Source organism: Vicugna pacos, chromosome 9 (assembly GCF_048564905.1).
Source record: "Vicugna pacos chromosome 9, VicPac4, whole genome shotgun sequence".
NCBI classification, from domain to species: domain Eukaryota; kingdom Metazoa; phylum Chordata; class Mammalia; order Artiodactyla; family Camelidae; genus Vicugna; species Vicugna pacos.
Genome location: NC_132995.1, coordinates 42589416 through 42661504, shown reverse-complemented (window position 1 = coordinate 42661504; position 72089 = coordinate 42589416). Strand labels below are relative to the sequence as shown.

The 72089-nt window shown below is 37.1% G+C and overlaps 1 pseudogene; it reads left to right on the top strand.

The window, feature by feature from the left end:
• Positions 1-42015: 42015 nt before the first annotated feature.
• On the top strand, positions 42016-42575 carry LOC102531207 (large ribosomal subunit protein eL20 pseudogene; annotated as a pseudogene).
• Positions 42576-72089: the final 29514 nt, after the last annotated feature.

Genomic DNA, 72089 nt, shown 5'->3' with positions numbered 1-72089 from the left:
CAATAGGGAACACATAAGTTTGGTTTGAACAAGAGAGGTAATCTATGAATGGCCCTAGGGCATGGCCTCTGCAGTGGCTGAGGAGGACCTGGCCAGAGATCTCTACCTGCTTTGTCCTACAAGGTAGAAGCCCTGGGCTCAGCCCAAGGGAAAACTGATACTGAACTTCTCACCAACCTTGGACAGTCTGATTTGATTTGATATGGACATGCATGGAATAAGCCATTCTATTTTACTGCCCTGTAAACAAGTCACAAACACTCCCAAATCCCACAGTTATTTTCCTAATTCCTTTCCCTCTTTGGCTCTGAAATGCTGGGGGTTTTCAGGACACTCAGGCATACCATCCTATTGGAATGAGAGAATACTTTTTTTTTCCTGTGCTGATGAGTCAATAGTAGGAAAAAAAAAGAAGTCAAGACACTAATAGCCAGTTCTGACACTTCCTGGACTCATTAAAGGATCCTACATCAAGTACAAACATAAGAAGCATTAAATATATGTATAGATGGTTAGGCCACTAATCCTAGTAATGTCCCACCCTTTGACTGAGGTTTATGCTCTAAATACAGCACTAAACACTGCTTCTAACCAGATTTAATCACATAAGTGTGTTTAACTAAGTGAAGGGCTTTGCAAAGAATGCTCCTGATTTCAGCTTCTGTAAAATCAAAAGAAGGGAGTATATCATTTTAAACCAGTTTTAGAATTTTATTCTACTCACTCCAGCATCCAGACCCTAGAGGAATGACTCTAAGCATTTACTACCTATTTTGTTAATTATTGTCCTTAATTAAATAACACCTTTAATAAGTGCTTAACCACTGAGTTCATGTCTTGCCTCCTTAATTAAAATGTTAAGATCCTCAAGCATAATTCAACAAAAATATATTAAGTACCCACTGGGTTCAGGGAATAATATAAGGACAGAGATTTCTCCCTAGGTGGTTGACACATTACTTGACACTTAATACCAGTCACTTTCAATATGAAATATTTCTCAACTCTGCTCCACTGCAGTACTTTTTAGCTTGTTTTTTCATATGGGCAGGGTACCTGGTGTAATGAATGGATAGGCTTGGAGGAGATCCAGAAAACAAATGAACATGTCTGCCATCCTAGGATTTCTCTTGAGATTTCTGAAATCTATAAAATGTTGTAGAAATCACTGGCCCATAATACTGCCAGCTGTTCTCCTTATTTTTCTGTTGTGAACAAAATGAATTTTTTGTACGCTTCAGCATGAAGGAATAAGTACTCTTATTTCTGGCTTAAATGCTCCTTGTTGAAAAAGCAAGGCAGGCAGTCCTGGTGTGGGAAACAGGTCCTGAGCAGGTTAAGTAGTTGAGCATAAGTAGTCTATCCAGGAGGTGACCTCAGGAAGCACAATTAAAGGAATGGGGAAAATGAGACAGAGAGAGGGAAAAGCCAAAAAGGCCTGAGTTAATGAGGGGCTATTCCAATAGTTGGAACTCAGTCCCACTGGGGATTCTCTGAGCTGTCATGTAGATCAGAAATGTCCCTCCCAAGGATGGGAAAGCAGGAGAATGTATTCGCTAACTCTCATCCCTCAGGAGCTAGGTGTTGCTCCTAGGAAAATTCCTAGCTTCTGGACACAGTACAAAACAAAGCTCCCAGGTAGAGAAGCACTGACACAGGACTAGAAATGGAAGCTGTTCACAAGGCACAGGAACCAGCCACAGTAGCCATAAATGGGCTCAATTGTAAGCCAACGGGACATGGGACAGAGCATCAGCTACATGTGCTACATGCATTAGTTCATCTGTCTTCACCACCACAGACAGGTCAACAGCTCCAAAAAACTAGTTTCAACTCACAGCCCTATCAAGTCCTCTTGACTGATTTCAGATTCATGTCACTTTACATCCCTCTATGTAAATAAGATGCCTCTCTCTAAATGGGATATGATGATGGTTTTTACCATAAGGTATAAAGAGGTTTAGAGATGTGACTGAGCTTTCATGTTTGATGGGGTTTAGGTCAGGGGTCACCAACTTAAACACCTTCCACAGCTTTGGCTTTATGACCATCATAAACAGGGATAAAGGCTCAATGAGAGTGATCTTGATGGCTCTAAGGTAGAGGCCCCAGCTGCCAAGGCGGTTGAGTGATGGCAGGAGAGTGGTCTTGCCAAAAGCATGTGGAGATCTGGAGCTTCCACTTAACTCTTGCTGACTCTAGTCACTAAACTGCCACTTATTGCCAATTTTATGGAATGACAGAAAGCATGCTAGATGCTAATAATACAGCTATTCCTGGTCCTTGCCCTGAGGAAACCATAGCCTGCAGAAAGAAAAGGATGTTCAAAGGAAAAAATGGGATGAATGCTAACAAAGATAAAGTCGTTCACCAACCCTGAAGTTTATTCATGGAAATCTGTTTCACAATGGAATCGACATTTTAGAAACCTTTAGAAGTTTATTTAAATAAATATGATCACAGTACTGAGTTGCCTATAAGCACCTTTAGAAATACTGCATACTCTTCTAACTGTTCATGTTTAATGAGCACTTACTATATGTCAGGAACAATGTGAAGTGCCTTTCATGCATTCTCAGCTAATCCTCCCAACAATCCATTTTACTGATAAGGAAACTGAGCTCAAAGAGGTTTGACGACTTGTGTAAAGTCATGCAGCTAGAAGATGGGTCAAAATTTAAACTCGGGTAATCCAGCTATGGAGCCCACATTCTTAATGACTAGCCCATAGAACTTGATTAAAATACAACAAAGGTAACATATGGAATTAACAGAAAATGAACACTATTTCATTTAGCAAAGATACGCTATAGAGGTAACTATACTATTAATTTCTGGTATAGAACAAATCATCTCAAAACTCAATGGCACAAAATAAATATTTTTCCTGACTCTGATGCTCAGCCAGGGCTAAGTAATGTAGGATGACCTCATTCATGTTTCTGGTCTCTGCTGGATAGCTTGGCTGAATGGGTGTCAGTATGCATAGTTCTCCATCCTCTAAGATGCTAGGAGGGCTTGTTTACATGGTGACAGAAGGGTTATAAACACAAGTACATTTGCGGCCTCTACATCATATTAGCTATTATCCCATTGGCAAGTCCCAAAGCCAAAACAAAAGCCCATAAAGGAGTAGACCAAGTGAGGCAAGAATAAATGCCACAATTCCTATGGAAGTTCAGTACCTGTAAATTCATTCTGCTATGCTGCAGATGCATAACCTAAGAGGAAGTATTGTCTGTGTAAGTTACTTATCCCAATGTTCAAAACCTTTCTAATTTTATAACACAGAATAAATCCCTACAAAGTAACTGAGTTGCAGAGTAAAAGGAGTAAGAATATGATGAATAGGAGTGAAGAGAAGGAGGAAGAGATGGAAGACGGGAAGAAAAGTAAAAGCAGCAGGAGCTGCAACCACTACTCTGGGAAATGCTTATTTAACCTACTCAGCATGGCTAAGTAAAGATTTCCAAACACCCCTCTCCTGGTTCTCAGTAACTGTGTGCCCATGCTAACCCCCGTTCCTCCTCCACAGCATCAAGAATTCAGCCCCAAGAACGAGATTACTCTCTCTCCTCAGCTTCTCTTATGTCATCTCAATTTTATTGCACCAATTTCTATTCCCAACTCCCAGTTTCCACTCTTCCAAAAACTAATAATAGGAATGACTCTCAGTTCACATACACTTCAAGTCAAATTCTCACAGTTGCTAAGGGTGATACAGAACTATAACTCATATACTAGAATTTTTCAAAGGGAGAGGAATGTAAGCACAGGTTGCTTTAAGAGCAACATGGAAAAGCTGCTCGATGTGCTGGCAGAAGAATAAAACTCTCTCAGGAAGATTTCATGACACAGCTGAGATGAATCACATCAGCTGGGGCCAACGATGCCTCTCCACATGTATTCTCATGTAAGAACAGATCATCAATAGATTACCCCAATCCCTGGAAATAGTAAGGAAGCCAACAAATTCTAGTAACCACTATATTTGACTCTGAATTGCATCTTCTTTCACCTTTAATATACTTCTTATTAAAATGTACATTTCAGTCAGGATCAAAATAAACTTGATGGTCATCAGACCATAGGGGGAGCCTCCATCAAACATCTTCCCAGGCTATGAGATATCTCTTTGCCCTTTACTTTCCCCCTCCTTTCTCTTCCCCTGGCATACTCCTCTAGTATATTCATGTTAGGAAAATGAAAGCCAGAAAGACAATTGTGAGTATGTCTGTGCGTGTGTCTATCTTTTACTTTCTGTCCACAACCTCAACTTCCACTGAGGTAAAGGAAAACAGAGATTTGGCTACCATCCCCACAGGGTCCAGGGGGAATTTCTGAGCCACCCAAAGCCAAAATGATTTTCCAAATTACATTACCACCCAGGACACGCCAAGGAATTTGGACATTATCCCACGTGTAACCAGGGGTTGCTGAAATGCTTATGCAGGACATCAAAAAAAGATTTTAGAAAACTAACATTTGCAATAAGCACTAGACTGGAACAGAGTCTAGAGCAATGGTTCTACAGGTAAGACCCCCAAACCACAGGCTGAGCGTCACCTGAGAACTTGTTACAAATGCAGTTCTGAGACCCCACCCCAAACATGCTTAGTCAGCAACTCTGAGAGTAAAATGAGTACTGTTGTTTAGCAAGTCCTCCAGGTGATTCTGATGTGCTCAGGGTGAAGAACCAAGTGTGCAGAGGCAAATAAGCCAGATGGCAGTCTGTATGGAGGGTCTCTGATTAAGACATCCTCTCTGCCTCAAAGCTCATTAAAGTAACACTAAAGGAATATTTTAAAATATGTATATACTGACCCAGGCAAGGAAAATGGGTGAGGAAAACACAAGTGAAAGATGTCCAAAGAGTTTGAAAGAAGAAAGGGAAATGGAGCACTGATGGAGAAGATGAAATACAAGTGTCTGTAGAAGCAGGCAGGGAGAGAATTGAGGGGATTCACCCCCTCAGCATCCTAAAGGGGTACAGGAATTGGAGGCAGGAGTGACAAAGAGACTCATGGAGAGAAGACATCTTTTAGCTTCTGCTCAGAGTATGGGGCTTTGGGAATGGAGAGAGATATCAAAAGTTAAGTTTTAGAAACCTTTGCACAGGGTCCTTCTATACAGAGTCCTCTGTCCTCAACTTCCCGGGAAACCTACTCATCATAAAATAAAACTACTGTAAATGTGTATCGTGAGAAAACAAGTTGTGCAAAGGGAAAGTCTTTCCAGAAATGTTGATTTAGAAAGATATCTATAAATACTTTAATTTACTTTTACATAATTATTTCCTTGAATACAATACGGCACAATGTTTATTTGAATGCAGTTTTGCTTAGAGGATGAATTGTGTGAGTTTCCAATTATATTCACTCCAATTATATTTGAGTACCTAATATTAGCAGTGGAGGGGACTTGGAACCTAGTTTGGGAAGTCTTCTATTCTCTTTAGACTTAGGGGTACACACGTGATCATAGGACAGATGAAAGATTTATATGGTAGGTACAGGTTTCTGTAACCTGAACCTTACAGAATTTTTAAGGCTTTCTTTCAGAAAAATAATACAAAATTACGAATAATAATGCCTCAGGCTACTCCAAACCACTTGAATAAAAACATTTTAAGATATGCAAGACCTAAAATAATTCACCTGTTCACGGCTGCTCAGGAAGCTACTAGATGGTATGCTCTAACAAAACAAGAACATAAGCCAAGGTGGAGGGAGATGCAGGATCTACAATACAGGGTGAAATCAGTGAGATACCACTTCATACTCAATAGGATAGCTAAAATCAAAAAATCAGATAATAACGAGTGTTGACAATGATGTGGTGAAATCAAAACTTTCTTACACTGCTGGTGAGAATGTAAAATGACACATCCACTGCAGGAAAGAGTCTGGCAATTCCTTAAAAGGTTAAAAAAAAAAAAAAAAGAGTAACCAGGGGGAGGATATAACTCAGTGGCAGAGTGCATGCTTAGCATGCACAAAGTCCTAGGTTCAATCCCCAGCACCTCTGTTAAAAAATAAATAAATGAATAAAAACCTAATAACCTCCCTGCCTTCCAAAAATAAAGTTACCAGATGATACAGAAATTCTACCCTTATGTATATACCCAAGAGAATTGAGAACATATGCCCATGCAAAAACGTGTACAAAAATACTCACAGCAACATTATTCATACAAGCCAAAAGGTGAAAACAACCAAAATGCCCATCAACTGATGAATGGATAAATGAAATGGGGTATATTCCTACAATGGAATATTAACCATCCATAAAAGAGAATGAAATACAGATACAAACTACAACATGGATAAATCTTGAAAACACACTGAATGAAAAAAGACAGTCATAAAAGACCACACAATGTGTGATTCTATATATATGCAATGTCCAAAATAGGCAAATCTAAAGAGATAGAACATTGTAGTAGCTTATGGCTAGGGGTGGTAGGGAGTGGGGAGGAGGAAGACCAGGGTTGATAGTTAAAGGGTACAGTGTTTCTCTCTGAGTTGATAAAAATGTCTTCAAATTGACTGTGGTCACCTATTCTGTGAATATACTAAAAACCATTGAATTATACATTTTACATGGGTAAATTGTATGATACGTTATCTGTATCTCAATAAAGCTATTTTTTAAAAAAAGAAAACAGGTGAACAAAATTGGTGACTGAAACAAAGTGTGAGGAAAGTTTTAGTGACACAAACCCAGAAAACTAAGCAACCAACCAAAACAAGGACAATCATTTCAAGGAAAATAAAAATATGGCCCTCAGAAAAGAAATTAAATTATAGAACATTATACGGCTCAGTTAAGAATAATATTTACATAGTTAAAATAATAAACATTAAAGTTTAACCAAAGATGATGGTCTAACTATTTGGAGAATAAAGAAAAGGGAAGTGTGGGGGTATGAGATGAGGAGATGTGTAAAAAGGCTAAAAATTCCTTCTCTTCCTACCAAAAGTCAAAGATAATGTCTAAAAGGGGCAGGTGGGGAACAGTAGCAACTTACATAGACCTTTTAGAAGAAAAATCCTGAACAAATTAGCTAAAGAGTTGGGAGCAGCTGCTTTTGAGAGGTGGAACTGGGGAATTGACAGCTACATACAGCTGTACAAATTTATAATCCTAAATCTATAGAGCTATCCAGACCCTTAAAAACTGTATCCATTCTATATTGGGAATTCTACTGGAAGCCATAACTGATGGTTTGGTTAGCATTTTATTGCAAAAATAAAAACGTAATAGCAAGATATCCTGTGATGATTACACATGAAATATCAGGGAAAAAAAGAACCTACACATTTTTCCTGTGTATCTCCCAAAGATTTGCTTTTCCAACCTCATTGCTTTATAATGACTACTTTGAGATGTTTCACCAAGAAGGCAGGGGACTACCAAATTAACCCATTTTTTGGAAGTTACCTGCACACACCAGCTACCTCTGAGTACAAGCAAGAATTGTAAATGTCTGAAAATCAGGCTAAGATTTACCCACCACTAACTTTAAATGCTTATCAGAGCATGAATTTCATGAGGCCATCCAAGTAAGAATAAAGAACTTAACAACTACCTAAATGTCAGATTACATTTCATAATAGTAGTAACCCAATACTCATTGCAAGTTCCAAAGAGAGCAAATACCCTTCACTGCAACTCACAGGAGAAATTTCTCATCATAGGCACTGCTTTCTATGCACAGCCATACATAAGTTTTTTATAACACTTTTATAACACTTTCAACTTTTTATAACACTATCAACTCTTTAAGCTGTTCAATTTAAGAAACTTTTGTCCTACAAGATGGAAAAATTCTCAAACTCACCTTTCAAAAGGTCTTTCTTTTCCCTTAGCAGACAGTAACAGGTTTTCTCCTCCTCCAGGCTTTGAAATAGCCTACCATCAACTTGGGTTCTCCTAGAGGTAAGAGCTCACTTCCAGTCTTCTAGGTTGCTACAATTATTCAAAGACACTGAAGCCAATCTACGTCAAAGCAAATTTAAGTGTGTCTCATGAAAGTAAATGCAAGCTGGAAATGGTACAGATGAAAGCGGTAACTATCAGCATTTAGTCCTTGTCCCCCTTCTGTGGGTGGAGAAAGACAAATGAAAAAGAAAATCTCTGTGTTCAGATTAGTTCTGGTGAGTTTATCCATCAAGAATTGATCCAATTAGATGAAATTCTCCTGGTTAGGTTGAGTTAGTTACAGTTTGGAAATCATAAGACAAATTAGTTACTTTCATCTTAGGCAATGAAATGATCGTTTGGGCATTAAATTGAAAAAATGGTTTGAGGAGGCTGCACTTACTCACTCTAAATAGGTTCAAATACTAATTAGCCTCATCTAACAGTTCAAAACCAGATTTATGACAGGAGTTTCAGAGATGCGTATGAACACTGGGGAAAATTCTTGTGAAAAGCAGCTTTTCTGGCATCTGTTTGCAGTCAAAGAAGTGTTCTTTCAGAACACAGGTGCTCTAACTTTAGCAAGTATCAGAAGCACCGTGGCCTTGTTAAGACCCATGTGACTAAGCCCCAACCCCAGAGTATCTGATTTGGTAGCTCTGAGGTGGGGCTGGATAATTTGCATTTCTAACAGGTATTCCAGGTGATATAGCTGATTTGAAGAACAACACTTTGAGGAACATTTTGGATATACACCTATCTTGGGTAAATAATCTAGTAAAATGAGCTTTCAAAGTAAATCATAGAAGTGATTTACTTTAGTATCTTTATACAACAATTCAGATAACCAAACTTTCATTAGCATAGAAAACACGGACAAAATAGTCAATATTGTGTTAAGTTGGTTACAGTTTAAAATCCTTATTTTCAAGTGCCATTTTTGTGAATTATCTTAAGAAACTGAGTCATCATTTAGCGTATACCTCTGCAAACGCGTACAGTCAAATATCAGAGATCAAAATTAGAAAACCATATTATTTAGCAGTTAACATAATTATAAAATGCATATTTATTATAAAGAAAACAATGAATTCAGATTATATTTGAGACTAAGAGTACAGCTGCTGGTACTTATGTCTGGTGGAATGATCATCAGTTCTCTTCCATAGTGAAAAAAGTTATGATTATTCAAATACTGTTCTTGTGGAATAATCACTGTAACTTTTGGAACTGGCAAACTGTGACATTTACATCCTAAATTAGTATTCAAATCAAGTATTTAAAGAACTAAATTAACTCTTTCCAACCACTATGTCTGTTTTTAAGAGACTGCCTCTAGGCAAATTTTAGTAACTATTTACCAAAGTAAAAGTTCAGTGGTTGGTTGCACTTCAGATATGAATAATTGAACAGCAGAAATACATGAAACACCCCATCAATTCACCAGGCAGTTTTCACTAAAAACAAACCATTTTGCTAACTTAATAGCGTTCTAAACCATGTCTGTTTTCACTTATAAGTAACATAATTCCTGGTTAAAACAAAGATGAAGAGCAAAACCCACTTACAAGAGGAAGTAACTGTGTATTTCTCCTACTTAAGAGTTCAGCTCATCTAACCTTAAAATGTGTTTGTATCCTCTTCTCTTTCTCACTTTTTACCTTTCTCAAGTGTTTCCTAAAGCCCTCATCTGACTTTTCCAGCCCACGTCATGATCTTTATTTAGAGTCAAGGACTGTCTCACTAATACTTTGGAGGGTGATCTCTTCACACAAACTTCGGAAATTTTGCTATTTGAGATTGATTATAAAAAATGATGGCACAACCAAAAGTAAAGAGAATTATGAAAAGTTCGTGGTTCTCATTCTGCTTTGACTTTGGTTTTAGGACTATGACACAACTGTATTCCAAACATTACCTGAACAAAAGCATCACTAAATGAGAAGCTAAAGCAGGATCCTCCATGAGGATGTGTCTGCAGATGTTTCTGCTGCAATGAATATGCAATTCAGAGTACTAGCATTTGTAGCACTTAACCAGAACAATGAATTTTATGTGTGTGTGTACATGCACAAACATATACATATGTTTTGGATTGCTCACCAATCTACAGTGTTTTAACTGTCTTACATCTCATATGCATCTCATAAGCTTGAACAAATATTTTGGATATTTTTTAAATGGAGACAGCATCTTTTTAAAATTACGAATTGTTTTAACTGCTATGACTATATGTAAAATCACTAAGAGTTTCTGCTTCCAGCCAAGACAGAGTAACAGGGACTGGATTTACTCTCCCACCTGGAACAACTATAAATGTGTGAAACAACAGTGTTCAGGACACTGGACATCAGACAACAAACATCAGTGATCCCTGAGGAATGGGGAACAAACGAGGAGAGCCCTATAATTGCCCCTGCTAGGTGCCTGGATAAAGATTCCAGGCCACCCAATATGTAGGGCAGAACCCAGGGACAGCCCAGTGACTCCCTGAGTTGAAGAGATGGAAATAAGAATCTGTGGAGGCCAAACAGCTATAGTTCTCAGAACAGAGTGCTAGAGAGGAGAGAGTTGCCCAAAGGAAAACCCCAGAGATCTCCAGAGGCTCCCCCTCAAGCTTTTAGTAGAGAATTGACCAGCACATGGTGTGAGGAAGCTACTCTCACACCATGCCTGAGGAGAAAACCACCTGAAGGATTAGTAGGGAAAAAACTTGGAGCTCACACAGGGTAAACAACAATGCCTGTTCCCAGAAGCCAAACTAGGAAACCTCATAATTCAAGGGGCTTTGGGCAGAGCACTCAGAGGATTTTGTCTCAGTAAGGGAGAGTAGTTAGGCCTGGACTACATACAGCTCTGGACCTGCCTAGTAAATCTTAAAATAAAGACCCCAAAAGACTAAACAATTTCCAAGTAACAGTGTCTCAAGACACAATTAACAAATCTCCCAAAACCTCAAGAATATGTATAGAAATAAAAAACATCCAGTATTCGACAAAGTAAAGTTCACAATGTCTGCATCGAAAAAATTACTAGGCATGTAAAGAAGCAGAAAAATAGGACCCACAATGAAAAGAAAACCAGTCAACTGAAACTTAGAACTAAAATCTGTGTCAGCAGAAACAACTGAGGGATTAAACTCAGACAAAACTCATGAGAGTCCTTGCAACCAACTCATTTGCATAACAAAAATTTTTTTGAAAAAAAAAAACACTAATAGATCAAACCTTACATAATGCACAACACCCCTAAAACCATAGAAAAAAATTAAGGAACAAATAAACCACAAAATATGTGACAGTTAAGATCAATGGTAAAAACTTGAAAGAGCTACTTCAAAATACTGATGACCAGCACACACTGGGATCCCTCACAATGGTGAGTGTTTCAAGAGATACCTGCCACTGTTCTCACCTCAATGAAGCACCTGCGATGTGCTATTAACTCAAGCAAATAAATGCGTATTGTTCCTCCTCCTAGAGAAAGTATGCCTCCTGGGCCATCAATTCAGTGTAGGGGAGCCGGGGTCAGAGCTGCTTAGAAATAAGCAGTATTATGGAAAACAAACTTATGGTTACTAAAGGGGAAAGAGTGGAGGAGGGATAAATTAAGAGCTTGGGATTAATATGCATAAAATAGATAACCAACAAGGGCCTACTGTATAGCACAGGGTACTATATTCAGTATCTTATAATAACCTATAATGGAAAAGAGCCTGAAAAAGAACAGATACATAAACTGAATCACTTTGCTGTACACCTGAAATGAACACAACACTGTAAATCAACTATACTCTAATAAAAAATTTTTTAATTAAAAAATAAGTAGTCTTATGATTTCTCATATTCTTATTTCCTTCTCTATTATACAGAATCACCTGTGACAGCCTGTTTCCCTTTGTGTTTCTCACTTTCCCAGATCACTGGTTCTCAAACTTTGTCCAGCATGCATCAGAATCCCCAGGAGGACTTGTGAAAACACAGATGACTGCTTTCCAGTCCCTGATTCAGTAGGTCTGTGAGGACAGGGAGGTCCCAAGAACTTGCATATCTAACAAGTTCCCAAATGATGTTGATGCTGCAGGTCTGGGGACCACATGTTGAGAACCATTGGCCTTCTCTGATCTACTGAACCTGGACTTGCAAGAAGGACTTAGCACCACAGTTTTTAGTACAGCTAGACTCTGAGGGTTATGTTTAGTAAGTTCCAAGAAGCCAGGGGTTCCCTGGAAAACTGCACAAAACTGTCCAATTTAAAACAAGAAGGCTGCATGGCAAAGTGACTGTTCTTGTCTTTCTGATAATGTTCTCTCTCCACCCTCACCCCCATTCCCCCATCATGTTATGGAGGATAAGAAGGATGCTGTGTTAGAGGGGCTGACATCGGAAGACTGAGATGTTTATGATTAGTTAAGGATTAGGTTCAAGAATGATACATACGATATTCTTTGAGAAGCCTGAGGTCCTACACAGGGACTAGGATTTCCCAAGGATTTCCCAAACAAAACTTGCCAACTTACTGTCTTCTATTAAGTTAACCCAGGACCTATAAGACCAAGGACTACTATATTTTATTGTATCTGACATTCCTCAAATCATTATTTTATGTAGCACCAAGAAAGAGAAAAAAGCTACCAACAGTGGTGCACTCCATCAATTTTAAGATTGATCCTGACTTCCAAAAGGTTAAAATATGATCTCAGAATCAATAAAACAGTATTAAAAAATGTGCCCTGGCCTTGGTAATATTTGGGTCCATTTCTTCATGTGTTACTATGTTTCCTTATAGCAGCTGACATACTGTTTTAATGCTTATATGACCCTATATGAAATCAAATGGAGAAACTCCAGCAAATCTGCACATCTTTTGTTTTTTTATGGAGAACATCTTAAAACTTTTTATTCTGAAAAAATTTTTAAAGTTGCAAGACTAAAGAGATTCCATAACATTTTTTTAACCATTTAAGAGTACACTCCAGACACCATGCCCCTTTAACACTTAAACACGTCAGAGTGTAGTCCCAAGAACAAAGATGCTCTCTTATACAACTACAGTACAATTGTCAAAGTCAGAAATATAAACATTATCTACCAAGTAGCCCATATTCATATTTCTCCAACTGTCCCAATACTATCCAGTATAGCATTCAGTATGAGATGCAATCCGGCCTCACACATTATATCTGGTTGCCATGTCTCTTTTGTCTTCTTTAGTCTGAAGACTCGTCTTTGTCTTGATACAGACATTTAAGATAACAGAGTAATTAGTTTGCAAAATGCCCCTCAGTTTCAGTTAGATGATGCTTCCCCCTCAAGATCCGATTTAGGTTACATGGAGTACATTTTTGGCAGGAATACCAATAAAGTGATGTGGTGTCCTTAGTGTATCACATGTCAGAAGGCACACACTATCATTTTGTCCCATTATCGGTAGTATTAACTTTGATGACTTGGTTAAGGCAATGTCTGTCAAGTTTCTTCACTCTAAAAGTTATTCTTTCTCCCTTTACAATTTGTAGGGAGAGAGTTTGAGACCATACAAATAACCTGTTCCTCATCAAACTTTGACTCAATAATTTTAGCATACATTGGCAATTTGTGACAGAATTATTACTCAGATAAATGTAAAACATTTTCAAGACAGATTTTAGCAGATCCTATTTTATTTTAGTGATGATTTTTTTACGTATTATATCCATTGAGCTTTCTTTGTATTATGGTGCTGTCTTATATTTTTGAGCAATTGCTTTAAGAAATAAGAGACAGAGATGCATGACTCTTTCCCAGCTTTATTTAGAGAACATGGTTCTTATATAGGAAAATTTGGAGAAGAGTATGGTGATGGAATCCTATTCCTCTACCTCACTTATCTCCACGAGAGTATATAGATCACAGAGTACAAAATTAAAAAAAAAAAACTGAAGCAAATGGGAGCAAAAAACAATTCTATTTAGGACAGATCATTTTTAAAGGCATAATTTTGAAATAATGTGTGTTTAAGTTGCTTTTCTCATATTTAATACTCACCAAAGTTAAAATACAGGAAATATGAACTATCAGAATAGTATACCAAAGACAGAATTTAAATCTCTACTCTTGAACAGGTTTTAGAATATTCCTATGTAACAATGGAACAGAAAGCTAGATTTTGGCTTATGGTAAGGAAGAACTTACAAGGATAAACCTACGAAATTGCTACTTTATTTGTCAAAAATGGTTGCTTATAGCTTCCTGCTGGCTTCCTGACATTCCAAGTGCTCAAGTCAGGTGATTTGTGGCCAAGGAGGATGTTACAGAGTAAAGCAATCCATCCAGTATTATGAGTCAAGTGGACAAAATCAACCCTAATGCCTCTTCTAATCATGAGTGGATATTTTTGTGAATGGTTTATGCAGTTCAAAGAGGGACTTCTCTGCTTCCTTAACATTATGGAGTTACCTTTTTCATACTGTTTTCTGTTTACTCATTTATCCCTCTAACTATAGAATATTTGAGGACAGGTTATTTGGGTATAAAGGGGAGAAGGTGACCCCTGAAGGCTAGAGAATTTGTACATACACAGGTTATAAAATGGAAAACTTCACAACTGGCTATAGGAAGAAAATCATTGTTTTGTCTATATATTGGCTCAGACCAAAACTCTCACTCAGTGTCTTCAGTGATAGAATTTGAGCAAATGATTGCATCTATAATTTTTGTATCTATAAAGTTATCATTGTAAACCTGAACTTTGCCTTCCTAACAAATATATTATGGGGCTAGCCACTTGATCATGTGATGAATCTGAGTTTCTTGCAGAAAAATATTACATAAAAATGAAGAACTATATACTGCATAGATGTATTCCATGTTGAGACTACTAATTTCCCATTGATAAAAGCAGATCTCTAAATACATGTTGTTACTGTAGTTAGTAAATTCAAATACCATAAAATAAATGATTGATTTTTAAAATTTAAATCGTGCTATTGGGACTGATTTTGCCAATTTGAAGGTTATTCCTAAATAATCAAATCCTCATTTATACTGCTAACTAGTTCTTTAGTACATTTGCAAACAGAACATATTACATTTCTATCATCCACCAACTTTCCCATTAGCTACAGTAAATACTCTGTACTTTCGTTACCCATCAGTTCCCCTACAGAGTTACGCGTTATAAGTTTAATCGTTTGATTTGCATATCCAGCTGAGGTAAATTAGAAAAAGTCACCACAGTCATTACACTCTATTGCATTACAAACACAGATGTCTGTTTTTCTAGACCTGCTTAACCTTGACCTAAAGAAATAGATGAGATTAATACAGGGAGAAAATACACACTGTTCACTTCACTTGTCATGTCTGAACTACACTGAGCTTCCCAGAAAGAGAATTTTAGTTTGTTAATTAAGAAGATAACCTCAAAAAATTGTAATAATCAGATATTGCTTTCATTAGTTATGAATTATCTGTTAAAAAAAAGTCTTTAGATATTACTCCCTTGGACAAATAGACATGAGAAAATTATCTCTATAATAAAGAGTAACTTCACTATATTGAGAAAAATACTTTGTTCACTAAATGAAATAACATACCCAGCCACTATCGAGCTTAGTGTTAAAGATGGTGGATTCATCTCACAAAATTATAGACCAAGAAGCCAAGGAATAGGCAGCCAAGGGCTCTCTGAAGTTTGTGGCTTTTGCTCACTAGGTAGTATCATAAATAACCTCCATCACTGGTACTTTTATAACCTCTCCTGATGCCCTCATATCTTCCCTAGAACATTTCTTACACACCTCTATACAATCACATTGTGCACAAAGAAAGAACATTTGTTTATGACTATGTGGAAAATCATCCCAGTTGTCATATCCTCAAACACAACAGGGGCAAGCCATTTGTCTATCTAACTTGTCAGTGGCTGTAATCAAAAATTCAATGCAAAATGCAACTTAAAGAAGTATCTTTCAATTTCACATGAAAGTCAGGAAAAAAAAAAAGATTATGTCTATAATGCTTAAGGTAGCTTCAAGGGATCCTCTGAAATTCAACCAAAGCCTATATACAAATGAACCAGTTTCAAGTGCAACTATAATAAGGACTTGGCTTCACATTTGAGTTAAAAATCACATAAGTACATGAGGATACATATGCCCAGAGAGATGTTTCCTTCAATACAAACACATGGATAGAGGGAACCAAAAAAGAAAAGAGGAGATAACAATTATTCTAGAAAATATTTAAATGCAAAAATTGACTTAGGTAACATATGGAGAATGTATGCCCCAGAGAGACATATCGATGACCAAGAGAAGACCTCAGTAGAACATACAAATTTGGGTTTTAACCTTATAGCTAAGGCATCTTCACTGTGAAGTTAATAAGGTTTCAGCTTTAGGGCCCCTCACTTGTACAGCCCTTTCAAAGCCCTGAAGAGGCCTTAGCAATATGTTTTTATAAAATTTTCAAAGCCAAGATTTTTTTTAACCATAATTAGTTAAGACACTGTCTCTTTCCACTCTGACTTTTCTGTCACACTTCCTCTTGTGTCGGGTGGCATTTTTGCTGTTTGGTAAAGGAATTGGGAATACATTGATTTGGAGTTTATGGGCTAGAGTGATGTGTTTTGCTGTCCCTTCCATGTAGAGTTAAATTATTGTTCTTCTTCCTGGAGGAATGGCCGCCAGGAATACTCCTTACTTCCCACTGTGCCCACTCACCCAGCTACATGATATGAAGGAACAAGGTCAGGAGTTGTAACATGATATGACAAGGTTTGAAAGGTATCAAGCCAGAAGCTTATTTGTAAAAAATTCTTCCTATCATTGGATATATAAAACTGCAAGCAGAGGATTCAGTTCTCATCAACGCACAGTCAAAATAGAACCTCTCTCCTGTCAGAAATGATACAGTGTGTACAATCTGAAACACACCATACATATCTTTCTTCTATTTTTAATAGGCAAGCTAGAAAATACCATTTTAATCAAAGTTTACAAAGATGTCTTACAAGGTTTTAATAAATAAGAAATTACAGAATCCTGATTTGGATGTATATAAAGGGTATCTTTATTTGGCTTCTTTAAATTTATGTATTGAAGAGCTGAAAATTCAGATAAAAAAATAATGAAATATGTAACAAAAGAGATAAAGATGAGAATTGAAATCAATAGAAATTACTGTAGCATCAAGAAAAGAATTGTATCAAAAATGTTTAAATGATATCCAAAGCAGTAATTCATTACAAGAGGAAATAAGTGTTGACTAGTCATAATGAATACATTCTTGGATTGTATGATCACTAAATTTATTAAGAGGAGGAACTCAAATGAACACACTGGGAAAAGATTAAATTTCTCCCTGATTTGATAGTAAGTTCTGATATTGATGAAAATAATATAAACCTTACCATGTACAAGGACATCGACAACAATGAGAGATGTCAATTCAAAGACCACGACTGTGCACTGAGAAATACCTTCAAAGCTCATAACCCATACAGAAGAAAAACGGCGGGACAATTTTCCTAAATTTGAATGCTAAACATCTTCAAAATTTTACATGGAATTACCAATAAAAAGTAAATCCACTAAAATAAACTTTTCTAAGCATCAACAATAAAAAAGTCAATCAATCATGCTTTAAAAAAAATTATCTTTCTGTCCTCTCAAACAAGGCAAAATTTAAAAATCATTATCAAATACGTGTATCAAATCCTCATGTTGACACCTTAAACTTTATAGTATTATATGTCAATTATATCTCAATAACACTAGGGAAAATATTAAAACAAAAATTATCATACTAGGTAGTCAACAACTATAAGAAAAAGTATCAGATGTGTTGGGCAGTTTAAGTTATACAAATGATATATTATGTTCCTGGGTCATATCAGTCTTGTTCTATTTGTCTGCTTTTTAAGCTTTTTAACTTTGTCTTCTTTTTTTAATCTAGATATTTACTTTCATGCTTAGTTTTGTATCCACCATTTTGTGTTTTCTTAAAGAGGGCTCTAAAATTCTGTGAGCTCAAGGCCTCCTGGATGCCTGCCTCAAAGTCCAAGTGTCTGTTTCATGTATGCTCACGAGGCTGAAGCAAAATGCTCACAGTGAAGCAAGGTTTGCCTTGGCGTGATGTTCAGAATTCTGATGGGGCAAAAAATAAACATCAAAGTGAAAGTTCCTCATGAAAATGGGACTGACCTTCTTTCTCAGTGGCTTCATCCCTCCCCAAAAGAAACAGCAAACCTCATCTTTGCCTAGAAACCAAGAGTCACTGCTGCTCTCTCAACTGTTACAATGTTGATCCTCAGCTGAGTATCACAGAACATCACGACTGAAGGACTAGGCCAAGCCATCTTGTTCAGGTTACGTTTTCCCCTCTTAAGCACCACATTTTTCTTCATTAAAGAATTATTAATTTTTTTTAAAGATATAGGACAGTCAAACTAGCAAGCTTCATTTTCTTATTTCTAGATTTTTGTTTATGTTAGTGAAAAAATATAACTTTCACTGGTCTAGCCTTCAGTGTTTCCAAAAACATTATTAGGCCCACAATTGTTTCTTGGTCCTGTAAATTTTCTTGATTCTTATTCACATTTCCTATGTTATACCTCTTTCCTTCTGTGTTCTAAACTTCCTCTCCAGTTTCTTATATGGTAAGACTTAAGAGGATACCAACAGGCACTAATGGTAAATTCATTCTGAATTCTTTTGTAAACATAAAATCTTTGGGGAATATAAAACAAAAGCCTTAGAATATAAACTTTACTTTAAGACAGCTGGTTATCATTTGGCCTGCCTTGAAACCCTTTAATCCCGAGCAATGAGCCAGTCTTTATCCTCAGAGCAGCAAAAGACTCTCAAACGTAAAACAATGAACACTTATGAGTCCCTTGTTGATCTATTTCTGCAAGAGATTCAGTAAGTTTTCCCAGCAACAAATCTTAAAATCACACTACCGAAAAGGGCCCAAAGAGGTCATCTCCTGTACCAGACAGCCGAAAAGGACTTCACTTAAAATAATCAAAACAGATAGTCATTGCTCCAGTTCTTAAAATTTTTATGGGACAGTAGTTTCTCTAAGAGTCAACTCTGCATTAGTTTCAGAAGCACTGCTGCTGAATGAAAATCTATAATGCTAGCAAACTGATCAATACTCCCTCAATTGAGAGAATACTATAAAGATGTCACATGAGAAGAAACAGTTGGCTCAAAGAATTAAGATAATGTATGTATCTCCCAATGGGGAGGTTTCACCTCCATGAAACATTTAATCAAATTAGGCATCAAAAATCACAGTAGCTTATATGGATAAAGGAGCTTTCATTAACCTTTTAATTAATATCCTTATTAATCATCCATCCAATGGAACACTAACCTATAGAGATCCAGCTTTGCTGGATGAAAAGAAATCCCCTAAACAAAGATTCCTCTTTTGATTTGCCAGGTATATTGTAAAGTTTTTTATAATTTTTAAATGAAGAGGCAAAACAATATATACCACACAAAGTATACACTGAATGATTGATCCTAAATATTCACCCTTAACTTGTACCCACACTCTTGCCATGGACTCACAATAGGCTTGGGTGAATGGCATATGGGCAGAAATCCCAGCAAAGTGTCTCTCCTGGACACTGTCCTACTATCCCTACACAGCTACAGTCTGTGTTTCTGCACTTTAGTGAGCATAGCGCTGTTATTATGCCATCTACATTCCCCTAGTCTACAACCATGGATGGACACAAGATTCATTTTACTTTCTCTTATCATTTAATTTACAATCCCACGTAGACAGCTTCAACACAAGGTAACAAATGCCAAAAGAATTATTGTTGCCATGGCTGTTTTCACAAATAAAATTAAGTGTTAAGCTGCATTCCACAAAGACCTTGTGTTTCCTCTTTAAAGATAATTGAAATTAGTGCCATTGTCAACTTTTAAAGCTTTAACACATTTTAGAGATCATCGTTTAACAGGTAAGACTGAGTGGCTAAGTGAACTGTCTCCAATTCCACTCAATGGAAAACCAAGGGAAAGAATGTACACAATGCTCAGAGAACTTCCTATATCCTTAGATTCAAATCCAATTCTGATGGGGGTGGGGTGGAAAGCACAAAATGGTACGGGCAGAAAGGGCAAGAAACCGAACAGTTTATTTTAAAAAGAGAGACAGTGACTTAAATGGCTACCTAAACCATGGGATGTTGTTTCTATCATTCTTTTTTTTGCTCAGGTCAGGAGGTTACTAACCAGTATCCTGGGGTGAGTGAGTACCAATTACATCAAAGGGACAGATAAATGAAATGCAAATAAAAAATTAAGCATATTCCGACAACATTAGAGTCCTAACGGTATTTTAATGAAAAATAAAGATAAAAATGTTTTCTCCATTTTGATTTTTGATATACAAAGATGAGGGAAGGAGTTAGGTATATAAACCAATGCCAGCAAAAACAGAAGATTTTTGTTTTTGTTCTTTCCCTCATTCCTTATTCTACACAGAGCAGTTTAACAAAATCTACCATTCAGATGGACATTCTCCTTTAATCAGTATTTTTTAAAATGGCTTTCTTTGGGAAATTCTTGCCTACTCTGTTTCAAATTAGAATGGCATATCTAAGGGTCATGCCTCAGTTTTCACAAACATTTAGCTACTAAAGGGACAGAAGCAATACTTTGCATCAATTTTCACCATTGATGTAATTTCAGAAGCCCTAGCTTTTTACCAACTTCATTATAAAGAATATTTTCCCCTGGATAATCAGCCCTGTGTGACCCAGAACACAGACTTCATCTCTCCCTGCCTCAGTTTCTCATCCTCAAAATGGAGAAATAATAAAGTTGTTATCAAGAATAAATGAGTTAAGATTAGTAAAGGATTTAGAACAGTGCCTTGTACATAATAAGCACTACGTAAGTGTTAGCTATCACAATTTTCATTACATAAATTAAGACCAAAACTAATTACCCACAATGGTAACCTGCATGGTAAAGGAATGTTTATTGTCTACCCTCCCTTCCTTTTTTCACTTTCCCAATGCCCTCCTATGCCTCAGATTCAGCTTCCAGGAGAACCCAAACTAAAGCAAGCCCACTGATATGGCATGTTAGAAAACTCTTCAGTTAAAGGAAAGGGTTTATATCAGGTTAGGGATGCTGGTATAATCAGAACTCATAGAGAAAAGCATCACATCATCTGAGGATATCAGTTTGGATCTTAACCTTTATTACTTGTGTGTATCCTGACCTTTAAAATCGGTGAGGAAAGGATGAACTGGTCAATATATTGAAACAACTAACTAACCATGTAGGGAGGGAGAGGGGAGCAGGGCAACAAATTAAATTAGATCTCTTACTTCCGATTGTATACCGCTACAAATGCCAAAAATGCAATCTTGATGAGGAAAAGACTTCCTAAAGACAGAAAGTTCATTCCTGTACCCCAAGGCCAGCTCCCCAGCTTCCCACTGACAGTGGGAATGATGGGACGCAATGAAAAGAAATTGTGAAACTAGGAGCTATAAGACTGGGAAACTGATTGCACGTGAAGGACCAGAGGACTCTGTGACCTTAATCTTGGATGGCGATTAAACAACCTGTATAGCATCATCTCTGGCTGTCTCACTCTCATACTCCAAAATCTTCAATGGCCCTCTATTGCCTATCAAGTGAAATAAAAAATCCTTTAGCTGAGTATTGTGATATGCAAGACCCTAACCTACCTTCCGGCCTCATTTTCAATGCTCCTTTATGTCTCTCCTACTCCTCAATCATGCTGATGATTGCATTGCTTTCCACATACACACAGTGTGTCCTTTCTTACCTCCCTGCTGAGACTTAAGCAAGGTTCTCTACCTAGAGAGTTTTCCATTTTCCATCTCAGGTCCACATCAGAGCCATAATTTCCCCCTACCATGGTGCTAGTGAGTATTCAACAATCAGCTCTGGATAGATGGAGCCCTAAGTTGTAGTGTTGGCCAACTTCTGTGGTATAAATACTCTGACAGTGGCTGACTTCAACCTAATAAGTTGACATTAACCCAAAGGCAAAATTCCTGAAAATACGATAGAATGAAGAGAGGCAATATAAACTGATTATAATATATCATTCTTCCTAATTCTCCCTTTCAGGTCCCAGCTCTCCTGGCCCCAGTAGATATGATATGGGCCTCCCTGGAACGTCCCCTCCCCTTAGAGCACTTTGTATTTAGCTTTCATTATCCTCCTCATTGTGTATGTCTTTAGGAATTTGCTTTATCTCCCTATAGATTAAAAAACTACATGAGGGTTCCTTCAGTATTTGGGGTTTTTTTCCCTTATTAAAGCCCCTAAGAATTTGAGCAAGTGGGCCAGATGATGGAATTCTGAAGCAACAACTTCTCAGGGTCCAGAGCAAGATGGAGCAAAAACCCAAAGATTCATAGAGAATAGTCAGAAAAAATTTTATCTGTTCAGAAGCAGTAGTATGAAATTTGCCTTTTACTAGAAAGGAACTGACAGCCTGTTGCTTTGAATGTTTTATCCTGTTTATCTACCCAATGTTGAAGTGAGTTGTGTAAAAAACAAAAGATAATCCAGGATGTTTGCCTCTTGTTTTCTGTTCTGTCCACCAAGGCATGCCATGTGGACCTCAACACCCAAGGAAACATCTTGTCCTACAGAAAATGAACCCCAGTCTGCTCCTCCTCCTCCCTGACAAAGAAGTGTTGCTCACTGAGAACATACAAATGTTCAGGGTAAGGATCATATCTCCTTTGCTTTTATAATCCCTAGGGCCAGCCTACTGTTTGGTATCCAGCAGGAATTCGATGATGGTATAGTGAGTAAGCAAAGTAATGTTTCTATCCAAAAAAGGCAATGAATTTGGACTAATAGTAGAGTAGATGTTATTCATATAATACCCTTTTCAACTGTGCCAAACTTTAGATTCTTACTCAGAGAATAGATTGTGGTAGTAAGGACACCAATTTGCTCCAAAACCTAAATACTGGAAGACCTGTGAGTTTGCCATGTGCTTATTATTAGGATGATGTCAAGACTCAAGTGCTTTTTATTTGTTCTTCTATCCTGCCAATACTTATCTAGTACTTTTTATGTATCAGACCCAGTGCTAGACACTGAGCACATTTCTTCAATGTTCGCACTCATTTTTATCCAATACAAAAGAATAAATGAAAGTTTCATGAAATTTTTGGAAGTCCTGCGACACAAGGCATGGCACAGTAGCATCAAAGCATTAAAGAAAGTACCTGCTTTCAAATGCACATCCAGTATATCAAAACCATGTAGTCTCCAACTTTTTCCTGAAGTACACATCTTTGAATTACACACAAAGAATTATTACTGAAAGGTTTTGAACATTAATAGTATGGTATTAAGTGTGTTTTAAGATATACTCCTAAGGAGAGAATGAGCTCAAAGTGCTTGAAAAACTCAAGAAGGGATTTCTAGATTTCTCTGAAAGTCTTCCTGTTAATGCATACCTAAAATATGTTGGTATTTAATATTGGAATTTATCTACCAGTCATAGACACTTGTCTCTGACAGACAGTATGGTAGTTCATTTATCAATAAGTACTGTTATTTTTACAAACAAAATGTGTGCCTTACCTCACCACTTCTCACCATCTCCACTGCTATCATCCACATTAAGCCTCTACCATCTCCTACCTAGACTATTATAAAAGCCTCCTAACAGAGTAGTCAAAGTCATCTTCCTGGAGTAAAAATTCATCCCTGTTCCTCCCCTGCTTAAACTCCAATGGCTTCTATGGGATTAGGGAGTCTCTGCAACACTCTCACTTCTGGCACCAACTTACCAAGTTTCGGAGGTATCCAAGATCAATCACCCTTATGAGCCAATTGCTGGTTTGGAAGTCATCATGACTATCCCCAGGTTTAGAGGATCTTCTAGACCTATTCAGTCTAGAAGGACTCAGAGAACTTGCTGAAAACTGTTATATTGACAGTATGGTTCACTACAGTAAAAGAATATAGATTGAAATCAGCCAACTAAAGAGGAGTGTGGGAACTCCAGGAGAGTTCCTTGCACAAACCATCCAGTTGTCCTTTCCATGTACAGCACTAACTTTTCCCAGCAATGACATGTGACAGTTCTAAAGGAGTAATGCCAACCAGAGAAGCTCATCCAAGACCTGGTATCCAGAGCTTTTACTGGAGTTCAGTCACCTAGACTTTGTTGACTGTCTAGAAGGCTGATCTTTAGTCTCCAGTTTTTCTGGAGGTTGAGTTGCTCTTGCATGGCCTAAAGCCGCCACCATAAATCACATTGCTAGACTATCCAGTGTGGCTTAAGATCCTCAGATAAACAAAGACATTCTTATCAAGCAGAACATCACAAGAAGCTTCCAGGAGCCACGGGCAAGGGCCAGAGCTCTCTTTAGGTAAAGTTAATAGTTCCCAGTACATTCAGAACAAAAACTTACCACAGTCTGCAAAGCCAGATAAGATCTGGTCCCTACCTGCCTTTCCTACATCTTCATTTCCCCATCAGTTGCTCTAATTCAGTCAATCAGCTTTCTTTTAGTTCCTGGGACACACCCAGGAACTCAGGGCTCCTGTTCTTCCTGTTCCTTCTGCCCAAATGCCCTTACCCAGATCTTCACATGTTTGCCTCCCACTTATCAAATTAAATGCTACCTTCTCAGAGAGGCCCTTCCTAAACACCCTAGCAAAAGCAGCTGCAACCGGTCTCCTAACACACTCAGTGCACATACACACATGCACACACTATACACATGCACTACACACATATACACACAACAGATGACTACCTGCACACACTACACAAATGCATCACACACACATGCTCACACTCCACCACATTACCCCGTTTTCCTTCATAGCACTTTTTACTACCTAAATTATGTTAAATATGTATTTATTGCCTCTCTGTTGTTTACAATAGAATGTTATAAGCTCTATCTTGTTCACCAATCCCTAGTGAACCTAACATCCAATATGTGTGCAAAAATATTTGTGGATTGAGTATGTGCCTAATATTAGACAGATATAGACACAGACACATAACTTACCTGAGCTGGTTTCAAGTCAAGTATATACACTCAGCATTAAGAATAAGTCTCTTTTTATTAGCAAGACTTGATACTGTATGTCATTTATAATTAACCAAGGGAAAATGCTAGCATGAATATATGAAATGTGATCAAATGAATGAGTCTGATCTTCCTACGTGTATTAATAAATCAGTCTCATTATTTTTGTGCCTATATATTATAATGGTGTCTTAACTACCAGGGGATCAGTGGTAGAAAAGAAAATTTAAGATGCCAGGATGGACCCAGGAGAGCAAAAGGTAAGTCTCCTTATCTTTTCTTCCATATGAGAAAAACTGAGTTCCTACTCAATGTCACCCAATAAGAAGTACAAGCTGATTATTCAGCGATTAAAAAGAAATAGCTATCGAGCCATGAAAAGAAATGGACAAATCTTAAATGCATGTGGCTGAGTGAAAGAAGCCAACTGAAGAGGCTACCTACTGTATGATTCCAACTATATGACAATCTGGAAAAGGCAAAACCATACAGGCAGTAAAAAGAACAGCGAATACCACCAGGGGTTGGGGGGAGGAGGTAAGGGAGGGTATGATAGGGATAGATGGAACACAGGACAGTCAAACTGGTGACTATGATACCGTAATGGTGGATTCATTCACATTTGTGCTACACATTTGTCAAAATCTGTAAAATATACACCCTAATGTTTCAAGAGTGAACCCTAATGCAAACAATGGACTTTAGTTAATAATGATGTATCAACACTGGCTTATCAATTGTAATAAAAGTACCACACTGTTAAAAACAAGGTAACAGGCCCAAAATGGAGTCACTTATGCTAAGTCCCATGTCACCAAACCAAGATTTAATTATAGTTTTGGCATCTCCCAAAAATGCAATCTTAAACCAGTCAGTCAGAAATCACCTGGCCAGAACTAGTTAGGTAATCTGCCTCGTAGGCCCCTGTCATCCCCTAAAAGAAAGTGAACTTGACATAACCAATCCACTTTTTGCTAAAAGTTTGAAAATTTCCTTTATACCACTTTGCTTTATGGAAGACCTACATTAGTACCTGTTTCACTAACCAAAAGACATCTGAAAGAGAATTTTTGCTTTTACCAAAAAAAGCCGAAAAGTGAAAACTGTGCTGAGCATTTGTTTGGCAGTGAGGCTTCACAGAGTCAGTGCTCAGCCAGGGCAGCAAGAGTGGCACCGCCAAGCTATTTCCCAGGCAACCACACTCAGAATCTCAGCATAAAGCCGCCACAACTTTGAACTTTGCCTGTGGGCATCTGTGCTTTATCTCAGTTTATTCTGTGCATCTGTTACCAAGATGTGTCCTAAGGTAACTGCTTCTTCACTTCACACCATTTCAGCTTATGAAAAGTTTCACAGCAATGCTCTACTTTTGGACTGAGGGCGAAACCTGTATGAGTTCCTGTCCCACTCCCTTCTGACTATAAAAGTCTTTAATTTTGTACAGCTTTTCAGAGCTCCTTTCAGTGTGCTAGAATGGTGCTGTTTGATTCATGAATCATTGAATAAAGCCAGTCAGACTTTAAAATTTACTCAGCTGAACTTAAACAGCACTAATGCAAGATGGGGAAACTGGACAGCCGGGAGGAGAGACAGGAGCATAGGGGAACTCTAAACTTCCCCTTCAATTTTTTGTAACCCCAAAGCTGCTCCCCAAAATAAACTCTATTATTTTTTTAAAAGTACAAGCTGCATTTCTTTTCATGGAAATTTGAGATGCTACTTCCTCAATTCTAAATACATTAAGACACACAGAGTCTTACCCAATTTTTAGCTAATTACAACCTGTTTTCTCATCACACTTCTAGCTTCTATGTAACAGATGGTGAAAAGTATCTTTTCTAAAGGCCTAAAAAGTATTCCTGTTCAAGAACAGTGTCTATTATTCAGCGTCCTCCGTGCAAGGGTTGGAATACCCAGGGTAGGGTGCAGGGAGAAGGGGCCACACATCAGGATACAGGGGGATAGACAGAAAGCAAATCAAATCCTCAGGGTACTAACAAGAATAGAGGGAAATCCTAGAGGAATTAAAAGTAACCCCCTCCAGGAACCTAGGGAAATCATCTACACAGAGAAAGAAATGACTTGTTTGAATATCATTCACACTGGCAGGGTCAATAGAAAAATTTCAATGTAAATAGCAGGCGACCTTAAATGTGTGTTTGCTGAATGCTGAAGCATTGAGGGTAGAAATAAGCAGAGGTTTCTGCAGTGGCCAAATGTTGCCTCTTATCACAGTGGAACGGCCATTAAAAGAGAGTCCCTGAGAATGGAGCAAATGTAGATGGAGGCCAACCAGATACCCTTGAGAGCGATATTTAAAGATTTTTTCCTTTTCTCCTTATAGTCCATTTGGATTGGCTAAGATTTGCACAAGTGATAGTTTGCCATTGTCTTAACCTCAGAGTTGAAGCAAAATACAGAGGTATTAATGTGGCTTTTTCCCCCCTCCGAGGAACGTCTTCACCTTTATGCCGCCAACTCTTCATTCGTCATCAGCAAGCTGGGGACAATTATGCAGGAAACAACGGCAGCAGCACCACAACACTGTGGGTTTAATGCTACTTCTGTCTCTATAAAATCTTCAATAATTTGTTTATGACTTCCAAAATGCAACAATAGTGTGCAAATGCGATTCCACTTATGTTAATGTGTGCTTCCTTCTCGCATATCAGATTCTGAATAAAAATTAGGCAAGTACTTTGTTTTGAAAATATATAAGATGTGAACTTGCTGAGAGGGGGAAAAAAAGCCTCCAAATGCACTATCCTATCAACCACATTTTTTTAACTTAATAACTTAAGTGAACTGTTAGTGAAATTACAACCTGCTTGTGACACAATAAATTTACAACAAAATTCATTCCATAAATTATTCAATTCCGTGACTGCAGTCAAGGAGAGAAATATCACCAGGAGCAGGTGATTAGCATGTAAAAAGAAAAACCCATCTCCCCACCGAAACAATCACTGTCAAAGCCTCCTATTGGAGTTTTGTAAAAATTACCATTAAGAACACACATTTAAGTCTTTGTAGTTTCTATAAAAGGGCTAAGTATTTGATTTACATTAGATTCATTTGTTCTTTCTTCAAATGTCTCTTTCTCCTACAAACCAAAACTGCCTAAATAGATGCTTGCTCAATCAAGTGTGCATTAAAACAAAAGAATTTAACTGCAATAAAAGTGATGAATCAGGGCCAGAAGTTAACTTTCCTTTCGTCTGTATATTTGGCTTCCAGGTATGCAAAGCAAAAAATTTCCATTTGCTGTTCCACAGGGGAATATTATAGGTGTCTGTTGTGTGGTTTGGTCATATTTGTAGATTCCTTCCTAAATCATTTGAAGCCAGAGTTGCAGGGCAAAGGGGTTTCAACCAAACTATATCAGTGAACATTTTCCGTGGGCAACATACCTATGTAGATGAGACTGTCCACTTCCCACCAACTCAGTGCATGAAAGATGGTGCTCGTGGATTAAGGAAAGAGTTCCAGGATCAATACGGTTTTCTGAAATCTGGGATGCAAACCCCTAGCTGTTGGTATTTTTAGCCAGTTCCTGGGGACACTGCTTGCTCTACAAGGTAGCCGTTCTTCAATAAACGAAAAGATAGGTGTTACCATTTTTCTTAAACCATCAAAACAAGAATGCAGCTGTTTCCCCTTATTAGCATATACACTGCTTTCATTTTAGTGGATGCCTCGAAACTTTTTTCTTTTCCTTAAGGACTGTTCTTTTTCTTAAATAGTGTGTGGTAGGCAGAATAATGTACCCCCCAACCACGCCCCCAGGATGTCTATGTTCTATTTCCCAGAACCTGTGAATATGTTGTATTTTCTGGCAAAGGGGAATTAAGGTTGCAAATCAAATTAAGGCTGCTAATCAGCTGACCTTAAAACAGGGAGATTATCCTGGATTATAATCCAGAGTTTTTAATCATAAGGTTTTTAAAGGTAGAAGAGGGCAGCAGAAGAGTGAGTCCCAATGTGATATGACGTGAGGAAGTCTTAACTAACCATTGCTGGCTTTGAAGATGGAGGAGGGGACATAAGCCAAGGAATGTGGGCAGTCTTTAAAAGGTGGAAAAGGCAAGAAAACAAACTTGCCTTTGTTTCCAGGGGAATGTGGACCCACTGACACCTTGATCTCAGTCCAATGAGACCCATTTCAGACTTCTCATTTCTAGAACTGTAAGATACTGAATTTGTGTTATTTGAACTCACAGGTGTAGAATAATTTATTAAAGCATCAGAAGGGATAACTTATTAAAGCATCAGTAGGAGACTAATGCAGAGTACTTAAATACCACTCTCTATTCTGAAAGGCAAATAGTGTGGGGAAAGGAAAAGAATCCTGACAATTGTTAGCATTTGTTCATAAAGGAAATCACAGAAGGAAAGGCCTAATTTTATATAATCCTCCTTAAAATTACATAGGAAGGAATAATTTGGATGAGTATTTGTTTTGATTGCTATAAACTTTTTTCCATTTATCAGAAAATTTTTTTACTATTTATGAATATATCTCCCACTAGTAGTACAATACTTCCTCCCATATAAAGCTATTCTTTCTTTCTTAGATAATGCCGATTTTTCATCTATTGCCTGATTCTCTAGAGCCATCAGCTACTGCTGGGTATCTGGTTTGTGGCTTTGATACACAGACTCCGTCTAAAAGGGTGCCCTATAAGGGTAAATTCTTTTCAGACTGTGTAGAGGAGGACACAACGTTCTTGAGTTCCCTGGCTGGATCTGAAAATTAAACCGACAAAGATAAATTAGGATAAAGACATACAAATTTATTGACATCCTGTGTTACCCTAAAATCTTTGTAAGGAAATGAAGACCTGAAGAAGTGGTTAAGCCTGAGTGCTTTGATACTAGGTTTGATGAAAAGGGGAAAATGTGGGAAAATGTGATGGACCAAAGGGTAGAGAGTTAAGGTGGTAACTGGAGAAAACTTAACAAGGTCTGTTCATTTGTACTCCTCTCAGTGCTCCCCCATCTTCAGAGATAAGGATACCCATTTCCTCCGGGTATAGGAAGGGCACCTTTCACATGAAGGTCTTAAGACTCCCTTCAGGCAAGAAGGGGAATGTCATCTTACTGTGCCTACTGTTTCTCAAATTCCTTCAGTTAAAATATTCAGTGTGCCAAGGTACTATATTTTGAGGTAGCAAAACCTGAACCCCATTAATTGTCCAGCATGAAAGAAAACAGACATGGAATCACAGAGTGTAAGAGAGGAAAGAAACCTTATGTGATCTAGTTAAATCTGTTTTATCAGAAAAGACATCAAGATCCAAAAAGTAGTGTTCCCTCCCAAGATTACATAATCTTGAGTAAAAGTAGCTTAGAATACTGGTCTACCTCTTTCCAGAAAGTACAGTGCTACCTATATGGGTTGTTCTATGTCCACTACTTCATTCATGTAACAAATATTTATGGAGGGACTACCTGTATACAGAGCACTGCTTACAGCACTGATGATGCAATAGGAAACAAGAGACATAACTATAAGGTAACTCTGTAGTTATCTTCATAACAGAGTTAGTGAGTCCAATGGAAGGAAACAGACAATATACAATAAATAAATAAACAAATAACAAGTGCTATAATAAAAATGTAACCAGTTGATGTGATAGTGGAGCAGGGGCCATTTCAGACTGACTGATCAGCAAAGAACTCTGAAGAAATCAAATGCCAAGCACAATAGGGAAAGAGCATTCCAGGCAGAGGAAACAGCCAATGTCAAGGCTAAAGTGCATGAACCAATCTGACCTTTTGGAGGAATGTCCTGAAGGTCAGCTTGGCAGGAACCTGATAATGAGAATGGCAGAAGTAGAAGATGAGTGGTAGCAAAGTAGCCAAGGGACAGATCAAGCTCTAGAATCTCTTTGTGTTACATGCGGCAACGTTTGTCTGTATTTGTATTTGTATTGACTTCCATGTTGTAATGTGAAATGTTCATCGAGAAAGATTTGTTTAATAATACACAAAGCACCTAACTACCAAGTAAATATGAACTCAGACCTATCCGCCTTCATGAAGAAGCACTGGCTTCAAAGAAATCAAATCAACAAAATATGAGTGGACTGTTGGCACTAAGTGATGACATTGTTCTAGTTTTAATAAAGTGACGGCTCACAGGGCACTGTAAATAGGGATGAAATAATTTCAGGGGAAGGAAGTCATATAGTGTGATCATACTGAGCACATGCTAAGCGCCAGGCACTCCAATAGGTGTTTTACCTACATTGCCACTGTTAGGCCCTACTACAATAATTTAGTATCAGAAGCACTTGGATGTAAGTAACTGGCTCAAACCTGCACACTAGCTGCAGGAATGTTAACTATGCACTGATCTGTTTGCCTCCCCATTTTACCATCTACCATTGACACTGACCAAAACCTTCCCTGTACAAGCCACATCACTTCTAAACAAGATTCTCTTCCTTATTCTTTTCTTTCATAAAATGACAAGTGGGACCAGATGATTTCAAAAATCCCTCTCACCTTTAACACCTGTGATTCCATGATTCTATTTTATTGCAGGAATCATCTTCTCCTCTTCTTGCAGCCCTCTGCATCTGGAAATTTCCTCCTGCACAAGGAGTGCAGCAGCTGCTATCTACAGAACAGACATACGTCCCTCCTTCAACAAGTCAGATTCTTGACTATACCCACCCAACACCAGAGAAAGCAAATCTACCTATTCCTGCTGGGGAGGAGAGGACAGTAACAGGAGTCAGTACTAGTTGATGGTCTTCTCTTTTATTTCCTTCTCACCAAATGATTATCAACCTCCAAACCCACAAGAGAGTCAGTCTCAACAATGTTTTTATGTCGAGGAACCACTATGAGGAAATTGCATTCACAGATGATCTTTGAGTACAGCTCTCAGAAGCTCAATTTGCAGATGTCAGTACTTTCTCCATATTGGCCTTACCTTCTTCTGTTTAGAGTCAAACAGCAACAAACATAAAATTTGCTTCTAAGAAGCACAAGTTACCCATCTCAGGGGATTAAGGTTCTCTGTCTTAGAACCTTATAGTTCTAAGTCAGAGAAGTCTGACTTCTTAGAAGTCTTTAAAGACTTCTAACTATAAAGAAAGTAAACAATTCAATGGGAAAGACATGTCAGCCTGGAGCCTTTGCCAACCATCCTGCCAACACAGGTGCTGAGAACAGGACAACACAGGAAAGCAGAGTAAAGAGGCAGAGAGAGCTCTGAAGTCCTGATAACCCAACTTGAAGTCCTGAATCAAAATGTGCCTGAAGCCTAGTGGGCTTTTCAGGTAGTTGAACAAATAAACTAATTTAAGCAAAGAAGGAGTGTAAGTTGTGTTTTCTGTTGCTTGCAACCAAAAAAAAAGACTAACATCACATTTTATGCTACAGTGTTAATATAACATTCTTCAATCGCAACAACTCCATGAAAATCTACTGAGTGTGTCTGTAAAATGGAAACACAATTAAAGTCTTAAGAGAGTCAGTGTAAATTTTTTTCTACTAAAAGAAAATGTGTTTATAGAATTACTCTAGAAGGAACTACGTAACAGTATCTATATCTCTAGCAGCAGAAGAAAACTTCAGAAATATGGGGAGTTTTTTTAATAATTAAGTTCATCTATCCCTGCCCCAATCCTTCATTTTAATTTTTAATAGGTCACTATGTCATCTTTGTGATACATCACATATGGGACACCACCAGAAAAAAAAATAGAGTAGACAAATACCTGAGATTAAACACAATTTGCTAAAAAGTATCCAAATTATGTGTATATATAATACATTGTCCCATGTATAAACAAAAAGCCTTCCCCCACTAAACCATGTATGCTTTGTCTTCAAATAACTGCACGATTTGGCAAACTTTGTTTTTCCATTCTTCTAGGGAACAAGAATGTTACAGATCAGTAATTATTAGTAAATCTAACTGTAAAAGCAACCTGTGTCTGGAGACCTTGAGAAGCACTGAGATCACAGTCTATCCAGAGAAAGATGGACTGATAGAGAAGTAAAAGTCAGAACAGAGTGCCATGAAGGCAAATCCCATGTAGCCCATCCAGGGGACTGTTTTAGGAGACAATGTAAAAACCAGATGAGGAAAGCAATGAACATAACCTGCACTGATGCTCACAGTAACATTAAATCGGTCAAGAGATGACAATAATAATACCATGTGTTTATTATGAAGAGCCTGTTCTCCAAAAATTTCAAAGCACTCTACCAACTCTAAGTCAAATGCTGACACCTTCAAATGATACTGAAATGTGTGATTCCTATTTTTCCCATTTTCCAGACCTGAGGCACTAAGATTCTCAGAGGTCAGCCATATGGAGGCATGTGTGGAATATCTCTAATGATATATTAAAAGACAACCATCAGGATAAAACATTAAGAGGGAGAAAAGCCATCCACAAAACAGAGGAATCAATTTTGTTCAACAATTATTATAATGTTTAAATGATCTAAAGTGGGAAAAAAATGTATTGCTATCACATATTCCTGTAGTAACCACGAGGAAATATGAAAGGTTAAGAAATACTATTTTTATAGAGTAGTATTAGAGGACTTGTGACATTAACTTGCCATAAGATTGGGGTTTCCTGACCTAAAAGTGAGTGCTTACTCTAAGGGAAAGAATCACATGTGGAAATATGCAGAAAACCTCATACTGGGAAATGTAGTTAGCATATAGATGTATGATCAAGCTTCCATGAAACAAATGTGAGCTACTATGTCTATCCTATGGTTCAAAGTATAATAGAAATGTAGGATTCCTCAACAGGAAATTGTTCACTTGCACACCAGTTTTCTGAGACCCATTTTGGTACCACCCTACAGAAAGTGAATTGGAAAAGCTGCATGACAAGATTGAAATGATGAAATCCCAAGATTTCTGCTATGTTGGAAGACTGGAAGTAATGCTTACTGGAGAAAGATGGTTCCAGATGGATATAAATTAGGTTACTGAGATGCATAAGAAGATATTGAAGGGAGGGCCATTAGCAAGGAGGGGCATCTTTATGTTGGAAGACTGGAAGTAACGCTTACTGGAGAAAGATGGTTCCAGATGGATATAAGTTAGGTTACTGAGGTGCATAAGAAGATATTGAAGGGAGGGCCATTACCAAGGAGGCGCATTACAGGTGATTTGTAGGAACAGCCCAAGTTTGAAATAATGTGTCATATTCCATAGGCCTGGATGGTTCAAAGCCCAAATTTTAACAGTTTGTCAACCAACTTAGTTTTATGAAATATTTTACAATACTACCTTAGGCATCACTTAGTAAAAAATTTTGATTAGTATTCTGGCATTTATTAAAACCAGTGGGCTCCACGTAATTTAGAAACCACATTACTCTTTGACTATTACCTATTATAATTATTTGGTGACTATTTGATTACACTTTGAAACACCCAGGAAGCATTTATTGTATTCTTACAGCCTAGGCACATACTCAAATTCTATTATTTAAAGTACATTTATAGCTACTACCTATAAATTAGCTAAAGAACACATTTCCAAGAACAATGAAAACTCAAAGGAGGTACCATTGATCCTGGAAAGTGAATTCTCAAATTATTGGGGGACTTCCCTATGATTACTATGATAATTACTAACGTGAATACTGTTGGAGGAAGAGCAAAGTTAGAATACCTCTCTATTTTCTGGTAGCCTTGATTGGGCATTGTCATCCCTGCTGGCCCAGTAGGACATCATTTCTACCTTATGTATATGAGAGACAGACCCAATGAGTCAGCTATAGCTCATTCATGATTCACAGCTTAGGTCCAGCTCTACAGTACCTCATGTTTGTATTTCACTTTGCTTTCCTAATCTTAAGCCCCATGGGCCTGTGTGTCATTCTCAGTACCAGGTATGTCTGTAATCTACAGTATTCACTGCTAAGTACTGCCATGTTTGTCCAGGTGACTGGACTGCTCTTCTGCCTTTGCACAACCGTATTCCACACATAGCACACTGCCTTGTCTCCAGAATGCCTATTAGAGGCCCAGACACAATGACTGGTTCTCCACAGCCCCTCTCCCTGAAGCCTAGATCTGTGCCCCCATATTTTCAGCACTGACTATGGCTCTCCATCAAAGGAGGGCCTCTGCGGAGGGAGGGTATAGCTCAGAGGTAGAGTGCATGCTTACCATTCACAAGGTCCTGGGTTCAATCCTCAGTACCTCCTTTAAAAATAAATAAATAAACCAAATTACCTACTTCCTCCCAAAAAAACACTAAAAAAAATTTTTCTTTTTTAAAAAAAGGAGGGCCTCTGGAATCAAGACATTAGAAGAGGCTAGGAGCATTCTAGGCAGAGAGATGAGCATGAAGGATGCTGAGACATGGTAAGGACTCCACAGGCTGGGAGATCTCACGGCCCATTCAGCAAGGCAAACTAAGGGAGAAAAGAAAAATCAAAAAAATCTGCACCACCTATACACACAGATCTTACAATAAGGTTCAATGTGTGAAATCTCCAAGAATCCAGTATTATATTATGTTACAAATGCACTTTCTAAAGCAGGAACATATGCTTGCGTAGTTTTGTAAATTTTTTTTTAAGGTTTTTAACTACAAGAATTTAAGCAAAGTGGGTTTGGGGTTTTTGGTGCTGATGGTTTTGAGGGGCTTTTTTGGTGGCGGTGGTTTTGGTGGTGGTTGTTTTTGTTTTGTTTTGCTTGACTAGGGAGATTTCTGGGCATTCTGGTTAATTGTGGTTTTACAGTATGTATATGTTGTAGTTATTTATTGCTGAATAATAAACCACTCAAAACTTAATTGTATAAAACAGCAAGCAGGGAATCTCCAATATAAAGAAGAACACACAACCTAGACCCACTAAACATTTTAGGAAAACCAACATCACAACAGAAAAGTATCCAAAAGGGGAAGAACTGACACATGAATGAACTGACACCCTCATAAATCAACTGCTGGTGCATTAGTCAAGTTGTGTGGTTACTCCTTAAAACCTTTGGAAGGTTCCTCAAAACCTTAAACATAAAGACAACATGTGATCCAGAAATTCCACTCCTAGGTACACCCAAGAAAATTGAAAACATGTGTCCATACAAAAACTTACACACAAATGTTCATAGCAACATTATTCTTAATCAATGTCACCAAAAGACACAGTGATTAAGGACTGTTATTCAAAATATAAAAATACCTCTTAAAAGCTAATAAGAAAACAACCTAATTTGACAATGGTCAAAAGACCTTAACTGATGACTCACTGAAGAAATACAGTTGTAAAACAAGCCTATGAAAAGATAGTCCACATTATACATCACCAAGGAAATGCAAATTGAAACAAGATACCACTACATGCCTCTTAATATGGCCAAAATCCAGAATACTGACAACATCAAATATTGACAAGGATGTGGAGCAACAGGAACTCTCATTCTTTGCTGATGGGAATGCAAAGTGGTAAAGCCACTTTGGAATATAGTTTGACAGCTTCTTATAAAACTAAGCATGCTGTTACCATATAATCCAGCAATTGCTCTCCTTGTTATTTGTCCAAAGGATATGAAAACATGTCCAAGGAAAAGCCAGCTCACAGATGTTTACAGCAGCTTTATTCATAACTGGCAAAAGTTGTGAGCAACCATGATGACCTTAGTAGGTGAATAGGTAAATTGTGGTACATCCAAAGAAATATTCAGTGCCAAAAAGAAATGAGTTCTCAAGCCACAAAGAGACATGGAGAAATATTAAATGCATGCTACCAAATGAAAGAAGCCAATCTGAAAAGGCAATATACTGTATGATTCCAATCATATAATATTCTAGAAAAAAGCAAAACTATGACAACAATAAAAAGATTAGTGGTTGCCACAGGTTAAGAAGTGAGGGGATGGGCAGATGGAACACAGGATTTTTAGGGCAGTGAAAAAATAGTATGATACTATAATGATGGGCACATGTCATTTTACATTTATCCAATCCCACAGAATGTAGAACACCAAGAACGAACCCTATGGCAAGCTATGAATTTTGAGTAATTATGATGTGGCAATGCAGGTTCGTCAGTCATAACAATGTACCATTCTGGTGAGTGATGTTGATAATGAAGAGGTTATGCATGTGTGGGTGTGTAGGGGATGTATGGGAAATCTCTGTACCTGTCTCTCAATTTTGTTGTGAAGCTAAATCTGCTCTTTAAGGAAGCAAAGTCTTTTTTAAAAATCATTGAAATTAAAACTTCAGTACATGATCTAAAAAGAAAAGTGCACAAAACTGCAAGTTAAAATAGCCAACTGGAAAATATAACCAAAGAATTACCTCAAAACAGCACAAAAGCTATAGAAGTTCAGGAAGAAAAAGAGATTTGAATGATAGATCCAGAAATTCTAAAGTTGCTATTAAGAAGAAAAGAAGAGAAAGATGGGGGAGCAGATTATCGACACACACACACTCTTATAATTGTGGCAAATTTTCAGAATGTCGAAGATAAGAAGAAATCCTAAAAGACTCCAGAGAAAGTTCTGTTTCTATTATGAGTACCACCTACACATGTGCCACAAAAGATTCTTGCTTCAAGAACAGGTCTAGGTTCTCTGTTCCACTCCGTCTGTCCTTAGACTGACAACAGAGAAAACTATCCAAGAGTCAACACAGTTGGGTACCCACGACCCCACTTTCCTCTAATTTAGTTTCATGCAGCCTCTCCATGTGAAGGATGTACAGAGTATACCTACTATATGCCAACACTGGCTAAGACTTGAAGTTAAAAATCAATGGAAAGTATAATTATTTTTCAAAATAAGTGCATTTCAGACATGCAAGGGTTCTGTTTACCATACACAAACTCACTCTAATAAGATTTTCTCAAAAATGTACTGCAGGGAAAAAATAGAAGAATCAGAGAAAAAGACTGGATACAAAAAGAAAGAGTGAGCAAAAACCTAGCAAAACTAATTTAAATAAACACTGATTACAAATAAACAATTTTTAACAATTTGGAACTCAAGACTTCAGAAGTGTTTGAGAAGGTGGAAAGTGACAGAAGTACGAATGTGTCAGGGTTTTCACCTTATTTAGAAACAGTGTAGGGATGGTCCACATAACAGCAGAAAGATAAACAATCAGTCTGTATATTAAAATTACAAGCTTAACTACTAGAAAAAAAGAAGTGGGACCTATAATTTACAAACCCCCAGTGGAAGAAGAGATGGAATAAAATAATCCAGTCAACCGAAGACAGGCAGAAGTGGGAGGGGAGACATAAAAGGCACAGCATAGTAGAAAAAGAAATAGAAAACCTAAGTCCAAAATTTTGTTAATTATAATCTGGGTGAAGGGTCACTATTAAGAAACTTTCATGTTGTAGTAGAAAACCCACAAGCTATATTAAAAGGTGTATCTAAAATAAGACAATATATAAAGTGAAGATAGTAGTGTAAGAAAAGATACTAAGAATTGCTTAGTATATCAGAAAAAAAAAAAGATTTTAGACAAGTGCACTAAAAGGACAAAAAGGGGTATTTGTCGAGAAGATAGAACACACAGCTTTTGGGACATATCTAACACAGCTTTCAGGAACCAGCAGATAAAAAATAGGTGGAAAAAAACTAAAAATATAGAATATTTGAATAATATAATCAACAAGTTTGATCTAATAGGTATAAAATAGAACACTGAACACAATAAAGAACATTCTTCTGAAGCAGTCAGGGACACTCAAAAAAGAAAACTAATCACTTGTTACATCATTTTAAAAATCTCATTGACTCTCATTAAGCAGAAATCATACAAAGCCATACTGACTGATCACAGTGAAATAAAGTTAGATTCATCATCAAAAAGATAGCCAGAACAATCTATAGACTTAGAAACGTTTAAGAGGAAAATCAATGTAGTACTTACAAAACTATTCAGAAATGAGTAACAATGAGACAACTGTAAACAGTACTCAGAGGAAAATTTGACCCTGGTTTTCTAACTTCTTGAAACCTTCCCCCGACAAAAAAAATTTCTACTGCACACGAGGTATGCACAAAGGTTTTTATTGCACCACTGTTTGTCATGGCTAACATTCCCCTAAAGATGAATGCTTAGGTTCTTTCTAAATCGTCCTAGATCCATGTTATAGAAAACTATGCAACAGTTAACAGAATAATAGAGTTATATGTATTGAAAAGGAAAATTTTCTAAGACATATTATTAAGTACAATAAGAAAATGCAGGAAGTTAAAATAGTATATCGTTTATGATAGAATATTTTACCAAAAATTACAATTAATGTATTTCTATAGGTATATGTCTATTTTACAGAGAAAAAATGTCAGGAAGGAGAGCTGCAGACCAGTGTGTTACTTTTAGGAAAGAGAGTAGGATAGAGAGAATGATCAAGGCAACGTTAATTAACAGTAATGTCTGATTTTTTTTTTCACAACGGTATTTATGTAAAATTTGTGTAACAGAAAAAGAAAAGTTATCTATGTGAATTATCCTAAGATGGTCATATACAATTCTTCTGTTACAAATTTTGATGGAACCATGCTTTTGGCTTGCATACTTATTTTTGCTCAGGCAAGACTTACCCAGGCAAATTTTTATTCATAAAGCTAGCCCCTTTTCATTTAAAACCTCAGGGGAAAGGAAGGTATTAGAAGGTTTTCATTAATGTGTTTAGTTAGCTTATCATTTCACATTCTCAATTATCAGACTAGAAAAACAGCTAAGATAGAAGGGGCAGCAAACATAAATGAAGCCCAGTTTTACAAACGCTATTTATTGTTTAAGAATTGTGACAAAATATATCTTCAAAGCACTCAATGTCATCAATATCAACATATTTTAAACCCCTGTACTTTAGACTTAGCCTTAAACACAAGGGTGTCTTTTAAAAGAAAAATCCATCAGTATCATTAACTGCACAAAATAGGAACCAAAATGTAAATTACAGACCTAAGAATGAAATAAAATGTTACATGAAGAAAGTGAAGGTAGAAAATGTGTAACCCATTTCTCAAGCTGTACAACAAATATTAAAATAATTCAGATACATTGGTTGTTAAATGGGGTGGGAGGAGGATGAATAAAAAAAGTTACTCTAATTTAAACAAAATTAATAAAGAAGTGTTCTGCATGGTTTTTTTCCTGTTTCTGCTTCTAATCATTTATCATGCAAATGAAAGCAGTAATGGAAAATGTAAAGAAAACAAATTCTGCAATATAGTGAAACCCATACCCAGCAAGAGATAAGATTGAATATCAGAAGGAAAGGGTCTGAAAATTAGCTGTCTGTACAATAACTGGGAGGGAAAACTGTTTTATTTAGCCTGGAGGAATTTTTTTGTAGCAAACTGACTAAATTAAAATCCAGTCTATTAAATCCAGTATCATACTAGAAAATGTCTTTTCCTTGCACTTTTAGATAAATTTTCATTGATCTCATTTTACACATGATTACATTTTTAATGAGTTGTGCAATATTTCCAGGCTAATTTAAAATCCCCTCTCTCCTCTCCCCCTCCCCCACTTACTGCTTGCTGGATTAACATTTCTGATAAATTGTTGGACCAGAAAGAAGGAGCATTACCAAGATGAAATAAATTACCTCCATTTTTTTTTTTTGCAGTTGTAAAGCAATAAGAGAATACAAATGCCCACTGTCTAATCATGGCACATCTTTCAATTCATTTCACAAAAACAATTATTTTACTTTTATGTAATAGGCATGTTACCTTGTATTCATTATAAATGACCCTGAGCTGTATATAGGCATTTAGAATTTTTTAAAAATTTCACTCCAACATTGATCAAGTAAACTTAGTGTATGACCAACCTAAAAGGAATGGCTAAAGGGAGCAACTCCATAAACCACAAAATACGGAGACAATTAGAAAATCTATACACTAAGAAATAGCTTTTTTTTAATGGCATTGTTTAAAATTAACTTTCAAGCAAAATACAAAATAATCCTGTGCATAAATGCTTTAAAAGATCCATTCTCATGTGAGACAAGGAGACAGGGAAGTGCATTTGAGTATAGTCTCGCACCTTAGGAAAGTAAGATCGTTCCTTCATATCAGCATCATCAGCCTATATACCAAGAAAAAGATGATTTGATGGGAGCCACTAGAATTCCAGCCTCTATTCCAGAAAGAAAGCCATAGACCATTAAAGTGGGGACCCATGACCAAGACCTTTGTAAAATTCTTAAACATCTGTGCTTCTCCCATGTTAGCTGTTTTTATAACTCTGATTCCTTGTGATGATTAAGGACAAAATTCTGTGAACAGATTAGTATTTCTAATTCAAATGCTCACTATAAGAACAAAATTAATTTCAATTCTATAGAGCTTACGAGTGACATACCTAAGAAAGACAGACCTTGAAAGATTGAAAATACAAACATGGGAAATACTGGCCAGGCAAATACTAATCAGAATAAAACAGATATTCTAGTAATTTTAGTAATTTTAGTATCTAAGTACAAATTAAAGCAGAAAGGTTTAAAAGGAATAAAAGGAAAACTCCACCAGAAGATACACATACATGGGAATGTATGCACAAACATACATACTTGCACACATGTGCACAAGCATGCACCAAGTATTGACTTGTAACCTCCTAACACAACACAGATTCAAACTATAAAAATCAAAAACTGACAGAATTTTAAGGGGAAAATGATAAAGATCAAACATATTAACTGGAGACCTGGAAGATATATTTATAAGACACATACTGAACTTCTAGAGATGAAAACTACATTGTATGGGATTAAGAAGAAAAGTATACAGGACTAAGTAGAAGAAAATATTAATAAACTACAAGACATAGCAATAGAAGCTATCCAAAATGAAACAGAGGGAAAAAAAAAACAAGAGGAAAAAAGAATAAAGCATCAGTGAACCATGGGACATACAAAAGGGATACCTCAAAGGATGGGGAGCAAACAATATTTGAAGAAATAATGACTGAAATTTTTCCAAATTTGATTAAAAAACCTATATGCCCTTTTGTGAGTGGGTGGTGGCCAGCATGGAGAAAATGCCATGAAGACATCAGGCACACTGTGAAAGTATAAGGTAGTGGGGCCCTCCCTGCCCACCCCCAAATGCCTCTCATCACCCCTCTATCATGTAAAAATCTTTGCATCTAATCATGTTGTTGCCAAGTTCCAAGCTCTGCTACTTTGTGTCTCAACTAAAGAAGATAACATCTTCAGGGGAAATTGTCTACTGTGAGCAGGTGATCAAGAAATCCCCCTGCAGGTGAAGAACTTCAGCGTCTGGCTGCTCTACAACTCCTACAGCAGCACCCACACGTAACACACGTACTGTAATCTGACCACTCAAGCACTGTCACCCAATGCTATCATGACACGAGTGCCCAGCACTGCACCTGGGCCCATGCAATCCACATTAGCATGGTGGAGATCACAGTCAGCAGGTACCACCTGCCAGTGGTCAAGCAGCTCCACAACTCCAATCTCAAGTTTCTGCTGCCCCAGAGGGTTCTGTATCACCAGTATCAGCCATGCTTCACCACCAAGAGGCCACAACACCTTCTTTTAGATACAGGGTCCTCCCCATTCCCAGCTCTGCCAAAATAAATTCCGTAAGGGGAAAAAACCAAGAAGCTCAATGAACCCCAACCAGAAGAAACATGAAGAAAACTAAGGCACATTATAAGCAAATTGCTTAAAATCAGTGACAAAGAGGAAAGTGTGAAAAAGTAGTCAGAGAGGGAAAAAAGAGACATTATGTACAGAGGAATACAGATAAAGAGGGCAGCAGGTTTCTCATCAGAAGCAATGTAACCTAGCAAATAGCGCAACATCTTCAAAGTACTGACTAGACTGGCAGGGTTGGGGGAAAATGAAAACAGATAGAAAATGAAAGTGAAACAAAGACCTTCTTCAAACATAAAAAACTGAAAGAATTAATCACCAGTAGACCTGTGCTACAAGAAATAGTAAAGTAAGTGCCTCAGACAGAATATAAATGACACCAGATGAAAACCTGGACATACACAAAAGAAGGAAGAGCAAACAGAAACTAAAAATGTAAACATAAAGACATTTCAAGTTTTAAAAATTTATCTCTTTAAAAGATAATTAACTGTTTCAAGCAAAAATAATTAACAAGGCATCATGGGGATTTCAACATACATAAAAATGAAATGTATGACAATAGCTTAAAGGCCAGGAGAGGAAAGAGAAATAAAAGTGTACTATTTTAAGTTTTTTATACTCTAAGTATACAATGTCAAAAGTTGGCTATGATATATTAAAGATGTATAACATTAACCCCAAAGCAACCAATAAAACAGCAGTTATAACTCATGAGACAAAGGAGATAATATAGAATCATAAAATTATTAAATTAATCTGAAAGAAAGCAGAAAAAGGAGGATAAAGGGAACACAAAACAGAAGGGACATATGGCAAAGAGCAAGATAGAAGGTTCAAATACAATTATATCAATAACCACATAGAATGTAAATGGTCTTTTAAAAACCCACCTAAAAAGCAGAGATTATTAGATTCAGAGAAGAAAGGGGCAACACCAAACTCAATGCTGCTGCAAATTTTTTTTAAAAAGGTTAAAAGTAAAAAGGATGAAAAAGATGTTCTGTACTAACATAAATTGAAAGAAAGTAGGAATGGCTATATTAGTATCAGACAAAGTAGATTTCAAAACAAGACTGTCAGAGGAAAGAAAGTCATTTCAAAATTAGGCAACTGATTCATCAAGAGGACATGTAAGTTATTAACATTTATATACCTAATAGCACCTTCAAAATACATGAGGCAAAGAACTGCAACAAAAATTAGACAAATCTTCAGTTATACACTAAGATTTCCACCCATCTCAATAATTGATAAAACAAGTAGAAAATCAGTAAAGACATACAAGATAATAACTATTAACCAACTTGATTTTATTGACATTCATAGAATACTCCACACCCCCAAAACAGCAGAATATAAATTTATTTCACATGCCTATACCCTATATAACATGGACCATATTTGAGACCATAAAGTAAGTCTTTAAAAATTAAAAAGAATTCAAGTCACACCAAGTTTTCTGTCCAACCACACTAGGATTAAATTAGAAACCAGTAATAAAAAGATCTCTGGAAAAAATCCCCAAATATTCATAAACTGAATAACATACTTCTGTATAATCCATAGGTAACATTAGAAATCACAAAATATTTTTAATTGAGTGAGAATGAAAACACAATGTATCAAAAGTTTGTGGCTCTATTTCTGCAATGTATTTCTTGGAATCCAAAATTTCTCCTAAGAGGGTATGGAGAAAAAGGAGCCCTCTTACACTGTTGGTGGGAATGTAAATTAGTGCAGCCACTATGGAGAACAGTATGGGGGTTCCTTAAAAAACTAAAAATAGAGTTATAATATATTCCAGCAATCCCATTCCTGGGTATATACCCAAAGAAACTCTAACTCAAAAAATACATGCACCCCAATGTTCACAGCAGCACCATTTACAATAGCTAAGACTTGAAAGCAACCTAAATGTCCATCAACAGATGAATGGATAAAGAAGATGTGGTATACAGATACACAGTGGAATATTATTCAGTCATAAAAAAGAATAGAATAATGCCATTTGCAATGGCATGGATGGTCCTAGAGATTATCATATTAAGTAAAGTAAGACAGACAAAAATAAATCATATGATATCACTTATGTATGAAATCTTACAAAAAGACACAGATGAACTTATTTACAACGGGAAAGAGACTCAGACATAGAAAACAAGCTTATGGTTACCAAAGGGAAAAGGAGCTGGGGGAGAGATAAATTAGAAGTTTGGGATTAGTATATATACACTACTATATATAAAATAAACAACAAGGTCCTACTGTACAGCACAGGGAACTATATTCAATACCTTGTAATAACCTATAATGGAAAAGAATCTGCAAATATATATGTATATATATACACACACACATGTTTATATATATATCTGAATCACTCTGCTGTACACCTCAAACTAACACACCATTATAAATTAAATATACTTTGATAAAATTTTAAAAATTAAAAAAAATTTTTAAATCCAGTCAGTTGAAAAATAAAAAATAAAAAAATTTTTTTAAATTTTTTTCCTAAAACAATGCTGGTAACTAGAGATACATTTAGGAAAATCATCCACTATTTTAGGTCTAAGATGCAGAACCAATTTCAACCTTGAACTAAAATCTTCACCCTGGCATTGAAACAAGAAGATGGTGTCATTTTGACTGCCAAACTCTTTTACTCATGGTATAAAATGTGGAAGTCAATTTTTTTTACAGCCTTTTTATTGTCTTTTTGAGTTTTACATCCTTGTCCTCTCTGAAAAATAACCAAAAAATTATAAGAGAATTGCAATATTTAAATATACAAATCTAACCAATTTCTGGATGTATTTGCCATTTTTAATCACAGAAACAGGTTTCAGGGAATTGAAAAGTTACAATAAAAATCCAAAGCTGTGATTGAGCAATTTAACTATTTTTAATGATGGTGAACAGTAAATACATGACCAGAAACATAAAATATTAACATCAAAGTGAAATATGGAAAGGCTCAGAAAGTATTAATGGCCTAAAGGAATGCAGCAGAAAATTTAACAGACTATAAAGTTCACAAGAGAACATGACAAAAATCTAACACTCAAAACAGTAAAAGCCAGTCTTGTATTTGTTTAACCTACTGAAAAATCTTCTGTATTCTGGACAGCCACAGTCTAATACTTCAACAGTGAAAATATAATTAAGATATGCTAATATTGGACAAGAAAATATTAAGACCTGGGGATGTGGAAACGTCTCCCATACTGCTCAGGTGGGTACGTGAACACAGGAATGAGGTTTCTAGGAGTGGTGTTAAGAACTGGATAAGTCTCAAAAGATGTTTTGGCTTTTAGAGAAGCCATAAATCAGAAAGGTTGGGGGAAATTTCCATTAATGGAAACATCTCATAGACCTTTGTCCCAGTCCATATGCCAAGAAGAGGAATATCAATTTCAGGGAAATTCTGTGAGAAGAATTTAGAGAAGTCAACAAGTTTGGTGCAGCTGCCTTTGACAATAGTTTCAAATAGTAATTTCACAGTGGACCTAAAGAAAATATCATGTTTCAGTGCAAAAGCATCAACTTTGAAGTTGGACACTTTTAGTTCTCAAATTTGGCTCTACAGCTTTACAAATTGTGAAAACTTGGGCACATCTCTTATTTGCCCAAAGTCTGTTTTTTTAATTAAAAAAAATAGGCAGAATAGTATCTTCCTCAGAGGACTGTTGTAAGGAATTGCTCATCTACATAAAGAAATGAAGTCATGGGGCCAGATCAAAATGGCAGAATAGAAGGACGTGGAGCTCACTTCCTTCTAGAAATACATCAAAAATATATCTACATGTGAAGCAATTCTCACAGAATACCTGCTGAGCACTGACAGAAGATCTCATAAAACCAAAATTACAAGAAAAATCACCATATAACTGAGTAGGATGTGACTTGTGCCCTGGGAAAGAGATGTGAAAGGGAAAATGTTCCCTTGCCCTGGGAACCCCCTTCACTGGTAGGGAGATCAGCCAGGATAGAAAGGGAGCTTCAGAGGATTGGAGGAGGGTGCAAAAACTGGTTATGTGGCAGGCAGGACAGAGAGAGTCTAGCACAGAGGATCAGTGCCACCTCGCTGCATTCCCCAGCCTGAGATGCAGGTCTGCTGGTGCGTGCAGGGATTGAGTGTTGAAATTCAGGTTTCAGATGACAGGCCTGGAGGAGAGGACTGGGGCTGGCTGCACAGAGACAGCCTGAAGGGGCTGGAGCATGCTCTAGGCCACAAGCAGGGGTGTGCATAGGAAGGAGCCTGCCATTGAAGCCCCATTGTTAACATGCAAACTCGAAGGGAGGGGCAGAGTCCACCACAGCAGCCACAGAGTGTTGGTAGTAGGCGTGGCTCTGCTTCTATGAGTTCTGGGAGTACACAAGTGCCAACAGGTTACCCACATATCAAGGCAGGGCAAAATCCAAGCCGATCCCCAGGGGCTCTGTGACTTCAGGAGCAGGGTGTCCTAGAAGCTGTGCGATCCATGAATTTACGCACCTCAGTCAACTTTGTAGACTCAGTGCCCATGGGACCCCTGAGCTGATTACTAGTGTTTCCATGGCTGGGGCAGGTCTGGCTGTCCCTTCTGTGGATCTGTGCTAGTGGCATTGTGAGCACAGAACTTGAAAGACACCCAGGTGATTGCTTAAATTACCACAGGTGAGGTGGGGCTGAGGGCAGTGCCAAAAACAGTGTATTTTGTGAGCCTGCACAATGGGTGGTAGGTAACACCACAGAGCACAATTTTCAGTGAACAGCTCCTGTGCAGGAATACTCAGTGGCTGCTCTTCCAGTGGGAGCACTCCAGCCCCACCTACCTCTCACCACAGTTCAGAGATAGATCTGGGGGTGTCTACTCCAAGAACTGGGGAGAAGACCCTGCCCCTGACAGAGCTGTGACAACCACAGAGGAAAGAGGAGGCCCAGCTCAACATTCAGTGCATGCTCTGGTCACCATGACAATAATCATATCCCTTATCAAGGGGATAACGGCCAGCACATAATGAGGAAAGATATGGCAAGAATCCATACTAAAAACAGTCCTCACATCAAAAATATCAGACTCATGGAGGCTACATAGAAATAGTCCCACATAAAAACAGCCCTTCAAGACCATAGTATATAACTGTTTCTCCTAAACTCAGAGTCAGAGAAATGTAAGTAAAATGAAGTAAAAGAACCATTTCCAATTAAAAGATCAAGAGAATTCCCCTGAAAGAACAAACAATGAAACAGACATCTCCAGTTTACCAGATCTCGAGTTCAAAAAGAACAATGAAACAGACATCTCCAGTTTACCAGATCTCGAGTTCAAAAAGGATGTTCAATTCAAAAACACTAACAGAATTACAAAAGGCTATTGACAGACATACTGACTACTGTAAAAAGGAAATAGAAACTATAAAGAGGAGCCAATTAAAATTAGGAAATTCATTTGCTAAGACAAAAGCTGAGGTGAAAGCAATAAATAGCAAACTGGATAACGCAGAAAAACAAATAAGTGATCTGGAAGATAGAATAATGAAAATTACTAAATCAGAACAGCAGATAGATAAACAAAAAATAAATTAAATAAATAAATAAATGCAATATATGAGACCTATCAGATAATATAAAGCATCCCAGTTTATGCATAATAAGGATCTCAGAAGGAAAAAGAAGGAAAAGGGGGATCAACAAAATATTTGAAAAAATTATGGCTGAAAACCTCCCAAACCTAAAGAAGGAAACAGATAACCAGGTACAGTAAGCACAGAAGGTCTCAAACAAGATAAACCTGAACAGACCTACACCAAGACATATTATAATTAAAATGGCAAAAGTTAAAGATGAAAGGATTCTAAAGGCAGCAGGAGAAAAACTAATAGTTAATTACAAGGGAAGCCCCATAAAGCTATCAGATGATTTCTTTACAGAAACATTACAGGCCAGAAGGGAGTCGCAAGATATATTCAAAGTCCTGAAACGGGAAAATTTGCAACTTAGGATACTCTACCTAGCAAAATTATCATTTAGACTAGAACAGATAAAGAATTTCTCAGACAAGCAAAAACTAAAAGAATACAGCAATACTAAACTTATCCTAAAAGAAATATTGAAAAGTCTTCTCTAAATAAAAAAGAAACAAGAATCTATAGAAAGAGAAAACCACAATTGGCAAACAAATCACTTAAATAAGCCAGTAAACAAATTTTTTTATTCTTTTTTTTAACATTTTTTATTGATTTATAATCATTTTACAATGTTGTGTCAAATTCCAGTGTTCAGCACAATTTTTCAGTCATTCATGGACATATACACATTCATTGTCACTTTTTTTTTCTGTGAGTTATCATAACATTTTGTGTATATTTCCCTGTGCTATACAGTGTAATCTTGGTAAACAAATTTTTTAATCAAAAAAAAGTTTGTGAAAACAATGATGACCACAATAAACACTAAATGGATAAATATGAAGATGCAAACGAGGACATCAAAATCATTAAATGTGGGAAAGGAGAGTAAGAAAATGTAGATTTTTTTAGAACATGTTTGAGCCAATGTGACTACAGTCTAAAGCACATAGATATAGTAATATGTTAACATACTTGAAAAACAGGGTAGTTACAAATCCAAAACCTACAATAGATTCATAAAAAGCAAAAAGAAGAGAACATAAACATAATATAAAAGAAAACCATCAAATCACAAAAGGAAAAACAAAAAGAAAAAGGTAGAAAGAAGAAACACAAAATCAACTCGAAAACAAGGTTTAAATGGCAATAAATACATATCTATCAATAATTACATTAAATGTCAATGGACTAAATGCTCCAAAGGACAGAGTGGTAGAGTGAATTAAAAAATAAAAACAAAAACAAAAACAAAAAACCAAGAACCTACAATACACTACCTAAAAGAGATCCATTTTAGGACAAAGGACACATAAAGATTGAAAGTGAGGGGATGGGAAAAGATATTTCATGCAAATGGAAATGACAAGAAAGTGGGGAAGGGAACATTCGTATCAGACAAAGAAGACTTTAAAACAAAGGCCATAAAGAAAGATAAAGAAGGACACTATATAATGATTAAAGGATCAATACAAGAAGAGGATATTACACTTGTTAACATATATGCACCCAATATAGGAACATCTGAATACATAAAACAAGTATTAATAGACAAAGGGAGAAACTGACAAGAATACTGTAATAGTAGGACACTTTAACACCCCACTCGCATCAATAGACAGATCTTCCACAATAAAGCAACGGAGATCCTAAATGATACAATAAAACAGTAGACTTAATTGATATTTTCAGGACATTATATATTAAAAAAAAAAACCCAGAATACACATTCTTTTCAAGTGCATATGAAACACTCTCTAGGACTTACCACAACTAGGACACAAAATAAGCCTCAACTAATTTAAGAGAATACAAATTATTTCAAGCATTCTTTCTAACCACAACAGTATGGAACTAGAAATCAACCACAGAAAGAAAAATGAGGGAAAAAAAGAGATTACAAGGAGACTAAACAACATGCTACTAAAAAACAAACTAATCAACAATGAAATCAAAGCAGAAACTTAAAAATACCTTGAGACAAGTAACAATGAAAACGTAACTATACTAAATCTATGGGATGCAGCAAAAGCAGTTCTTTGAAGGAAGTTCATAGTAACATAGGCCTTCCTCAAAAAACAAGAAAAATTTCAAATAGACAACCTACCACCTAAAAGAATTAGAAAAAGAAGAAAAAAAAAACCTAAAGTCAGCAGAAGGAAGGAAATAATAAAGGTCAGAGGGAAAATAAATAAAACAGATTTTTAAAATAGAAAAAAAAATCAATAAAACCAAGATCTGGTTCTTTGAAAGGGTAAACAAAATCAACAAACCTCTGGCCAGGCTCACCAAGAAGAAGAGAGCGAGGCCCTAAATAAACAAACTAAGAAATGAAAGAGGAGAAATAACAACTGATACCACAGAAATATAAAAAATACATATAAGAAAATACTATGAACAATTATACGGAAACAAATTGGACAACCTAGAAGAAATGGACAAGTTTCTGGAAACATATAGTTCACCACGACTCAATCAAGAAGAAATAGACCAGTTGAACAGACAGATCACTAGAAATGAAATAGAATCTGTAATTTAAAACTCCCTACAAACAAAAGTCCTGGACCAGATGGCTTCATTGAGGAAGTCCACCAAACATACAAAGAAGAACTTACACTGATTCTTCTCAACTGCTTCCAAAAGATTGAAGAGGAGGGAATACTCCCAAACTCATTCTATGAAACCACCATCCCCCTGATACAAAAACTAAAAAAAAAAGACAATACCAAAAAAGAAAATGAAAGCCAGTATCTTTGATGAATATAGATGCAACAATTCTCAACAAAGTATCAGCAAACCAAATCCAACAACACATAAAAAAGATTATAACAGCATGGTCAAGTTGGATTCATCCCAGAGTCATAAGGATGACTCAACATACACAAATCAATGTGATATATACCACATCAACAAAAAAAAAAAGAAAAACCAAATGAATATATCAATAGATGCAGAAAAAGCATTTGATAAAATTCAACATCCATTCATGATTTAAAAAAACCTCTTACCAAAGTGGGTATAGAGGGAACTTATCTCAACATAATAGAAGTTATTTATGATGAACCCACAGCCAACAAATACTCCCAAGGCAACAGAAATAAAAGCAAAAATAAGCAAGGGGACCTAATCAAACTTAAAAGCTTTTGCACAGCAAAGGAAACCGTAAACACAATGAAAAGGCAACCTACAGACTGGGAAGAAATATTTGCAAACAATACAACCAACAACTGCTTAATTTCCAAAATATACAAACAGCTCATACAACTCAGTGACAAAACACAACCAACTGAATCAGAAAGAAGGCAGAAGACGTAAGTAGACATTTCTCCAAAGAAGACATACAAATGACCAATAGACACATGAAAAGATGTTCAACATCACTAATTATTAGAGAAATGCAAATCAAAACTACTACAAGGTACCACCTCATACCAGTCAGAATGGCCATCATCAAAAAGTCTACAAATAACAAACGCTGTAGAGGGTGTGTAGAAAAGGGAACCCTCCTACACTGTTGGTGGGAACGTAATATAGTGCAGCTGCTATGGAAAACATTATGGAGGTTCCTTTAAAAAATTAAAATAGAGTTGCCATATGATCCAGCAAACCCACTCTTGGGTGTGTATCTGGAGAAAACTGTAAGTTGAAAAGATACATGTAATGCAATATTCACAGCAGTACTATTTACAATAGCCAACGCAGGGAAGCAACCTAAATGTCCATCGGCAGATGAATGGAAAAGGAAGATGTGATATATATACACAATGAATACTACTCAGCCATAAGAAGAATGAAATAATGCAATTTGTAGCAATATGGATAGACCTAGAGATTATCATACTAAGTGAAATAAATCAGACAGAGAAAGACAAATACTATTTGATATCACTTACATGTAGAATCTTGAAAAAAATGACAGAAATGAACTTATTTACAAAACAGAAACAGACTCACAGACATAGAAAACAAACTTATGGTTATCAAAGAGGAAAGGGGATGAGGGAGGGATAAATTAGGCACATGGGATTAGCAGATACAAACTACTATATACAAAATGATAAATAACAAGGTCCTGCTGTATACAGGAAATTATATTCAATAACCTGTACTAAACCATAATGGAAAAGAATATGCATGTATATAGATGTATAACTGAATCACTATGCTGTATACCAGAAACTAACACAATGTTGTAAATCAACTGTACTTCAATAAAAAACAGAAAGAACTAAAGTATATGCTGAGCATTTAGTAAGTAAACTAAACAATACCAAATACTGGGAACAATTAATATCATCTTTCCTAAAGGACCAGAAAATGCTGGCTGGAACTGGCAAGTGAATGTAAGATTGTTCATATAAAGGGAGCTGAATATATATGAGAAAATCTAAATTATAAAATTAAGTAATGCTAATTTAAGTGAGTAATGAGGATGTGTTGGGTAGTCTTCAAAGATGGCTGCCATCAATTCTTTCTCTTCCTGTATAAGGAAGCCACTCTTCCCATCAAAATTGTAGTCTACTTCTCTTCCCTTGAATTTGGGTAGGTCTTGTAACTTGGGTGGAAATGACACTGTGCCAGATTTAGTCCTAGATTCTAAATCTTTGGTGACTGATTTCCTCTTGAAGCCAGCCGCAGTTTAAGTCTGACTAAACTGAGGCCATGGTGCTGTAAGGAGGCCCAGGCTAGCCACATGAAAAGGACATGTGGAGAAGCAGTAAAGCATGAGACATCTGAGCAAAGCTTTCTTGGAACTTCTAGCTTAGCCAAGATGCCAACTGAACGCAACAAACTGAGTAACCCTGAGGAAGAAAACCCACCCAGTTAAGCCCATTGAACACACAGAATCTTAAGGAAAAAATTTCTCCTTTTTTTTTTTTTTTCAGGTTTGGGCAAAAGATAACTAAAAGAGTCTAAACCTGCCAACCATCAACTGTATTTATCTGTAGCCTAAGACTGTCAGAAGGGGCTGGTCAAATTGTCTTTCCTCTCAGATTTTTATTGGGGTGTGCACTCTAGAAGTTAAAGACAATGCTGGAAATGAGCATCAGCCCCAGAAGTAAAAGGGAGAACTGGAAAGTTCTCTTTGCTGGATAACCCAGACTCACTGGGTTAGGAGCTGCAAAAAAGAACCCAGACAATGAAAGCAGCCAGAACACCTCTGGCAGAGGGGTGATTCTTGCCTACAGATAAAAGAATGCTTTGTAAAAAACTTTTTCTAACAGAGCCCACAGAAAACCAACTTGCAACTTCTCTCACTTTCAGGAAACCTGAATTTATGACCAAAAGCCACTTTGGTAATATTTTTTCTTTCCTTATGTAGAAGTGATATTTAAGAACACAACTACAATCAGTCTTTTCAAATGCACACCCTCTTTGGGACTTGATTTATGGTTTAAGAACCTGTTGCAGTCAGGATTCCCTCTCGACCCTCCCACAACTCCCCCACCCTCCACCCCCCCTTTCATGAATAAGTTCATTACCATAAGTAGTTGTCAATGCTGTGATGCCAGAAAATAGTTCTAAAAACATAAGGTAATTCAGCAGACAGAGTCCTTGAAATGCTTGGTATTCCCCTTTGTAATTCTATTTCTTTCTTTAGAGTAAAATCCTTTCTTGGTCTTTAAATGATGGCTATCTTATCAACTTCAACTGATTATGGATTTTAAAAAGTTTCCACCTCTTCCCACAAATTTTCTCCCTAACCCACTTCCCACACACTGTGGCAGGAGATGGCATGACGAATAATTCTGGGCATAAAAGCTTTTCAGGTCTTTAATACCATGAACTCACCTTAATTAACGAGGTGGAAATATTTCTCTGATTTGCTGACAGTGACCTTACTCTTAACAGCATTCAATGAAGTCATCACAGCTTTCACTCTCCAGAACTTCAAGACAGTTATTTACTGGTTTATTCCCTGTACTCTACCATTTATCTCCATAAAATCAAATAAGTTCTAAATTAAACGAATTTTAAATAGCAGTTTCTAACAGCAAGGCCAAGAAGACTTAACTTTTGATCTTCACAATTGCCTGTTTCTACATCCAAAGTAGCATTCATTCTCATACACATCTTCTAAAGAGAATCAAAGAAATAGGCTTGGATTTTAAAAGTTAGAAAGAACATTTTTAAAAAGTTAGAGAAACTTTCATTAATTGAGTATTTAAAGGAAGTCATTTACGTGCCCGTCTCAACCTCAAGTTGTCGAAATACAAAGGTAAAACAGCCCCAGCTCCCAAGAAGTATATGGGTTAACAGACACGCACTCAACTACAGACAACAAACTAGGTACATCTTGGAAAGGGAAAATACAATGTGATATAAAGAACTGACTGTGCACAGATGAAGTAGGAGGGCAAGGAGGACAAAAGTTTGAGGCAGTAAATTTGAGCAGGGAAGTAAATTTGAAATGGTGGGAGAGGAGCAGGAGGAGGAGAAGATAAGGCACATTCCAGAGCAAAAGGCCTGGAATGGAAGCCTGAGAAGCACCATGCGTGTTCAAGAAATACTAAGAAAGAGTGTAATAAGCAGGTCTGGGAAGGAACGTTGTATTAGTTTCATACAAGCTGCTGTAACAAATTACCACAAACTAGGTGTCTTAAAATAACGGTAATTTATTCTCACTGCTCTGGAGGCCAGAAGTCGAAAATCAAGTTGTCAATACCACCGATTCCTTCAGAAGGCTCTGTGGAAAAATCTGTCTTATGCCACTCTCCCAGCTTCTGGTGGTTGCTGCAATCCTTGGGTTCCTGGCCATGTAGCTGCATCACTCCAATTTCTGCCTCTATTGTCATGCACCCTTCCCTGCTGTGTGTCTATACATGGCCTTCTTATAAGGATACCAGTCATTGGACTTAGGGCCTCCCTAATTCAATATAACCACATCCTAACTAATTACACCAGAAAAAACTCTATTTTCAAATAAGGTCACGTTCTATGGTTCCAGATGGACATGAAATTTAGTTTGAGAAACACTATTGAACCCAGTACAGAGGCCATGTTGAGGAGGTCGACTGCTGTAGGTTCATGTTGTTACATACCACGCTTCATAATTTTTATCATATCTGTAAGCCACCCACTCTTCTATTTTACTTCATTGTATTTGAAGTTTTTATTAAGTCAGTTCTCTTTTCTTTTGTTATTTTATACATTTATTTAAAAGAAAGCATCATATCACTATTATAAATGAAATCTTGCTTGCCATAACTAAGTTATTCCATAAAATATTTATTAAATTTTAATGAAAATATCTTAATTTTATACTTAAAAAATCTGATTGATGTGTTAAAAATGCCTATAGTTTCCTCAGTGATGAGAATGGAACTATTGGAGACTATCTATAATCAAAGAGATTTGGCTCATCTTCACGGGGTTTAAAAAGATGAGGTTTCACACCAATAGGACAATTCTCCCCTCACAGGCAGAGAAAATTCTGATTTACTGTATATATAATTGAGAAGAACCAGGGAAACTTAACCCCCTTGACTGACAGAGTTGCATATTGAGAATCAATTCCTAACCAAAATGATAATAATCACTTCTGCTCAACAATCTTTTGTCACCAGAAGCCACCTGACCAAAGCACTAAAATCTATTCTACTTCTGCATGTTTCATTTTAGTTGGTAATATCCAAAAAATAATGGAAAAAAGATCCTCCACAACATTCACCCCGCCTCACAATTTGAGAAAATTCTTATAAGGACCTTCTAAGCAAGTCTTTTCGGTATCTCCTCATAATGTTCCAAATATTGTTGACAAGTTCTTCGGACGAGTTCTTCAGGTTTCATTACCAGGTCTTTCAGACAAGACTGTCAGTATTGTTTACAGATGAATGTGTCTAAATGGCCCTAAGTATAATCATAACTGCTACCATATATTCAGCACTGCTATGTACTGCCAGTCCATCAAGCTATCAATATGCATCTCTTCTTTTAACTCTCACAACAACCCCAAAGTAGCTGCTATTATTATCTGTACTCTGTAGCCCAATCTCTTCTTATCTCCCATGCCTGCACCCCTAACTCAGCTCTGAGCAACTCTATCTCCCAGCCAGGTCCATTCCAGTAACACTTAATTCCTCTCGAGTACCATGCAAGGCACAAAAAGGAGACATGGCTATATGCAATGAAGATCTATCAAAGGTTTTTAAGTAGGGAAGTAGCCTGATTTAATCCGCCTTTAAGAGATGTAAAAGGGATTTGGAAATCTTTAGGTCTAGGGATCACTTAAGTTGTTATTCATAACAATTCATCTCAGAGACCACAAAGTCTTAGACTAGACAGGTAGCAGGGAGAACAAACAAGGAGGAGCAGATCTGAAAGCAGAATAGTAAAATGGTGAAATGGATACTGGTGTGGGGGACTCAAGAGTCCAAGTAATGTAAGCCTCCAGCTTGTGCAACTGGGTGGATACTGATTCTCATCAAAGGTAAAAAGGAAAAAAAGAAGAGGTATATGAGAGAAGGTAATTGGTTCGCTTTGGGAGGCAATGCCCAGACTGTTAGAAATGACTAGTAAGCAGCTAGAGTTCAAGAAATAGCCCTTACTCTGAGACAATGATAACCAAAGCCTTGGACGTGGAGGTGCTCAGACTGAAATCTCAGGAAGAGCAAGAAGAGTCCCAGGGACAGACAATTTGCAAACACCAGTCTTTAAGAAAAAGGAGAGGAACCAGACAAATGTAGGTGAATGGTCAAAAGGAAGGGGAACCGGACAGCAAAGCCAAAGAGGCCGAAAGCACAGACATCTTTCAAGGAAGGTATCAGCACAGTATGAAATACAGACAAGAAGTGAAATTGGATAAGGAATTAAAAGAAGCCTCAGGGCATCGCCAGCAGGGCCTTACTCGTGACCTTGAGAAGGGTCACATTTGGGAGAACACAATGCCAAAGCCAGAGCACAGAGTAACTAGGAAGCAAATGAATGTGGCAGGCACTGACAACTGCTCCAAGAAATTTAGCAGTAAAAGGGGGAAAAAATAGAATAGTAACTTGGAGAATACTTGGTGGGAGCAGGATTGTTAGTTATGTTTTGAACTTAGGGTCAGAGCAGAAAGGAAATGTGAACGAAATATACTGCAAACCATATCAGTAAACAAAGAATGCTGAAGCCATCAAGTCATCAGCCGCTGCCGCCACCCACCAGTGAAGACAAGTCTACTGTCCAGCCTCTGCAGCCGCTCACAATGGTGCACTCTGAGGGGGCTCAGAATAATGAAGGACAAGATACTGGCCCTAGATTAGCTAGATGCTTGTCAAAGGAATGAATTCAATGAGCCCAAATGTTTGCTTCCTTCCATGCATAGAAAAACACTAAATTCTTTTAACTTGAGATGCCTTGTTTTCTTTAGATAGCAAGTAATCTTTTATTGTTCCAACTACTTGGTCTTTGCTGTAAAGCTCCTATATATCCTAGCTCCTCCGCTACCTCTTCGGAGCAGTCCCTCAGAGAGATCTGAGAGTCTGTCATCCCGGCTCGAGTCCTCCAACCAAATAAAATGTAACTGTCAACTTCTGGGCTGCGCATTTATTTCAGTTGGCAGAAACCACAAATACGACGGGGTTGAGGCAGTGGGCAGAAGAGGCTCAAAGCAAGAGAGAAAGAGAAATTTCTGGGAAAAGATCCTCAGGATGTAAAAAGAAGATGGGTGGAAAACTGAAGCAGCAGGTAATGGGGGTAACTCAAGAAGAAGACAGGCAGATGAGTGGGTCCTCGGTGTAATCATAGCTGCTACCATTTATTCAACACTATTGTGAGCAACCACTGCATGAAGCCATCAATATGCATTTTCTCATTTAACTCTTAAAACTCTAACGTAGCTACTATTATCATCTCTACTCAACAGCTGGGGAATCTTAGATTCCAACAGCCGGTAAGTTTTGCTGAAGCTTACATGGCCAGTAAGAAAACAAGCAGGATTCTGAGGAGAGGAGTTGGAAGCATGAAATAGAAAGTGGAAGATACTACATGCAAAGTATAAATTGCTGTCACTTCCCAAATGGGGAGACAAGCCATGTCAGATGTGATTAAATACCATTTCCTGCTCCAGATTGTACGAGTCAAGGCCCAGATAATGAAGTTTCTGTAATTAACTTACATAACAGCGATCACGATGACCTGACTGGATGACCAGAGGAAACTGAAAAGTCTTTAAAAATGGTTTATATGTGGTACAGCCCTGCCCCAAAGAAGCCCTGGACTAGATTAAGAATGGGAAAGAAGCTTCCCAAACGCCAGTGGCTTTAACCCATTTACATGTCATTTCTCAATAACCTGAAAAACTCTCCACTTTTCTAACACTGTTTTCAAAATGAAAACACAGCTTTAATCTGAGGGAGAATTGATTGCATCTAAATTTATTCAGCTGGTTAAGAGATCCAGCGGCAACTACTAATTTACATTTTTATCACTGCCTTTTTAAACTTGATCTGAACATGCTCGGTCTATTGGTCCATTGTTTTAAGAAACTCCTCAAAGCTTCCTGGTTTTTCATCAATTTTTTTTAAAATACTGTCATTTTCATGGACTTCTGAAGTCATGAAGTCCATGAATCATTGGACTTTTGTTTTGTGTCTGTGAAAAGTTTGGGTGTACGATTTTATTTTCCCTTCCAGGTTTTATTATCTACAGCTAAAAGCATCAAGGAAACTTTAACTTTGTATTTCTATTAGCTTCTTTCAAGGTGTGTTGACAGTGTAGCTGATGGTCTAGTTACAAACTGAGAATTGTGGTTCTTCCTAAAAACATGCAATTTCAAGATCAATTCCTGACAGAAGAGTTTCAATGTGCAAACATTAGATGACAGTTCCAATATATGATTCAGGAAGCTTCCTTCCCTGGGCAGTTTCCTTCATGAATGCATGAAGTCAATTAATTCTTATTATTTACAGGTAAAATTTTAAGATACAAATGCAAGTCTTTACCCTCGAGGAGTTTACAGATCCCCCAACCTCTGCCAACATTGCACTCGTGTGGCCAAATGTACTATACGGGCTTTTACTGCAAGCACCTGGGCCCCTATGTGCACGCTTTCTCTGGCCACAGGGCTATACTTGAAGTGCTCAGGGAATTAATTCCCCTGGGAGGATCCCTAAACCAATGACAAAATATAGTAGAGAGATACCCCAGTTCTCATTTCCTTCAGGTGAGACAACTCTGGGACACATACTGTATAGTTTCTCCAGGGTCCTCGGCAGGATTGAGCCCCCGTTGCCCTCAACAGTCACCTACTGATCAATGCATCTTATACTGGCTTCTTCCCTCCTGTCTCACTTCCCTAACTTCCTTCTTAGCGGGTCTTGCAATTGCTTTCCAGATAAACTACTTACACTCAAAATTGGGGGCTGTTGAGGAAACAAAGTAAGTTCAAAAGAACTGTCACCAGGTTAGAGATGACAGCAAATTACCAAATAGAGTTGCAAAATATAATTAACCACACACTCTGTTCCCTGTAGCTTCTCAGTCATGCAAAAGAGAAGAAATTTGGTGGGTGGGGTAGGGGGTTAGAAATAGCCTTAAATTTCATGTATAACATAAATGAAACTATTTCAGTCAGGATTCAATCAAGGAAACAGAGTTCATGCCTGGGATTTTAAAAGAGAATATTTTACATAGGGAACTAGTCATAAAGGGGCTAGAAAAGCCAAATGACCAAAGAGAGGATGAAAAGACAACGCAAAGATTTGCAAGAGAAGAAGCCACTATCCAGTTTCTCAAGAAGTTTAGTGTAGAGTTACCATACGATCCAGGCATTCTACTCCTACGTATATTACTTTTCGCTTAAGAAAATTTAGAATTTCCATCTGAGAACTGAAAACATAGGTTCACACAGAAACAGAAATAAATGTTCATAGCAGCATTATTCATAATAGCCCAAAAATGGAAACAACCAAATGTTCATCAGTTGAAGAATAGTTAGATAAATGAAATGTGGTACATCCATACAATGGAGTATCATTCAGCCATAAAATTGAAGTACTGATACATGCTACAACATGAGTGACCCTTGAAGACATTATGCTATTTGAAAGAAGCCAGTCACAAAAGGTCACATGTTGTATGATTCCATGTATACTAGATATGCAGAACAGGCAAATCCATGGAGACAAAAAGTAAATTTGTGGTTGCCAGGGCCTGTGAGGAGAGGAGAACTGGAAGTGACTGCTAATGGGTACAGGGTTTCTTTCTAGGATGACGAAAATATTCTAGATTTAGATAGTGGTGACAGGTCACAAGTCTGTGAATATACTAAAAATGACTGAACTATACACTTTGAAAGGGTGAGTTTTATGGTATCTGAATTATATTTCAATGAGAAGGAAAGAAAAAGAAAAAAAGAGAGGAAGGAAGGGAGGAAGGAAAGAAGGGGAAAAAATATGAAGGAAAGAGAAAGGAGACACTATCAACCTTTGAGCAAGAGGGACAAAGAGATGAGGTGCTTTATCAGAGCCTCCAGCAGAAACTGAAGCCATTGTGGAAGGGGCTATGGGGTGGGAGCTGGAACCAGAGAGGAGACACAGCCACTGTCAGGTACTCAAGCTGAAGCAGAAGGAAACAGGAAGACATGTCCTGGCTTATCCCTTCCTCCTGCCCACCATTCTCTTGTCATTGGCCAAACCTAACTGGAAACCAGTTAACAAGGGAACTTGAGAAACAGACTGCAGGTGTTGGCCCTATAATAAGAAGAAGAGGAACCAAACTGGATAACCTAGAGGAGATGGACAAGTTTCTGGAAACATACTGCCCACCAAAACTGAATCAAGAAGAAACTGAACACTTGAATAATCCGATCACTAGAAAGGAAATAGAAATAGCAATTAAAAACCTCCCTACAAATAAAAGTCCAGGATCGGACGGCTTCACCAGGGAATTCTACCAAACATACAAAGAAGAACTCATACCAGTCCTTCTCAAACCCTTCCAGACGATTGAAAAGGAGGGAATACTCCCAAACTCATTCTATGAAGCCACCATCACCCTGATACCAAAACCAGGCAAAGACACTACAAAAAAAGAGAATTATAGGCCAATATCACTGATGAACATAGACGCCAAAATCCTCACCAAAATTTTAGCAAATAGAATCCAACAACACATAAAAAAGATTATACATCATAACCAAGTGGGGTTCATCCCAGGGACACAAGGCTGGTTCAACATACGCAAATCAATCAATGTAATACATCACATCAACAAGAGAAAGGACAAAAACCACATGATCATCTCAATCGATGCAGAAAAAGCATTTGATAAAATTCAACACCCACTTATGATAAAAACTCTCGCCAAAGTGGGTATAGAGGGAACATATCTCAACATAATAAAAGCTATATATGACAAACCTACAGCCAGCATAGTTCTCAACGGTGAAAAACTCAAAAGCTTCCCACTAAAATCTGGGACAAGGATGCCCACTATCACCACTTCTATTCAACATAGTCCTGGAAGTCCTAGCCACAGCAGTCAGGCAAGAGAAAGAAATAAAAGGGATCCAAATTGGAAAAGAAGAGGTAAAAGTGTCATTATATGCTGATGACATGTTACTATATATAGAAAACCCTAAAAGGTCCACACAAAAGCTACTAGAGCTGATTGAAGAATTCAGCAAGGTAGCAGGTTACAAAATTAACGTTCAAAAATCAGTTGCATTTCTTTACACTAATGATAAATCAATAGAAAAAGAAAGTAAAGAAACAATCCCCTTTAAAAGAGCACCCAAAGTAATAAAATATCTGGGAATAAATCTAACCAAGGAAGTGAAAGAATTATACACAGAAAACTATAAACCATTGATGAAGGAAATTAAAGAAGACTTTAAAAAATGGAAAGATATTCCATGCTCTTGGATTGGAAGAATCAATACTGTTAAAATGGTCACACTGCCCAAGGCAATCTACAGATTTAATGCAATCCCTATCCAATTATCCAGGGCATATTTCACAGAACTAGAACAAATCATAATAAAATTTATATGGAACCATCAAAGACCTAGAATTGCCAAAGCATTACTGAAGAGAAAGAAAGAGGTTGGAGGAATAACTCTCCCAGACTTCAGACAATACTATAGAGCTACAGTCATCAAGACAGCATGGTATCAGTACCAAAACAGACATATGGACCAATGGAACAGAATAGAGAACCCAGAAATGAACCCACAAACTTTTGGTCAACTCATCTTTGACAAAGGAGGCAAGAATATACAATGGAATAAAGACAGTCTCTTCAGCAAATGGTGTTGGGAAAACTGGACAGCAGCATGTAAAACAATGAAGCTAGAACACTCCCTTACACCATATACAAAAATCAACTCAAAATGTATTAAAGACTTAAACATAAGACAAGATACAATAAACCTCCTAGAGGAAAACATAGGCAAAACATTATCTGACATACATTTCAAAAATTTTCTCCTAGAAGAAATAAAAGCAAGAATAAACAAATGGGACCTAGTGAAACTTACAAGCTTATGCACAGCAAAGGAAACCAGAAGTAAAACAAGAAGAAAACCTACGGAATGGGAGAAAATTTTTGCAAGTGAAACTGACAAAGGCTTGATCTCCAGAATATATAAGCAGCTCATCCGACTCAATAAGAAAAAAATAAACAACCCAATCCATAAATGGGCAGAAGACCTAAACAAGCAATTCTCCAAGGAAGACATACAAATGATCAAAAAGCACATGAAAAAATGCTCAATATCACTAATTATCAGAGAAATGCAAATCAAAACTACAATGAGGTATCACCTCACACCAGTCAGAATGGCCGTCATTCAAAAATCCACGAATGACAAATGCTGGAGAGGCTGTGGAGAAAGGAGAACCCTCCTACACTGCTGGTGGGAATGCAGTTTGGTGCAGCCACTATGGAAAACAGTGTGGAGATTCCTCAAAAGACTAGGAATAGACTTAACATATGACCCAGGAATCCCACTCCTAGGCTTGTATCCAGAAGGAAATCTATTTCAGGATGACACCTGCACCCCAATGTTCATAGCAGCACTATTTACAATAGCCAAAACATGGAAAAAGCCTAAATGTCCATCAACAGGTGACTGGATAAAGAAGCAGTGGTATATTTATACAATGGAATACTACTCAGCCATAAAAACCGACAACATAACGCCATTTGCAGCAACATGGATGCTCCTGGAGAATGTCATTCTAAGTGAAGTAAGCCAGAAAGAGAAAGAAAAATACCATATGAGATCTCTCATATGTGGAATCTAAAAAACAAAAACAAAAACAAACAAACAAACAAAATCAAAGCATAAATACAGGACAGAAATAGACTCACAGACAGAGAATACAGACTTGTGGTTGCCAGGGGGGTGGAGGGTGGGAAGGGATAGACTGGGATTTCAAAATTGGAGAATAGATAAACAAGATTACACTGTATAGCACAGGGAAATATACACAAAATGTTATGATAACTCAGAGAAAAAAATGTGACAATGCGTGTGTATATGTCCATGAATGACTGAAAAATTGTGCTGAACACTGGAATTTGACACAACATTGTAAAATGATTATAAATCAATAAAATATTTAAAAAAAAATTAAGACCTCCCCCCCCAAAAAAAAAGAAGAGCAAGGGAATGATAGAGAATGGGTCTAAGAAGAGACAGGCAAATGCCTTGCATAGAAGAATCCCACTGCTTTTAACATGAAACTCTTCCCCGTTGAGATTTTTAATACAATGTGGCCAACAGAATGGGTATGATTTGTGAAAATCTAATACAAGCCCTCAACAAATGTTTTTACGGAAATAATGAAGAAGGAAGGGGATAATTATTTCAGTAGCAGTTACATCAAAATGGAAAAGCAAGCATTACCTTAAGCCAAATGGGCACTCTCATTTGGTCCTACATTCTGCAAACATTATTGAGCACCCTATTGAGCACACAGTAAAAGTGACACTGTCCTTGACCTCAAGGAGATCATTAAGGAACTCTCAGTCTATGGAAGGGAAAAAATATTAATCAGTCCTGGTTAATACAAATCAAAAACTCAGGAATCTTACAGACTAGGAAGTGTTGATTTAATACGTAAATTTTAATAGTGTCTTCCTCTCAAATACCTCAAAGAGCTTAAAACTGGAAGGGTAGCCTTTGGAAGGGTACCAAAGAACCCTCTATTATCACTAAATTTCTGTCTGTCTAAACATACTTACCTTGGGCCACAATGCAGTCTTCTTAAGCTATATTCCCACACACCTACTTCCAACATAATTGCTGCTCACTTTGGTGTACTGCAAGGCACGCCCACTTAAACACACAATAGAACTTGCAGCTCAAATTTCCCAGTGAAAACAACCGGAGGGAGTCGGGGGAAACAAAGCCAAATTTAGACCGACCCAAGTTTCTACAAACTCTTCAGGACATTTAAAATCCCAAAGCAGATAGGGCTCCAACCAACTCTTGGTATTCAGGTGGCCAGTCATTATTCTGACATCTGTGAGCTGTTGCACCTTGCTGTTAATTTCATCCCTAGAAATAGCGTTGGCAGAGAATTGACTCTTAAAGGCATTAATACGAACTGAGGCTAGAATCCTGCTGACTATACGAATGCCTTTAATCTAGGGTATATGTCATATCTTGAAGAAATCCTAAAACGGAATTATTAAAGATGTCTTTCTTTAAGAAAAAAGAAAAAGGCAGCCAGTTCTTTTTCATTTATATAAGCAAGTGAATCACAAAAGCAGATTTCCTCTTTTTGCTTAAGGCCAAAACAATGTCAAATAAAATAAAGCAAAAGATAAACACATCCCTCTGAGGCCTTACTTTCCTCATTTCCACCTCTCCTTCTGGATAATTCTCAATATTAACACAGCGAGGGAGGATGAGTGACCAGAATTAGGAAGGGGTAAAGAATACAATCTAACAAAGAAAAGCCAATGGGACTACTAACCCCCTGCAAGTATATGCAAATGTTTCCAAGGATAAAATACTTAAAGGCAAATCCATATATAACAAAGAACTGAGTCACCATTATAGTTAAGTCAGATTTTCAATCATTTACTGAAATATACAATTTATTTTGGGGCTCTAGCCATACATGAAAGCACAGCACAGAGACAACTGTTTTGCTTCTCAATATGTATGTATTTAAAGAATCATGTCAAACAGTCAATATAACCAATTTTGTTCTTGGATCTTGTCAGCCATGGACACCTATAGTGAGAGTGCATTTGGCTATAAGACTTTACAACAGTTTTCCTTTCCACAGCTGCAAAGGAAAATTATCAACACTTGATAATGTATGTGCATGAATCAATAACTATGTTAACTTCATAATATATAATATAGTAATTAGTAATAAAGATATTAAGCTATGTTAATGTATTACATCAGTATCTTGAAACATAGCAAAGCATTACTAAATATAAAATCTTCCTCAAAAGTGACTTTAAACACTTCCTTGAATTTGCTTAATGAAGGTAATTCCCAATTACCAGTTTGTTTTCAAGGTCTTATTGAAATAATTAAGCAGAAGAAATAAATCCCTGAAGTTGTAGTATTCATTGTCTCTTGATTACTTACACTGTATAAAGCCCTGCTGGGAGGTGTTACAAGCTAAAATATTTAATAATCTCATTCACACTAAAGAATATGTAAAACACAAATGCAGCAAGAATGGTCCACTTTTCTAGGACTATTTGCACCTATCTAATATGAAAAGAGAAACATGGGAATATTCTGGGCAGATGATGAATCATGAAGAGAAAGCTGAGCATGTTGGCTGAAGTATGTGCGAAAGTACTTAACATCAAAGATAGCTGGTATTCATACAAATGCACAATACCGAATTGTTCTGCATAATCTTTTCTATTAATGTGATATAAAAACTATAAAATTCAGTACTCAGATTACCACTGAGTCTAAAATAAAGACATGTGCTCTTTCTGTGTACTATGTCTGGGATTCTCAGATGTTACTGTCAGCACTTTTTATCTGGTACCATACAATTTAGCAATTAATAATTTAACATCCTAGGTAATTGTTACATTGATCTCATCTTGTTAACTAAATTAAATATTCCTTTGTACTCCCAAATGTCCTTGCCCATGTAGCACCTCAAAAAGTACTTCCTGATTGATAAGCATGTTTATCTAAATTGGAGGTGTCTAACCTATAAATACATTGGCTGATATCCAATTCTCCATGTTATTATGTTATTTTAATAGCCAAAAATTGATACCTACATGTCAGGGACAGCTCACACCCAAATAAAAATAAAAGAATGTTTATGCAATATTTCACAGACAGTATTCAAGCACAACTTAAGTTGTTGTCTTAATCTAGAAAATCACCAATCTGTTGTGTAAATGAAGGGTACAACAGTTCAGGCTATTACAAAAAGGAAGGTTCTTTTTGTTTTGTTTCTTTTATTGTTATTTGTGTGTATGAAAACACATCTAAAACACACACTTAGAAGTGCAAGTATTAACAAAGTGACTATCCAAAAATCCCACCCAGATGAAGAGCATGGCCGCTCAGATCTCCCCCAACTGTATCATCTCTCTCCTAGAGGTCATCTTTATTTTAACTCTTGTTTTACTTTACTTTCTTTATAGTTTATTACCTGTGTGTGTATATACTTGGACCAGATATTGCTTAGTTTGGATACTTTAGGTCTTTATATAAATAAATACACACTGTATGCATTCTTTCAGTGACATGCTTCTTTTGCTCAATCTGGTTCATTCTCCAAGTCTGTTCCCAATGTGGCAGCCAAAGCAATCCTATTAAAATAAGTCAAGTTGGGCCTCTGACTCAGCTCAAAACCCTACGCTGGTTGCTCAAGTAAAAGCAGTAATGCCAGTGAGGTCTCCATGATCTGAGCATAAAGTTCTCTCTCTGATCTAACCTCACTCCCTTCCACCTGCTCTTCAGAAAGGTCCCTACCTAGAATCCATCAAGAGATGTTTTGGCGGTTTCCCTAGCCTGAGGGTTTCCCCCCACGCAACCCCTATGACTCATACCTTTCCACCTTCAAGTCTTCTCTAATTCTCAATGAAGTCTATCTGACCTCCCTGTTTAAAACTGCAAACCACACACACACTCTACCCAACTCCCAGAAATTCCTGATTCGCCTTCCATGTTTTCCTTTAATTTTCCATAGCACTCATCACTTTGACATTTATTTAATATGTTTTTCTTTTTCTGTGTTCTCTCCCCACTAGAATATAAGCTCCACTGGGACTCCCCAGCATGTATAATATACCCAGCACATAGTAGGGACTCAAATTTTTGCTAAATGAACAAACGAACATTATGCTTCTGAGAGCATTCATATTGATGGCACAGAGCTAGAGTTCTTTTCACATTTCCATGGTACACATACACCAACTCAATTCTCCATTCTGTTGTTCTTGTTCCAATTTTGTTCTTGTGTTTGGCTCTTATAAGCAATACTACTATGCACATTTACATATGTAAATCCTGGCATGTATAATGCAGGAGTTTCTCAAGGGTGGACACCTAAAAGGAGACTCAAAGAACTATAAAGTTTGCAAATCTCAAATCCTCTAGTAGTATTCGACTGTCTGCCAAAGGGGTTCTGCCAGTCTGGATCCATCAACATTTAGAACTCACTTTCCCCCACACCTTCCCCAAGATTTGTCAGGTTGTTCATATTTGCCAAGCCAGTGAGTGTGTATGTGATCTTATTGTGCTCTTGCTTTGTATTTCCCCGATTATTAATGAGATTAAATATTTCTCCCTACATTTATTGGCCTTTCCTTCTTTGTCAAGTGCCTACTTAAGACTTTTGCCCAGATTTCTGTCGGGTCATTTGTCTTTTCATCGTTGAAGCCAAAGTTGTTTAAGTCAAGGTCCAGTCAGGAAAACCAAAACCACACAAGTATTTTAAATGGAGAGGATTTAATACAGGGAATGGTTATACAGGTGTTGAAAGGCTGAAGGAACAATAAAAGACAGAGGGGGAATCCTGAGGTAACCCAGATATTAAGAATATCAGGAAGCAGCTTACACCCCTAGAGGAGGAGAGACAACAGAGATTAGACTCTGCACCTCTGAGGGGATCAGTCCATACCAGGACCCAGATAGTGCGCAGAGAACCTAGAGATGAGTAAAAATGTGGCATTCCATCTGTTAAAGGAGCGGCTTGGCTGCAGACCCCCTAATATTTCCAAAAAGTAGAAGAAGATCAATGCTGGAAGCCAGATCACTTACAGGACTGGGGTTGAAAGTACAGATGGAGGCCCACAAACATGTCTACATTTAAACCCTTAAATTATGTGCTAGCATCACGTTTTAACAAATATATCTTTGTAGTGTTCTGAAAAACCAGGAATGAATTTAGGTGAATAGTACTCCAAGTATAGCCCGCAATGCAAGTTTGCAAATTGTTATTGGTCCATTCCAAATAAACATAGAAACTGAGAATGTTTAGAAATTTTAGAATAATGTTATATTGGTTGTATACTTTTTTTAATTTGATTTTTCTTGCAATTTATCCTTATTGTATTTAACAAAAGTATTGGTCTGAAGTTTAAACTTAAGAAAAGAAAGCAAAACTGGATTTTCACCACAGTTTAAGAAGCACTGATTTAAACTTCTCAACCTCTCAAAACTTCTGCCTAAAATGTGGTAGTACTGGCCATACTCCAGCCTCAAAGCCTTGGACCATGAGCCAGTTGCTTCTACCCAGCACCATTATGTTCCATTAGCTGCCTCAAGTACATACATGGGATCACCCAAGCCCACACATCCAAGCTCCAGTCACCTGCATACACACACAATTATATACAAATAGCCACCCTGTAAACCAAAATGTGCACACTGGAGGCATGGCCCACTCTTAGAAGGAGGGACTCAGTTTTGCACAGGGAATGTCAGAGTTCTGTGTTAACCATCCCAGAGGAGGTGGGCAACAGATTCCATGTAGTTACCATGCTTTGGCCCTGCAGACTCGTTGCTCTATAGGCAGGAATGCAGTCAGAATCAGCTCAGGGTGGGGTTCTCTAAAGAACAGGGCTCAGTACAGGGACCCTCTCACACAGGTGAAGGGCAGTAATGACTGGATGTACTGAAAGAAGCTGGAAGCTGGAGTCAACTGTATGCTGTCCCTGGAGCCCCATAGGAAGAAAAGAAAAAAGGAAAGGAAATACTTCATCTCATCTTCCTAAGCTTCTCATAAAGCCTTCATTCACAGAAACTAGCCTGAAGCCAGCTGGGAAGTCTGGGAAATGGAATTCAGGAAGTCTCAGCTCCAGCCATAGAGGAGCTCTCTGCATTCCCTGGGTACTAGTCGTGTGTTCGATTCTGCGTAACAAATACCTTCTCCATGTTTACAGAACTTTTTGTCTGTTATGATTTTGCTCTCTTTGTCCTAGCTTTTGATGAATTATCAATTTCAATGATTCTCAATTTTAATGTAGAAACTCATCCATCTTTTCCTTTGTGTTTAAAATTTTTGTGTCATGTTTAAGAAATTCTTCCCTACATCAAGGTCAGGAAAATAATCTCCGACATTAGTTTTAAAAGCTTTCTTATTTAAAAATCTACAGCTTCAAGTCTCATTAGGTCTTAAATCTGATAGTGGTTTCTGTACACGCTCTGAGGTAGGGGTACTTTTTTTTCCATATTCATAGATAGATCTCCCATCACCATTGACTATAGACTCCTTCTTTCCTTCCTCTAGTCTGAATTTATCATATCTCTCATGTATCAAATATCATTATACGTGTGAATCTCTGTCTGGGCTCCTTTATGCTCTCCTATAGCTCTGTTCCTAGTGTACTGCCAAAGTGTCTCAATTACTGTAGCTTTTATGTCTTGATCTTGCTAGACAATTTCCTGAACTTTGTTGTCTTTAAGAATATTGTGGTTATTCTTGGTCCCTTGCATTACCATATAAGAAGCTTATCAAATGTCTCAAAAGAAAAAAAATTCCTGAGTGGATCCTAAGCAGAACTGCACTGAACCTCAGTTAGAGAACTGACATCTTTACAATATTGAATCCTCCAATCCACAAGCCTGGCTTATCTCTTCATTTGGTTAGGTTCTCTTTAATAACCTTCAATAAAATTTTACAATTTTTCCCATAGAGCTCTTACATCTTTTGTTCTATTTATTCCTCAGTGTTTCACATCTTTGTACTATTATAATCATTTTTAATGCCTTTTCTGAATGTTTGTTACCAGCATATAGAAATGCAATTGATCTTGGTAAACTGATTTTTATAATCAACTACTTTTCTAAACTCACTTATTAATTCTAATAAATTATCTGTAGATTTCTTTGTATTTTCTGCACAATCATATCATCTGTAAATAATGATAGTTTTCTTTCCTCTCATCCAATTCTAATATTTTTACTTCTTATTCTTCATCATGGTGCTCATCAGAACTTTCTATAAACTGCTGAATACAAGTAGCTGCAGGGACAGCATTGTCTTTTGCTAATCCTATACATTAGGCTGCAAAGTTTCACCAATAAGTGTGCCAGTTACTTAAAAAAAAAAAAAAAGACCCATCATCAATTCTATGTAACCATATTTTCCATTTTGTCCTCCAACCCTTCTAATACCTTCACAAGTTTCCTAAATCCTGTCTGTTTGAAATACCAAAAGTGGTCTCTGGTTCCTTATTAAACACTGACAAATACATAGGGGACTTTTCTAGTTTTTTTTAAATCTTTTTGTTGAGATGAGAGAATTTAGATTGTATTATGCGAATGCCTTGAAATATGCTACAAATTGCTTTAAGGCCCAGAATATGATTGATTTGCATAAATATTCCAGTGTGCTAGATATATTCTGCAATTGTCAGGAAGATTGTTTTAAATATATCTGTTAGGTCAAGTCTGTTAGGTCAAGTTTGTTAACTGTGTTGATCCAGTTTTCTATACCATTCTAGAATTTTTATCTACTTGATCTACCAATTACTAAAAGATTATTGTGATTTTATCTATTTCTTCCTATACTTCTCTGAACTTTTCCTTTATGTATTTTGAGACCTTGTTATTAAGTGTATTAAAAAATTGTTTTGCTGCTAAGTAAGACACTTGATAGTTAAGATATGGTCCTCTTTATCTTCAGTAATATTATTTGCCTTAAACTTTATTTTATTGGTCACTTACGTGACTGCACAAGTTTTTTTTTTGTTTAGAATCTTCCTGGCATACTGTTTTTTATGCTTTTTTCAACCTTTTCTGTATCCTTATGTTTTAGATTTGCTTATCAATAGCACAGTTGGTTTTTGTTCTTTAGTTCAATCTGATAACTTTCATCCTTTATTCTATTTACATTTAATGTAATTACTGCCATTTGTATTTATGTCTATCACCTTATTTCAGGTGTTCTATTTATGTCATCTCTTACCATCTTTTTTTCCTCTTTTTTGAGTTGTCATTTTACCTCTTTCTGTTCTTCTCCTCTACTAGTTTAGAAATTATATGTTGATTTCATGTCTTAGGAATTGCTCTAGAAATTACAAAACACATATAGATTTATCAAAGTTCACCAATATTCTGATCTCTGAAAAACAAGACAAGGACATTGGAACAATTTACTTTCACTCACTCCTTAAAAATATTTAAACTGAGGTTTCTTCAGACCCAGATAGTATGAATTCAAGCTATAAATCCCTGAGTGTTGACTCAAAGTCCAAATGGTCCACAATGGTAGAAGCACTTGACCTTCCAACCACCTCAACTACCTTCACTTTCACAGTACTCCATGTTCCATCTCCCACGATCCTTTGAAATCATTCATCCTTTGTCTGGAAGATACTTTCTAATTTGCCATCTGGATCCTTTTTCTTTTTCTTTTTTTTTTTTTTTTAATGGAGGTGTTGGGGATTAAACCCAGGACCTCGTGCAAGCTAAGCACACACTCTACCACTGAGCTATAC